General features: G+C 43.1%; 3 protein-coding genes and 1 long non-coding RNA gene across 16 annotated transcripts in view; 3 read left to right on the forward strand and 1 right to left on the reverse strand.

Moving 5' to 3' along the window:
* The window catches only part of LOC120668975 (L-ascorbate oxidase-like), a 3,478-nt gene extending 2,904 nt beyond the window's left edge, over positions 1-574 (forward strand). The window contains exon 5 of the mRNA XM_039948802.1: positions 308-574. The gene's annotated coding sequence lies outside the window, so the exon portion shown is untranslated. The remainder of the gene's footprint in view (positions 1-307) is intronic.
* Positions 575-22,034: 21,460 nt separating this feature from the next.
* LOC120670590 (L-ascorbate oxidase-like) lies at positions 22,035-25,032 on the forward strand. The gene is made up of 4 exons (XM_039950728.1): positions 22,035-22,552; positions 22,829-22,921; positions 23,044-23,607; positions 23,705-25,032. The coding sequence occupies exons 1-4, from the start codon at positions 22,109-22,111 to the stop codon at positions 24,782-24,784; spliced, it is 2,181 nt and encodes a 726-aa protein (XP_039806662.1). The 5' UTR covers positions 22,035-22,108; the 3' UTR covers positions 24,785-25,032.
* Positions 25,033-25,683: 651 nt separating this feature from the next.
* On the forward strand, positions 25,684-29,539 carry LOC120670591 (protein VAC14 homolog). Of its 7 annotated transcripts, none has more exons than XM_039950730.1 (6): positions 25,684-26,451; positions 26,541-26,654; positions 26,736-26,814; positions 27,221-27,334; positions 28,134-28,575; positions 29,300-29,539. In XM_039950730.1, exons 1-4 carry the CDS (start codon positions 26,359-26,361, stop codon positions 27,277-27,279), a joined length of 345 nt encoding a protein of 114 aa, XP_039806664.1. In that variant the 5' UTR covers positions 25,684-26,358; the 3' UTR covers positions 27,280-27,334; positions 28,134-28,575; positions 29,300-29,539. The 7 variants fall into 7 exon arrangements, with proteins under 7 accessions (XP_039806664.1, XP_039806666.1, XP_039806667.1 ...); XM_039950732.1 differs by having other exon boundaries at positions 28,134-28,477; XM_039950733.1 differs by having other exon boundaries at positions 28,134-28,244.
* On the reverse strand, positions 29,382-35,678 carry LOC120670592. 7 transcript variants are annotated; one of them, XR_005673261.1, is made up of 5 exons: positions 34,312-35,677; positions 33,432-33,871; positions 30,412-31,962; positions 30,240-30,299; positions 29,382-29,612 (listed from the first exon to the last, which is right to left on the reverse strand). It is a non-coding gene; the product is annotated as an uncharacterized LOC120670592 (long non-coding RNA). The 7 variants fall into 7 exon arrangements; XR_005673260.1 differs by having other exon boundaries at positions 30,240-31,962; positions 34,312-35,678; XR_005673259.1 differs by having other exon boundaries at positions 29,382-30,299.
* Positions 35,679-55,414: the final 19,736 nt, after the last annotated feature.

A 55,414-nucleotide genomic window follows, 5' to 3' on the forward strand; every position in this document is an offset into this window, starting at 1 on the left:
TTGCTATGCTATAATGTTTTTGTACTTCATGCTATTTTGTCTTCCTGTTTTTGTAAGCGTACTTGCCTTTTCTACTTGTGTCATCGATAATAGTCTGTCATGATGAATTCTTACATAGAAATGAGAAGGATGCTATCTTTATAACCAGGCTGTGAATTCTTTCTGATATATAATACTAATTTGCACTTTAAGAGATATGCACCAATTTAAGAATGCAAAAATTCGCATCATAACTAGTTGGTTCACTAATCCAATCATCTAATATGTTTACAATCATTAAAGATGTCCACAAATTGTATTATTTCAGGTGGGAAGACTGAAACTAGAGAAGGCTATTCTTAGACAAGCAAAAAGTATTGCTAGAGACTTAGTGGATTTGGTTGTGATGTATATATATTGAGTAAGAGGGATTTTTGTCGTTACTGTGTGGGATGAAATGAGTGGCCAGAAGCTACATTGTGTGTACATATTCATATTTATGTAAATAGATGAAGTAGCTAGAAGCTACATTTATGTTACGCATTGGTATTTGTAATCAATACGATGCATTTTTTATTCTAATTTTATTTTTTTATTTTATAAATTCACATTGGTGACGGGCAATTCTGTAGCATGTCACCAATAAGAAAATAATGAGTGACGAGCTATATGATGGCCCATCACTAATAACTATCATTAGTTACGTGCAACCCTACATCCGTCACCTTTGTGAGTCATTGGTGACGCGTAAACTCAACGGCCGTCACCTTTGTGAGTCATTGGTGACGCGTAAACTCAACAGCCGTCATCTTTGTGGGTCATTGGTGACATGTAAATTCAACAGCAGTCACCTTTGTGAGTCATTAGTGACGGAATTTCCCGCGTCACTGATGTGGTTCACATCAGTGACGTAAATTTAGTGACGCACATTTTAGCCGTCACTATGTGAGTCTACAGCCGTCACTAATATGGTATTCTGATGTAGTGTTAGTAGCATTTACCCACAGTGTAAATGACCTAAATGGCCGTGTAGGCAAATAGTGAATGTGATACTTAAGGATGCCCTGATTCCGTGATTTAATTTTGGGCACCTAGCAAAAAATGATTTCGCATAGTTATTCACTCCAGTGTCAAACTATTCCTTTTTTTTTAAACGCATTATGAATCAAGAAAGCACCGTTAATATATTGTAATGTTAATATTGGTTCCCATAGATTGCACACCGGCAATGGACTACTCACTAGTTCACATACTTGTCACCGCCCGTTCAAAATCCGGTTTGAGCCACAAATCCAAACCCGTAGTGATAACTTTTTTATAAGTTGTGTAAAAGATTTATATATGGGATTCAAACACATGATCCCTTGGGTCATGCAACAAATCAATACCGGTACACCACACAATCACTTGTGCTAAGTGAAGGAATATTGTTATTTTATATTAACTTACCTGAGCCTTATATTAAATTTTTTAATACAAAAATAATCTCAAATAAAAAGTTGCCAAATTCAAAGTTTTAGATTACCTCAAGCACTAAAATGTTGATGTTGATTTTTTCCATCTTAAGTCGTTAAAATACGGAACACGGTGTCGATAAATGACTATCACTGCTAGTTCGTACTATAGACTGCCGGTAGAATCAATTTTTTTTTTTTGATGAAACATGAGGGGAGTCCCCTACTGATTAAATTATAAATTTTAAAAGGTAAAATTACAGAGCCGGTAAGGGCAAGTTCAAGATACAAAAAAGGATAAAAAGAAAATCTGAATGATTACACAAGTCCTTCTAGCCATTGTAACATAGAAGCTTTGTGGCGGGTCTTTGCTCTTAGGATAACTAGACCAAATTCTTTCTTGAAATGTTGAATACATCTATCAGGTGTTGGCTGTAATCCCCTGAATATAAAGTCATTCCTTTGCATCCACAAGCTCCAATAGAATGTGATTATAATGTCCATGTAGAAACGATGATTGATCTGCTCTCTGATTTCCTCCAAAGCTGGGAGAGGCTCTGATTCGACTAGAATGATGTTTAATCTTAGCCAACATGACTGAGCAAAATGACATGTGAAGAATAAGTGTGAAAGTGATTCCTCGATTGATGAGTTGCAGCAAACACAAGCATATGAAGGCAAAGCCATATTACGTCTTCGGTGGTGCTTAGTCTATCTCGAAGAAGAAGCCAAAAAAGAATTTATGCTTATTCTGGCAAGAAGATTTCCACAATTTCCGAAAGAAAGGATGGACTTGCAAGTGACCAATTAAGTGCTTATAAGTTTTGGAGGTGGAAAATAAAGGATTTCCCCAAATATATGACCAATGGTCTTTCTCATCAGTGGACTGCAAAGTGGACAGTGATTGTGCAAGTTCAAGCAGTTGAGTAGCTGCAATATCTGAGAGGGGTAGGTGCAGGAAATCATTGATGTCTGTAGCAGAAATGACCAAATGCAGAGACGTCTCTGTATTTCTTGCAAATGAGAACAACTGAGGATAATGCACTTGAGGCACTTTGTTTAACCAAAGATCTTCTCAGAAAAGGCAGGTTCTGCCATCTGAAACATTGACCATTGCAAGACATTTATAAGAATCCAGTAATTTTAAGATATCCTTCCACCAAAAAGAGCCAACTCTGTTTGATGAAACAGGCAGATTGCTAGAGCTATAGTGCCTTTCCCAAACCAAGTTAACCCACGGATGTCATGCTTGTTGAAGAATTTGTGCATATTCATTAAGAGAAGAGCCTCATTTTGAGTATGCAGATTCGGAAGTCCAAGTGTGATCAATTTTCACCAGCGATTTGAAACAGTGTAATATATAGTAGTGTGATCATCGGCCAACAATAATGGCCGCATCTGCTAGCACTCGCTCATCCGTCAAATTTGACAGGCCACTGTCTGCCTTTTGCTTTTGTGCATGCAAATTAAACACAGCACAAAATCCTTTTTCTACACTAATAATTTACCCATCGGTTGAGTTTTCTTAGCCAAATCTTGTCCATCTCCCACAAGATTTTGTTTCTTACATACCTTCTGATATTTTAGACTTGTGCTATAGTAGATGGATGACCGAAATAAGATATGATAGAAACATTGATGAGCAGGACAAGCTAATCTAGCTACCCAACTATTTTATAAATATCTGATATCTATGTGTTGAATTGGACTATAAGAAATGTTGAGTTAGAATTTGTTCATAGTTGAATTACTTGTGAGAAAATGTTGAATCATATATCATTGGTGGGCAACTTGTTTGAGGAGGGTGAGCTAGTTTAGCTAGCTGATTCACTCTAAAACGTTGAAGAATCATGTTCGAAATATTAACATAGACTTTATAGATTGTTAAATCAAGTGTAATAAGGTGTTTATACTCACACTCATAGGTCTAATGTAAAAGTTCTAGCAAACTATGGTCTGCAAATTTATACAGACAACGATGAAGTTATGGGGTCCAAAGGGCTAAACTTTTGAACTCCGAGTTGAAATTTTTTTTATGAATTTAATGTTTTAGGTTAAAATCTTCCAAGTCCTAAAAATATTATGTAAAAACTTTGTAATAAACCAATACAAATGTGCAGTAAATACATTGGTTTACAATTTATGGTAGCTCTAGTCCTTTGAATCAAAATATTTAGTATTTAAACAAACCAGTCAAGATTGAAACCTTGAACATGTTGGAAACATTGTCCGTCAAGTCTAAATATATGGATTTTTCATATTTCATCGACGAGTATCTTTAAAATTGTGGGTATTTGAGTTTATTCTACAATTTCATGCTATTTATCCATGGACATGACACCAGTCTCCCGTGAAGCTGACACAATGGCTTGTATGACTGGCTCCGCCCCTGTTGGTGGAAGAGGATCAGCACTGGAAGACCAGTTCTCATGGAGGATTATGTGTCCCACGAACGGGAGAAAGGTCGGGGTTTCCAAGGAGCGTACGTGCACATGAAGATCGCTGGTGTGAGTTGTGCGGACATTGCGTCGCCGAGATGATACAAAAGGACATGTAATCCTTGTGTGTATACTGCTCAAGTCCTTTGAATTTTTATATCACCCAACATACAAGCCATTCTCACAAGTGATCTTCTACCTCCGTTCAATGCATGAGTGTGAGAGATCATAGCATCAGTTCCAACAAATATGTCATCTTAATTTTAGATAAACATGAACAATGGTTTTGAATTTTAATTTGGATAGAATTTTAGAAAATAGGCTTACCCACTCATGCACCGTTCCCGTGCTTGGCTCTAGTATGAAGGTCCACGAGTTCCTCTTGCCAGTGTTCATTGGTAATGGAATGGTGTGCGTCGAACTTCTCCCAATGGGAATAAGGAAAATAAAGGTTTTAATGTTATTCTATAAATACTTTTAAAAGCCCCACATTTAGAAAAATGCTCTATAAATCATAAAGATGTCAAAAAATGTAATCAAATTTTGTTTGTCTGATAATGTTGTAACCAACATATGAAAGATCATAAGCCACAAGAGAGGTTTATTTTGTGCTTAGAATAGTGGCTTTACCTAAAAATAATTTTTAATTTTTTTCTCTTTTCTAGTTAAGCAAAAATTAGGATAATTTGAGAATAAATCTTTTAAGTGTTTTCATGCATTGGAAAAATCACATACTTGAATAAATTTTTTGATAATCTTTAAATAATTTAACTATTTAAACTTATTGTTAATGTTTAAAATAGATAAAGGCTTTAATAATATTAATTTTTATCTTTAGTTTAACACATAAATAATGCCCAATATTGAGAAACTAATAAAAGCAATTAAGAAAATTCAGATAATCCATTTTAGGCTAGAAGAAAATATTTACATGTAATGTTTAGTGCTTAATTTGCATGCACATCCGATCTTTGTGTACCCTCCGCAGGAGGATATTAAAAGCTAATTAGAGATTTACTACAATTTTTTGTTGCATTTTGTATTCATGCTTTGACCACGTTATACAAGCTAACTAGAATCCAGCCTCTCAAAAGGGAGGTGGCAGGTTCGATTCCCAGGTGGCGCTCTGGCTGCGAGTGATGAGGGGCCAGATGTTGTATCATTAAGAGAACATAGGGGCGTATCAATTGGCATTTCTGTTAAAGAAGTCTTGGCATTTCTGTTAAAGAAGTCTTCTTTTAAAGAAGTCTTGACTCTTGAGCTCGTGTGTTCAAGAAAAAAGAAAATCATGAAAATAATAATACACTAGGTCATTCCCCGCATTGCTGCGGGATTTGAGCGATTTTTTCGATAAACTATGACTAAAAGATGTTAAAAAATTTAGATAAAACAAAATGGAGAGTAGTATTATATTGATCAAGATTTTTTGAAAAATATTAAATGGTGGATTTTCGAATAACAAAAACTTGTCACTAATTGACCTCTGGAAGCCTCTCTCCGAAAGTTGGTGAAACGCTCACACATATCGTTCTCTATTTTGGACTCTTCATTTTCAGCGTTGTAGAGGCAAAAGAGAATAATTTTTACAGCTTTTGTTCATCTTACAGGCTGTTGGTCGAGAGCATCACCGTCTCTAAGATGAACTCACATATGATGCTGGTATGATAATCCACCTACAAATTAGCGTGATCTCTGTTTCTTCCCGGAATTTACGGTAGGGCTGAAAGATAAGAAAATTTCCTTTTGAGGGAAAAGATAAGAAAATTTGTAAGACTCAAATTAGCAAAGTCAAAGCAAAGTAAATCTTGAGAAAAAAATCGGACCAACAGCAACATGGACCTCATCATCCAGTTCGCATAGGTTAGCGGCGTGGTGCCCAAGATCCTCCGCCAGTTCCTAGTCGATGGTCACGTCGCGTTCGCCGCCGACAGGGGAAGCTACACGCGCACCACAGGATGGAGGTGGGGTCGACGCTGGAGCTCCACGGCGCCTTCGCCGGCATAGGCAAATGTATATATGGTGGAGTCTGTTTCTAAGAGACTTAATGCTCTTTTGTAGTGGCTAGCAAAGTGCCCCTTAATGCTCATCGATAGTGCCCAGCAAAGTGTCCCTGATGCATGATAGAGTAATTGTTTCATGTTCATCTATTAATGATGAATCCATTGTATGGACGATAGAGATTATGCTAGTTGCTGAGATCCAATTGACAACACTAATTGAGATGACGTGGCTTAACTTGGTTACAGAGAAATCAAAGTAAATAACTCTTGGTGGGGACCAACTATATATGTTTTATAGATTGCAGCCTAGTACACGCATGAGAGAACGGTGATGGCGAGTGGACTCAGCCCGCTCCACGCACAGACCTGGCACATCATAGCTGAGCGAACTGCATCTGCAGAGCAAGGTGTGCGGGTGCAGAATATACGCAGAGCCGTGCATGTTTGAGGCAGTGATGATGGACAGATGGCCTGGTATATATGTTGGCGTTCAGTTTCAACCACACGATCCAAATAGGTAAAAAGATAATACCATTTTTCCAGAAAAAAAAAAGGAAAGGCATCAGCTCCCGAGTTTCAACCACACAAAGGGGGCTTCAGAATCCGAAGGGAGAACACGGCGCACGCGGAGCCGAGCAAAATTTTACCCATCCAAGGAGAAGCCGACGAGGAAAGGGACGCCACTCACCACCAGCAGCTCCGATCCCTCTCTTTTCATGATTCAGAAGAAGCAGGAAGCACTCAGGTCTTGTTTAGTTTATTTTGTATTTTGCATTTTTGTATTTTTAGAAGGGAATTTTCAACATTTGAAGTATTAAATGTAGACTAATCACAAAACTAATTATAAATCTCGTCTGTAAACTACGAGACGAATCTAATGATTCTAATTAATTCATCATTAGAGCATATTTACTGTAGCATTATTGTAGCGATTTAGTGTCTAATCACGTCCTAATTAGGCTCATTTGATTCATCTCGCGATTTACAATCAATTTGTGTAATGCGATTTATTTTTTTAACTATATTTAGTACAGCATGTAAGCGATTTATAAAAATATTATATTTTGCGATTTGCGATCTAAACAGAGCCTCGCACTAGTAAACATAAACAGTAACAGTAGTGTCGGGCCAGCGTTTCCAGCTAAAGGAAAAAGGTGTCAGCGTGTTTCACGAGGGCGTCAGAACGCGAGGTGTCTGCGCTGGCGCCAGAACGCGAGGGCCCGCGTGCGCGTGTTTCACGATGGAATGACGCCGCTGATTGCAGATACGAAAGTCTTCTGCTTCAGATACTCACAATGTCTGGCATATGCTAGCTGTTTTATCCTCGTGCAAAAATGTCTGACGTCGATGCATTTTACTCACAAGTCGGGTTTGAAATTACAAAGTTTATTTGATTTTTTTTGAAATGAAGCGGCAGGAGAGTTACTTGTTATATTAAAAAAAAAGATAGCTCACACGAGCAAGATAAAATTATTTACATGTGGCACTATTGAGTTGCATACACTAACCAATTCAACCCTAAAACTAGCCCTGCTAATGGGTTGGAACCTGCACCATACCCAACCCCACCCAAAATTAACATATTTAGATACCCAACCCCACCTAACCCAATTAGTTAATTTCTCAACTCTAACCAACCCGCCCCATTATAAACGGGTAACCCATAAAAACCCATGGGTTCTACTATGCAGAGGAATTTAGTGGTTCTACACTTAATGTGTGGACCACATATATGTCTAGCCACACTACTTTGACAGAGTATCTGTCAGTCATATTGACTCATCTCTAAAAATTTCATTCAATTTCGATAAAATTTTATAGTGTGAACGCGAGATTTTAATTCTAGGGTCCGGCTCTTGATGTGGAGCCCACGTGTACTTCTAGCCACGCTGCTTTGCACATAGTAGCTGCCAGTCGTACTGAGTCATCTCCAACAAATTTCAGTCAATTTCGATAAAATTTTATAGTGTGAACGCGAGGTTTTAATTCCAGGGTCCGGCTCTTCATGTGGGGCCCACAGGTAGTTCTAGCCACATTGCTTTGCACAAAATAGCTGCTAGTCGTACTGAGTCATCTCCAACAAAATTCAGTCAATTTCGATAAAATTTTCTGATATAAACACGTGGTTTTAATTTCAGAGTCCAGCTCTCACGTGGGACCCATATTTATATATAGTTATACTATTTTGTAAAAAGTATTCATTTCAACCCACCCCAACCCGCCTCAACCCGCATTTATATAGAACCCGCCCCGACCCACCCCATTAACTAATACAACACATTTTAATTCATCCAAACACATTCCATTTCAAAACCCACCCCCATAAAACTCATTTCAACCCAACCCATTAGCAGTCCTACCTAAAACTTAGAAAGATGTGGACAGTTCATTTGTACTTCAACACTCCCTCTCACGTGCAGACTTCCTCATGCCTCAAACATAGAAATTAGAAGTCGACTGTAATTATTTTATTTAATCCTGCATCCCAGAATTCGAACTCAAGATCTCTGATCCTGATATCCATATTGAGTTGCAGGCACCAGTCAATTCAACCCCAAAGCTTAAACTGATGAAAATAAGTGGACAATTCTCTTATACTTCAACACTCACACGAAAAAAAGAAGAGTTTAGGAAGGACAAATAAGAGACGCTATGTGCTTGGTTCCCGCTACGGCCTAAAGAGATGCCTCGTCCTTGATTTTCTGTAAGACCATTGGGTTTGATGATTCTTTGCGCTAAATAATTCTCGCATTAATTTCTCTCTTTCCAAATCTCCTAGCAAACTAAAATGACGAGGGCGCATAGGCCTTCTCCGAGGCGCTTGGGGCAGCATCAAGCATAGTCCATCGATGTAATACCGAATCGCTTAGATCCCAATTTTACGGGCGTAGGGAACTATTGCCAAGCTCTTCAGCCAACCCGTGGAGGCACATGTTTCGTGCACCTTGCGCCATGAAAGGACAAACACCATTGTTCTGCCATTCCCAATCCTCAAGGATATCACTGGCCCAAATTCTATTCTGGAGCGTGAGCCAGTAAAAAACTTGCACTTGGGTGGTGCCCATACTTTCCACACTAGAGTGTGCAAGGTAGTTTGTACATATTCCAAATATTGTGCTTGGTATGCTGAACCTGCAGTGTATTCTTCATTTTTTGTGAACTACCAAGTGGTGCTATCTGGGACATCTGGGTGTAAGTGGGTCTCTCTGGTTGCTCTCCAAAGGTAGATGAACTCAATGAAGTAGTGTTGAGTGGAGAAACCTGGGTGCTGGAGGCTGAGGTCGCGGATCCACTGCTTCTAAGATAACGTGTCAACGACAAGCGGGGTACTAAGAGAATCTCCAAAAGTCTTTCTAAATTTTACTCTCTAAATTATCATTTGAAGAGGCATATATATAAAAATCGCTATTTATACATCTTCACTCTCCAACAGCTTTCATATATCTTGTTTACACTCTAGAGCCATTTTCTCTATCTATTTTTTGCTAGCGAGAAATTCGAAATAGATTATGGCTATATTTGGATATATAACCACTTAGAGAGGCTCTTGGAGGCTATTTTTCCATCAAAATCTACATTTCCAATAATTAGAATGAATATAGAGAGTCTCTTGGACACTACAAGAAAACAGGCCAAAGATCCAGGCCAAAAGTACCAATTGTTGTTTGAACCGGTACTAATGTGAGGCATCAGCACCGGCTGCAACAATAGCCAGTACTCTTGGCCTGCGCCGAGCGCTGGCAAGGCGCGCCACGTCACAAACCAGTGGCAATGCACTGACAAAGGCACCGGTTAATACCATGAGCCGGTACCAAATGGACGGTGCATCAATGGCACCGGGTGGTGGAACTAACCAGTGCTACTGAATGCCCTGGTTATAGGCACTGGTTGGAGCCTTCAACTGGTGCTGATCAATACCGGCCCCTTTGTGCCCCCACTATAAATACCCCGCCCCCTTCCCCCCTCCAAGCTTCCGTGAACTCACTGTTCATGGCAGCTGAGTGAGGGGAGGGGGGCGATTTTTTTCAATTTTTAAAAAATATTAGTAAAATTGTTTTCAATACTTTACCAAATTAATTTGGAGGATGTAGTTAGCATTTGATTTAGTTTATACACATGATAAATATTTGTAGATATATTTTTGGACCCGATTTAGTTTATGGTTTCATATTATTGTTATATAAATTATTAGGCATAAGATAACTATTTATTTATATATATAGTTAGGATTTGGATTATTTTATTTTAATATTAGGCATGCATAATATATATATTTATAGTATATAATTTTGATGACACTACAATTTAATTTGTTTCGTAATCAATCATTGATTAATTTAATTTATTATTATTATTACTTCCAATGTTTAATTATAAATGGTTTATGTTGACACTCGTTTGATGTTAATACATGAATGTGAACCTAGATGAGTCGGTGTTGACGGCTCTTAAGTACCAAATCTAGGCCGTCAACTCCTGCATAAATATATAAAATGTAAATATCAACATAGTGGTAGGGATTTATTACTGATCATTTCCACGAGTGTTAGTAAATATTTGAATGCAGGAGAAATAAGGCTGAAAACACACTTCATGAGCAGGAAAACACACTCCACAGATCAAGGCAAAATGCGCAACCAACCAGAGAATGAGAATCAGGCTGAAACGGATCAAAACGAGCCCAAATACCCAAGCAAACGAGCATAGGACAGGCCATGCCCCATGGGTTTAGGACAAGGGACACCAGGACAGCCCAAATGTCAAGTTTGGGGGCGGTTGGAGCCTCGGGCAGGCCGACCGACCTACCAGGTCGGCCGACCTAGCCCATGGGACCCACCGCCTCATCTTTGACGCGTGGCAGCTCCTCACTGGCTCCCAAGGTCGGTTCCAAGGGGTAGAGCTGCAATCCTCGGCCGAAAGCACCATGGCTCCCTCCTATATATATGAGGGGAGGGGTTCCATTTGAGACACACCATCAAGTGCTCACTTCAAGCCTTCTCTTTGGTTTAGAGTTGTCTTAGAGTAGGAAGAGGGTAGAGGTACTTAGGAGGGGCGCTGGTCTTCGGCACTCTTCTCCATTGTTGTACCTCTACGAGAGTGAGAGAGTAGTTCGGGAGAAGTGCCGGGGTGTCGGCACTCTGCCCCAGCTTGTACCTCTACGGATGCTGCTATATTCTTCGGGTTTAGTAAGTATTCGTGGTTCCTATCTCTACTATTTTACTTGGTAGAGTAGACGCTAGTAGTGCTTGTAGTTGAGTGAGATCAGTTCTCTTACTCGCGGGTTCGTCGCTCTGTATTCATACAGAGTGCTGTAGTTTACTATGGGAGCTCATACGTAGTTAGACTGCAGTAGTAATCAATAGCGTAGACGTGGTGTCTAGGCTAGGGGTTATCCTTCGTTTGCCTTACATCCCATGGTTTGTTAGAGGTAGACCGTAGGTGGTGACAGCCCTATTGGTCCTTCGTAATCCTCCAGGTTCGGATATAGCGTAGAGCTGTTGGCCGGAGTCGACTGGCAGACCAATTGTAAGCCGGTGCCCGAAGCGAGTATTATGCCCGAGAGATCGACCTTTAACTCAGCAGTAGCACTATCTTAGGAATTCTCTATATCCCTCTACCTATCTTGGTGTGTCCTTGGACCGATTAGAATAGAAGAGAGTGCACACACGTTCCCTGTGGATTCAATAACCCTTGGAATACTCTGAGGTGAAAGCTACAACGGTATCCGTGCACTTGCGGATTTATTCGTGACGCTAAAATACCCAACAAGCTTTCTGGCGCCGTTGCCGAGGAACGGTTGCTGTATCTTTCTTCGAACCTAGTCGTCCTTGTATCCTTTGCTTTTCTTTTCTTCTACATTTACCCCCACTACCCATGGAGAAGCCATCCTTTCACAGCCTCTCTACCCCAAGGGGCGAGTTCAATGAGCCACCATCCTCTTCCACATCCGGCTATGAATCTTGTCCCGACCTTATCGCTATGGTTCGGGAGCTTTCCTTCTCTGGGTTAAGTAGCGAGAACCTAGACCACCATCTGTGAGAGTTCGAACAGCTTTGTTCTCGCTTTGCCTCTGCAAGCATGAAACAAGATGTCCTCCGGTGGAAGTTGTTTCCCTTCTCTCTTAAAGGGAAGGCGGAGCGATGGTACACATCTTATACATATACCGGTAAGGGCAGCTGGGACTCCTTGAAGACGAGTTTCTCTATCATCTTCTTTTAGCAGAATGAGAAGGAAACTTTAGGTGCAGCCTGGGCCAGATTTTCGCTTCTAGTGAAGTTTAAGAGGAGTCCTTTCGAAATTTAAGAGGAGTCTCGATAAGGAATCCGCCGATCATCTCAACTCAATCACCAAAGGAGTACCCCTCCATATGTTCCCGGTTGAGGCTAATAAAATCCTAGATTATATTGCCGAGTATACCTCCTTGTCAGCCGAGTCTGGTCCTCTCCAAGAGGAGTGTGAGTTGACCCATGAGGATCTTCTAGTGGCTGAACCCAATCCTTCATTTCCCATATCCTCAGATTCAGCTGTAGAACCCTCACCCGAACCAGGAACATCGGAGGAAGAAGAAATTCGACCCCCGAAGTTCCATTCCCGATTCGAGGATGATCCATCTGAAACCCATAAATACACCTCGAACCTCACAGATGCCCATTCAGGGAAGGAACCCTCCTCTGTCCACACCTATCAATCTAGAGATCTATTGATAGAACCTTCCCTTAGGCCTACGGTACCTCCTTCTCCTCCTGATTTCCGTAATGAAGCACTTCCTGACGAAGCCATGAAGGAGGATTGGTCAGATGGAGAGAAACGCTTTTCTGAAGCAATTTGGATTAGCTCACCCTCCATGATCACTCCTTGCTCAATAAGGGGAACTACTGTAGAAGCCCACATTAACCCCATCATGGAGGTTAAAGTTTTGCCATGGCACTTAGCGTACACTCTTTTGGGCAATGTTACGCTAAGACCATCCGACACGCTCTTAAAAAGTTGTCCCTCAGGACACATCCTTAAATGTCGGCGGGGTCGCAAGTGTCGTGCCACTCATAATAGACAAAATCGAGGTCAACTTAGGTTTCCATATCTTCGATATCCTCGATTTTGATCTTCTCCTAGGCTCCCCATTTGAAAAACTTCTCACATCTCAAGGGAGTCTAGATAAAAAGCTTAGGAAAACCACTTCTACCACTGTCTCTTGCTTAGAAAATTCTATGGCGAAGCATTTTCCCGAGTCAAACCCGCTCAAGGAAATGATGCATGAATCTCCGTTCATACCATCCAAGTCCATTCTCTCCGAGGTTGCAAAATATGCCACTTCCGAAGAGAACAACTCGGAAGGAATCCTTCGATTTTGTGAAGATAGACGATCATCATCCCTCTTGAGCGAGTTTGAGCCTCTTTCCTCTGGTCCCAAGGAAGTTGTTCTCGACCACGATCGAGATTCAACTATGATTTCCCACGATGAATCTCTTGACATGAAGAACCGACGGGCCACGGAATGTTATGAGGCACTGACTCTGGAGTCCATTGAAAAGGATTCCATATATGAGCATGGGAGCTTCATCCTAGTGATACCTCAAAAACCATGCTCTTTCCATACCTCTCCAGAGTCAGGCATGCATTGTGCCTAGAGCACACTTGAGGACTATAACTGCCTTAAGGTCCTCTCTTGCAAAACCTTTAGAAGGCTAGTTGTAGATGCATATGTTTACCGCAAACATTGCAAATTTCGTGGATGCTCTGTGGTGCTGACCTTGCAGCTAAACCTTCATGACACATCAACAATTAGTGATGAAAAGGGGAACACATCATCAACAATAGCTGCAAGAGAATGTTCCCATGGTCGAGCTTATGACCATAAAAACAAAGCACTACCGGGAGATAGCCCGAATTATCATTTATTTATTCACTTATTTATTTCCCTTCAATAAAAGCAAGAGCGTGTTCTAGGATGTATTTTTTCCTTTGGGTATTTTTGGTCACTAACCTTTCCAGGGGAAGATCAAGAAGAATGACGGACAAGTAACACCTATGAACATAAGAGATACACCAACTACAACCCCTCGATATGCCTTGATGAAGGAACAACTATAGAAGGAGACTTGAACTCCATACACTTGAAGTTTTGCAAACTCCAAGTGTGGGGGAGGTATGTGAGTGCCCCGAAGTAAGTTCTTTCTCAATCCATATCTTGTCTTTGAATTGGTGTTAGTTCCTGCATCCTATTCTCTATAAAAAAATTTAAAAAAAGAGAGAGGAATTGTCATGGTGGCAATATTGAGTCCCCATCAACAAAACACCATGGTAAGTACTCTCAATGTCCTGCTTTTGACATTAAACAAAGCCCTGCCGGGAGGTCGCCCGAGGATCACCAGAGTAAGTCTCATGGTGAGAGTAAAGCTTAGTTTGAATAAATTCTAGAGCTCCCTGGTTCTTAAAACCAACAGAGTCATTATTTTGTTTCCACCATATCGTTGAATACAGCACCAAGTACAAATACAAGTGTGGGGGAGATCTCTCAAGATCATCATTGTCATACACATTTGAGATCTCCCACAGATGCATCGCACAACATCGTCTGCACCAACATGACAAGAGACAAGGCAAGGACACCAAATTCAGCCAGCCACTTGGTTTGGCTGAATCACCGTTGCCTTGATCTCCACCTTCTTAAAGAGCGATAGTATGTGCAATCTCTATCTCTCAACTCTCTTTGATTCATGAGTTTGAATGGTTTTTAAATCTTACTCACTAAAATCAAACTCAAGAATCAGTGTGTTGCTCCTGCTCTACATGTTTCCTATGGTTGGCTTGCATATGTTTTATTTCATGCTTATCACCTTGATGCTTGTGAACAAAAATCCTCAGAAAACCATGCTTATCTAAATAGTTGATGTTTGAGATATGGTTTGAATGATATGATCTTTGCTCTTTACTGTTTAAGTGCTTGGGAAATTTATTTGAAAAATTGAAAAAAAATCCTTGCAAAGCTCCTCTTTGATATGCCAAAGTCCTACCAAAGCCATATGATAATACTTCTTGAAAACCATATACACATATGCTACTTGTTTTTGCATTGAGCTTTGTCAAATTGTTGTGACCCTTGAGAGAATTCTTTTCATGCTTTCATGATCAAAATTCACGTGCACACCATATACCCCCTTGATATGCTTCTTTGAGAAGTTAGCATTGTACCATCCACTCATTCCACAAATAAATGCTCCACTATATGTGTTGGTCTCTCTCTCCGGTTTTTGTTAAAAAAAAGAGAGGCATGGGCTATCGAAAAAAAATATGGACACATGAAGGTCCAAGTATTGAGAAAAAAATAGAAAGAAAAAAAATATGGACACATGAAGGTCCATGAAAAAAAAGAAAAAAAAAGAGATAGCCATGCTCTCAAAAGAATTTATATAGGGAGAGAGATCATACAAAAGGAGTTCCCATTCCATCCATCACAATTCATGCACGTGCACATCTTGATGTGATTGTATGACTTGTTTTTCTCTTTGGATCCGGTCTTTGATTTTGCAATATATGTAATACAAGTATGCCTTATCCTTCATGCCCTACCTTGAGCTCCACATATAGCCATCACTAGAAGTAGGATGAAGAAAAGGCAAGTCAAATGCCTTGGTAAGGACATATACACATTGAGCGATCTGAGAGAATCAAATGAGGAGCTAAGCAAGATTTGTTTTGAAAACTTATTGAAAAACCCCAAGCTACTTGACATGAGGAGTAGAAGTGATTTGATTCGCGACCATTCCATTCCTCAACTACCCAAGATGGCATGATAGACACTTCAAAGTTCACAAGTGCAAGGTATGAGTTGGAATATCTCTTATACTCGCTTCATATCTTTGGAAGTCATGTTCCACCTTAGTCCTTTCTGCTTTACTCGAGGACGAGCAAAGGCTAAGTGTGGGGGAGTTGTTGACGGCTCTTAAGTACCAAATCTAGGCCGTCAACTCCTGCATAAATACATAAAATGTAAACATCAACATAGTGGTAGGGGTTTATTACTGATCATTTCCACGAGTGTTGGTAAATATTTGTATGCAGGAGAAATAAGGCTGAAAACACACTTCATGAGCAGGAAAACACACTCCACAGATCAAGGCAAAAGGCGCAACCAACCAGAGAATGAGAATCAGGCTGAAACGGATCAAAACGAGCCCAAATACCCAAGCAAACGAGCGTAGGACAGGCCATGCCCCATGGGTTTAGGACAAGGGACACCAGGACAGCCAAAATGTCAAGTTTGGGGGCGGTTGGAGCCTCGGGCAGGCCGACCAACCTACCAGGTCGGCCGACCTGGCCCATGGGCCCCACCGCCTCATCTTTGATGCGTGGCAGCTCCTCACTGGCTCCCAAGGTCGGTTCCAAGGGGTAGAGCTACAATCCTCGACCGAAAGTACCATGGCTCCCTCTATATATATGAGGGGAGGGGTTCCATTTGAGACACACCATCGAGTGCTCACTTCAAGCCTTCTCTTTGGTTTAGAGTTGTCTTAGAGTAGGGAGAAGGTAGAGGTACTTAGGAGGGGCGCCGGTCTTCGGCGCTCTTCTCCATTGTTGTACCTCTACGAGAGTGAGAGAGTAGTTCGGGAGAAGTGCTGGGGTGTCGGCACTCTGCCCCAGCTTGTACCTCTACGGATGCTGCTACATTCTTTGGGTTTAGTAAGTATTCGTGGTTCCTATCTCTAGTATTTTACTTGGTATAGTAGATGTTAGTAGTGCTTGTAGTTGAGTGAGATCAGTTCTCTTACTCGCGGGTTTGTCGCTCTGTATTCATACAGAGTGATGTAGTTTACTACGGGAGCTCATACGTAATTAGACTGCAGTAGTAATCAATAGCGTAGACGTGGTGTATAGGCTAGGGGTTATCCTTCGTTTGCCTTATATCCCACTATTTGTTAGAGGTAGGCCGTAGGTGGTGACAGCCATATTGGTCGTTCGTAATCCTCCACGTTCGGATATAGCATAGAGCTGTTGGCCGGAGTCGACTGGCAGACCAGTTGTAAGCCGGTGCCCGAAGCGAGTATTATGCCCGAGAGATCGACCTTTAACTCAGCAGTAGCACTATCTTAGGAATTCTCTCTATCCCTCTACCTATCTTGGTGTGTCCTTGGACCGATTAGAATAGAAGAGAGTGCACACACGTTCCCTGTGGATTCGATAACCCTTGGAATACTCTGAGGTGAAAGCTACAACGGTATCCGTGCACTTGCGGATTTATTCGTGACGCTAAAATACCCAACAGTCGGCAATGGATGTACATGACGGACCGGCGTTCAATGGAGTTCATCGATGGTGTGCATAAATTCATAAAAGTTGCTGAGAACCACAAGTACGGTGATTTCGTTCGCTGTCCATGCAAAAACTGCAAGAATAAGAAGGATTACTCATCATCAAGAACCATCCACAGTCACTTGTTCAGTAGTGGTTTGATGCCGAACTATTGTGTTTGGACCAAGCATGGAGAAAGAGGAATAATGCTGGATAATAATGAAGAAGATGATGACAGGATTCCTGACTTTGCAGGCAATTACGGTGCCTTTTTGATGACACTGCAATGGGTGAGCCTGAAGAAGATGCTGAAGGACACGATGTAGAAGATGATTTGGGTCAGATGCTGCGCGAAGCTGAGGAAGTTTGTGAAACAAAAAAAGAATCGAGAGATCTGAAGCGTATGTTGGAGGACTACAGAACATTGTTGTACCCAGATTGCAAACAAAGCCAAAAAAAGTTGGGTACCACATTGGAATTATTGCAATGGAAGGCATCAAATGGTTTGTCTGACAAGGGATTCGAGGAGTTGCTGAAACTTATAAAAAGCTTACTCCCTGAGGGTAACACCTTGCCGGAGACAACATACGAGGCAAAAAAGGTTGTTTGTCCTTTAGGATTAGAGGCATAGAAGATACATGCTTGTCCTAATGACTGCATCCTATATCGAGGTGAGTATGAAAATTTGGATCCATGCCCTGTATGCAACGCATGCCGGTACAAGATCCCTCGAGATGATTCCGGCAATGTTGAGGGGATGCGTGTCAAGAAGAGGGTGCCTACCAATGTGATGTGGTATTTCCCTCTAATACCACGTCTGAAACGTTTGTTCATGAACAAAACAAATGCTAAATTGATGCGATGACACAAAGAAGAACGTAAGCAAGACAATATGTTGAGACACCCCGCTGATGGGTCGCAGTGGAGAAAGGTGGACAGAACATTCCCAATATTTGCAAATAATGCAAGGAATATAAGGTTCGGCTTAAATACGAATGGCATGAATCCTTTCGGTGAGCAGAGCAGTGGCCATAGTACCTGGCCTGTGACACTTTGTATATACAACATTCCTCCTTAGTTGTGTATGAAGCGGAAATTCATTATGATGTCGGTGCTTATCCCGGCCCGAAGCAACCCGGTAACGATATAGATGTGTATCTGAAACCACTGATTGAGGATCTTCTATTGTTGTTGAAAGAGGTGGGTGTTTGTATGTGGGATGCGCACGCAGAGGAACATTTTAACCTTCGTGCATTGCTTTTCATAACCACCAACGATTGGCCAGCACTAAGCAACCTCTCCGGACATTCCAATAAGAGTTATAGGGCATGCACCCATTGTTTAGAAGAAACCGACAGCACATACCTCAAGCACTATAGGAAGATTGTGTATATGGGTCATCGTCGATTTCTTCCGATCAAGCACCCATTAAGGAGGAGGCATGCTCACTACGGTGGACAGGCAGATCATCGTACCAAACCTAGGCACCGTTGTGGAAAAATAGTGTTCGAAATGGTCAAAGATATAAAAATAGTATTCGGAAAAGGACCTGGAAGCATATCAGTGCAGAGTGATGACGGTCATGCACCTATGTGGAAGAAGAAGAGTATTTTTTTGGGAGTTACCTTATTGAAAAGTATTAGAGGTCCGCCACGCAATTGATGTGATGCACCTGACGAAGAATCTTTGTGTGAACCTTCTAGGCTTCCTTGGTGTCTACGGTAAGCCAAATGATACACTGGAAGTGCGGCAATGTCTTCAACGTATGAAACAACGGGCCGCCCTACATCCAGAAAAAAGGGATAAAGGACATCATTATCTAGGTCCTGCGTGCTACACTCTTAGTAAGGAAGAGAAACAAAGTATGTTCGACTATTTGAACAGTATCAAGATCCCATCAGGATACTCTTCAAACATAAAGATGTTACTGAACCTGAAAGAGAAAAAATTCGCACACGTAAAGTCCCATGACTGTCACGTGTTGATGACGCAATTGATTCCAGTTGCACTTAGAGGTATTCTACCAGCTAATATTCGGGCAACTATCATAAAGCTATGCGTCTTTCTCAACACAATTTCTCAGAAGGCAATCGATCCATCGAGTCTAAGCAGGGTACAAGAGGATGTTGTCCAAAGTTTAGTCAGTCTTGAGATGATATTTCCTCCATCATTCTTCAATATAGTGACACATCTTCTAGTTCACCTGGTCAAAGAGATTGGTATTCTCGGTTCTGTTTTCCTTCATAATATGTTCCCTTTTGAATGATACTTTGCAGTCCTAAAGAAATACGTTCGTTATATAAAAGAGCAGTTGAAGCCTGAAGTCCCCCCACCGAGGGAAAAAGTACCTCTAGAATTAGGGAAAAAGCTTCTCGTAAACCTAGACAACCCACCAAAACCGAAAAGCTTACCCTTGGACTATGATCGCACTCTGACAAAGGCACACAAGGTGAGAAAGGTGAAGAAAAAATATGGCAAGACCATTCCTCAGCTTGGCACACAACAAAAAGAACTCGAGCCCCTCCGGGTGCCAGGGTTGCCACTCCTACACCCGACGGACGTACAACTCCAGGCGGACATACAGGCTGCGATATTTTTTTCTGAAACTGGATTAACGCTAGAGCAAGCAACGGGGCAAGTGGAGGTGGAAATCCCTGTCGCTCCCGTTCTTACTCCATTCCAGCATGGAAAACCTTTTGTCACTGAGGAAGAGGAGAAAAGTCTAGGCACACAGATGTTCAATTTGCATAGATGGTACCTGCGAATGTCGAATGACGAAGGGAAAATGTTTGGAGTCAAGTATCGTGACCATGATTTCTTCTGCGGGGAGGACGACTTCTGGGTGTACTTCGAAGATTTATATCACATTTACCATCGACAAGCTCTCGACGCTTCTATCATCATCATTTGGGTTCTGTAAGTATCACTTATCTCTATATTAATATTTTTTTGTTAACAAGAACATAATTATATGTGTGCATTATAAAATTTCTATTATATCATTTAGACAGGAGACTCAAAGAAGCCAAAAACATGGATGGCACCATCAGATCGGCTTCATGTCTCCTTTGCTAGTCAACCAGAAAATGCTCAACGAAAATTACACGGCAACGTGCCAAAACATGTATGATTCGTTGACTAGGCAAAATTACAAATCCTATATATACATACCATACAACTTTGAGTAAGTCTTGGTCGACTCAATCCTCTGTTATATTACTAAATAAATACTAAGTCGTCTAATACATGTATGTATATATCCTATCTATATCTGCAGTTATCATTGGATTTTACTCATACTTTCGTAGAGACCGGCAATCTTATAGTCTTTGACTCAATGAGAAATCCAAAGTCCGCAATCAAACATATCATAGACCCCTTAAACAGGTAAGTTCAGTTTGCACAATCAAATCCTTTTTCTGTTAATAACAATTTCTGAATATCAAACTTAACTTTGAGCGCAGGGTTTGGAAAAAATTTGTGAAAATGAACAAAGGACGTGGTCAATGGAGGCCCGAACTGAACGTTAAAATGGATTATCCGGTATGTTGATTCACAAAGATTTGTCTAGTTAAGTAATCCCAAATTGTTCTAAATTGAGTAATTTATTTGTTTCTCCTTAAGTGTGCGAGACAACAACAAGGAACTGATTGGTGCGGGTACTATGTATGCGACTACTTGCACATTATGACTCCATGCGGAAAGCCTACTACGGAGGACTTAAGAGTACGTACAAATCATTCACTAGTACATTTTTTTAATTATACTAACGCACATGATGTTAATCTTTTTTTCCTAAATGATAGATGTCTCAAATGGGGATGAATGTTACTCTACTGATCGGATCAACGCTCGTGCGAGCAGCTCGCCAGATTCATTTTGAACGAGATCCTGGATCCTAGAGGCGAGTTCTACCACGACGGTCACATCCATAGAGGACTTCCATCGAGCTCCTGAGGGGCCCAGTAGTTGGACTACAAACATGACTTGTACATTTGTAAATATTTCTAAACGTGATGCCTTGATGTTTGTATAATTATAAATATATTAGTTTGTCTAATTAGCTTAATTATATGGTCGCATTTGACTTTTAGTTAGTTCCAAATATTCTGTGAAATCGAACACGAACGACCAATGAATGTATAGTACTGTAGAGCTTGAGTGCGTTTAGCAATTATAAAAGAATAAACAGTAATAAATATAACAAACAAAACTAGATTTGGGAAAATAAGGGAAAAGGTCATTGGTACCGGGGCTGCCACCTTGCGTCAGCGTGGCAGCCTCTTTGGTACCGGTTGATCTTTCCAACCGGTGCCAATGGATGCCTAAGGCACCGAGTTAAATACCGAGGGTTGTAGGGTGATGCCATTGATCTCGGTTTGGGGGAACCGGTTGGAAAATCGGTGCATAAGGCTGTTTCCAACCGGTTTTCATGGCACGTTTTCTAGTAGTGGGAGTTGCTCTTAAGCTAGTATAGCCAGCCACACTTCATGCAAATGCATGTTTACAAAATTGGGGGGCCCGCTCAATGTTTGGCGTGGAGTGTTTGGCTATGAAGCAAACGTGTCAATAAGTCTTACCATATACATTGGCCACAAGAATTGCAAAATTCAGAAACCACCCAGACATTTCACACGTGCTCTTGCTAGCTGAAATGGGAATAGAAAGACCAAGAACTTCACTTCAGCTAGATCAATTATTCAACTGATGAACCCTTAAAATAAAGGTCGCGCAGAAGGAATCAGAATAAAGCAAGCCGAAGCTTGGAGAACCACATCAAGAATTCCCGGCCCTTTTGTGTGGTCAGATCATCAACCATTGGCGCCTATAAAAGTATGATTTCCGCGTACCAAACATCCACACGCACAACAGCTGCTCAGCTCTCCTTTCTTTGGAAGGAGACCATAACTCCACAGTCCACACCACTAATAAGCCCCCACTCTTAGCCATGCCGATCAAGCCGTGGTACTCTCATGCACTTCAACTGCTCACGTGTTGCACTCTGATGCTGGCCCTCGCTCACCCTGTTGCACCGTCTTCTCGTGGCGCCATGGACCCTGCTCCAGCTACACCTACTGTTCAGTCTCCACCTCCAGCTGCACCCACTCTTGAGCCTCCAGCTCCAGCTCCAGCTCCAGCTACCACTCCTGCTCCAGCTCAGGTTCCAGTTACCCCTGCTACCCCGGCTCCAGGTCCAGCAGCTCCGCAGCATGTCTGGAACGTCGAGTACATACTGTGGGCACCAGACTGCAAGCAACACGGGATGATCGGGATCAATGGCACGTTCCCCGGCCCGACGATCACCGCCAACGCCGGGGACTTTATCACAGTGGTGGTGAACAACAAGCTGCACACGGAGGGGGTTGTCATCCATTGGCATGGAATCAAACAGGTACGGTGCCTCATCATGCTTGTGCCACTCGATATCGTAAAGAAGCAACAGAAAGTGTAGATCAATGATGCTAATTTAAAGTATTATGGCCTCGTTTAGTTGTGTCTGTAAAATTTTTGAAATGGAATTTTTGTACATTTGAAATATTAAACCTAGACTAATTAAAAAACTAATTACAGAACTCATCTGTAAACGACGAGACGAATCTAATGAGCCTAATTAATCCAGCATTAGAGCATGTATACTGTCGTATGATGCTCCATGCATGGTGTGCAGATTGATACGCCATGGGCAGACGGAACCGCGTGGATATCGCAGTGCCCCATCAACCCGGGGGACACGTTCACCTACAAGTTCAAGGCTGACAAGGTAGTAACAAGTCGTTCTTTTAGTAGAGAAAAATTGGATGGCAATGTTTTTTTTCCATTTCTTCACAAGGACTCTAAGACTGATGATGAACTGAAAGTCTCAAATGCTGGTGGTCGCCGCAGGCCGGGACGTTCTTCTACCACGGCCACTTCGGGATGCAGCGGGCGGCGGGGCTGTACGGATCGCTGATCGTGCTCGACGGGGACGACCCGTTGAAGAAGGAGCCCATGTACGCCGGCGAGCTCAGCATGCTGCTCAGCGACTGGTACCACGAGCCCGTCTACGCGCAGGCGGTGGGGCTCGAGCGCAAGGACGACCACTTCCAGTGGATTGGCGAGCCGCAGACCCTGCTGCTCAACGGGAAGGGGCAGTTCGGGTGCACGTTGGGCGACGTCGGCAACTTCCACAAGGGGATCACCAAGTGCGACCGGAACGATGGGGAAGGCGTGGAGGCGGCGTGTGACCAGGGTTGCGGGGATGGGGAGATGGAGTTGGAGGCGGAGAAGAAGGTGTGCGAGGACGAGAAGGCGGCGAACTGCAGCGTGATCCGGCGAGGAGAGTGCGGGCCCTTCTGCAGGGAGACCCAGTGCGGCCCCGTGGTGTTCGACGTGAAGCCCGGCAAGACGTACCGGCTCAGGATCGCCAGCACCACCTCCCTCTCCGCCCTCAACGTGCAGGTCCAAGGGGTAAGGCCACCGTAAGGGGAAAACAAGTTCACAGATGATTGCAAAATCTAGAGCGATCACGATGATTGTGCCATTTTTTTTTTCTTTGGGTTCGCAGCACAAGCTGACGGTGGTGGAGGCCGACGGCAACTTGGTGGAGCCGTTCGACGTCGATAGCATCGACATCTACTCCGGCGAGAGCTACTCCGTCCTCCTCAGCACCACGGCCGCGAAACAGGGGTCGTCGTCGCCAGCCTCCTACTGGATCTCCGTCGGCGTGATAGGGCGGACCCCCAGGACGCCGCCGGCCCTGGCGGTCCTGCGGTACACCGGCAGCGGACCCGAGCTGCCGGCGGGAGAGCCTCCGGCGACCCCGACCTGGGACAACGTGACACGCAGCAAGGAGTTCGCGAAAAGACTCAAAGCCCGGGAAGGACACGGCTACCAGCCGCCGCCGCCGGAGACAAAGGGCGCGCACCGGACGATCGTCATGCTCAACACGCAGGAGCTCTTCGATGGCCGGATCAAGTGGGCGATCAACAACGTCTCCCTGTCGCTCCCCGACACCCCGTACCTCGGCGCCTACGCCTACGGCATCCCGGGCCAGGTGTACTTCAACACCACCCCCGCGCCTGGCGCCTTCGACAGCAAGTACGACGTCGAGAAGCCGCCGCAGGAGCAGGACCCGGCGGCTGTCCTGCCGGCGACGGTGAGCGACCAGGTGCACAGCCTCAAGCACGGCGAGGTCGTCGACTTCGTGCTGCAGAACGCGGACATGAGGAAGGACAACGTGATCGAGTCGCACCCGTGGCACCTCCACGGGCACGACTTCTGGGTGCTCGGCTACGGCGAGGGCCGCTGCGACCCCGTCAGGGACCTCAAGAACGAGACACTCATCAACACGGTGAACCCGCCGCTGCGGAACACGGCGGTGCTGTTCCCGCACGGTTGGACGGCGCTCCGGTTCGTGGCGGACAACCCCGGCGTGTGGGCGTTCCACTGCCACATCGAGCCGCACCTCCACATGGGCATGGGCGTCGTCTTCGCCGAAGGGATGGAGGGGAAAGAGAGGCTGCAGGAGCTGAGGGACAATGTTCCCAGAGAGGCCATCATGTGCGGCAAGACGGCACTCGCGGCCATGGCGGCGCGGCCACTCGCGCCGCCCACATCGGCATCGCCTTCACCACCATCACCGTGACATGCATAGAAATGTCTCGCAGCTTATATTATTTCCTCGTCGCATGCCAGTTCCCTGGTACAAGTGTGACGCATATATCATTACTAGTGGGGATGCTGGTGTCCAGGCACGTGTTTAAAAGTAGTATCAATAATTAAAACATGTTTATTATTAAATAATATTAATAATAAATTAACCAACCCAAATAGCAGATCAAGAAGAACTTGTCTTAATTTATTAGTGATGCAAAATTTAAATCAATAGCAGATGCCCATGTACGGCACGCACATGTTTTAAAAAATTGAGAAAAGAGAATTTTATATTATAGTTAACGTTTAAGTGTGGCAATGATATAGTTTTTTTTAAAAAAACCGAATGAATATTTACTGAAGAATTGCAAAGATTAGATTAGAGAATTGCAAAGATGTTGACGACTGAAAGCAATCTGATGCAACATAAAAATGAGACTGATGTTATTAAAATTGAAGAAAAAAAACACCATTGAAATATACAGCAAGAGAAAAATCAAACCGAAAACTATACATATATTATACAACTTGTATGAACAAGTTTCAAGAACCACCAGCTATAGCTCACTCTCTAGCATTGGCTGCGACGATAGATAACAATCTACAACAGTCATGATGGTTGATATGAAAATCCATCCCCTAAAGCACCAAATGAATTATTCTACAGCCACCCATAAAAGTGCCCCACGCTGAGAGAGTCAGGAAGGAGCGCACCAAAGAAATTGTACCCAGATTGTTCGCTCCATTGAAATCGATGGCCCAGACTGCCTCTAGCAAAGCTTCAATGCGATCCAAGGGTCCATGTTATATGGATCCGCGGCTTCAACGCTCATCCGGCCATCTCTCCTCCAGGCGCGCGCAACCCCTCGCTTGCGCACGGCAGCCACCCAGGTTCGAACCCCAGGCGCTACTCAATTTTCATTTTTCCTCCAAATCGGTGCTCCTATCCCCTCCTAGGCTGCCCTGCCCTGCCGCCGAGTGCGGCATCCGGCCGCCGCCGCCGCCTGGACGCGCGCCGTCTACGGCCTCCGCCCGCGCACCGCCTGCAAGCTCCGGTCGCCGCCGGGACGCGCGCACCCTGCGGGCTTCGGTCGCGCTCCGCCGCTTGCTGGATCCGGCTACCGCCGCCTGGACGCGCGCCGTCTCCGGCCTCCACCCGCGCGCCGCCTCCGCCGCCTGCTGGGTCCGGCCTCCGCCCGCCCTCGCCCGCACGCCCGCGCATGCCGCCACCGCTCACCCGCGCAGGCCACCGCGGCGCACTCGCCCGTGCCGGCTGACACCGCGCGCTCCGACCTGCATTGCTCTCTCCCTCAGCCCTGAAACCTAGGTCGTCTTCTCCGCCCTCTCCCTCACCGGATCTACTCCTCCCTTGACTGGATCTGCATCGACGAAGCGTTCTTCTGGTTGGTCGTGGTCCTGTTCTCATCGCCTTGGAGCTTGGCCCGTACGTCGGGTTAGGGTTGGCTCGGGCTTCGTGGTCCGTGGGGTGGGGGTGCGGCCGATGCGGCGATCGGGAGGCTGTAGCAGCGGCGGGGGAGGGGGATCTTCGGGGAGGATTCTCGAGCGATGGCCGCAGACGCGCTCTGCGTCATCCGTGGCGCCATGCTGCCGAACCTCTCCAACAAGCTCTACGAGAAGCGGAAGAACGCTGTGCTTGAGGTCAGGGGTTTCAATTCCTCGGGCCATGGTTTTCGAACAATCGCAAGGGATTTAAGGTGTAATTTTTGTTGTCGTGTGATCTTGTACAGATTGAGGGGATCGTGAAGCAGCTCGCAACTGCTGGGGAGCACGATAAGATTTCAGTGGTCATCTCGCTGCTCATCAATGATTTCACCTACTCGCCACAAGCGACCCATCGGAAGGTTTTGCTTAGACAGCTGTGTTTCATGCTTCTGGTGTTGACAGGGTCAGATTTGTTGAGATCAGTGGTGCTTTGATGTTAGCAGGGTGGGTTGATTGGCTTCGCAGCAGTTACCGTCGGACTCACCAGTGAGGCAGCTCAACAAGCTTGCTGCTGCCTCGGTGAGCTCTTCCCTTTTCCTTTCTTTTGGTTCCTTTTTTTGTTCATGTACTCTGTGTAACTTGGTATTATACATCTCGGTTAAGCTTTGCAATAGTTCATAGCTCTGAATTGCTTCAAAAATGAATCTGGCACTTGTGCTGCTGATTGCTTCATTGATTTTTTTTCCCCAATTTCACCACTTCACCGAAGGCTTGCTATTTTATACTCCGATAAACTTAAAAATTATACAGAGATACTGAACAATTCAAGGCAGCATAATTGCGTTATTCAGTGTTTCAAAGACAAGAGAATAACCTAGCTACATGCTTTCAGGGAAATGCAAAGATTTTGGTGCACCTTTGGCGGCCTCTGCTTTGATATTTTGAAGGCATATTCATACCCCTTACTTGTTCCAAATGTTTGCAGAGGAAATCCATGTGAAGGATATTGAACAATCAAATTTCCAGGAGAAAAATCAGAGCTGAGTTATGCTTTCGAATGGAGGAGGATATATCCACAATAAACTAGCAAACACACAAGGTGAGCATCTATTCCCCCAAATTGCCTTTGCTATATCATGCCATGCGCTGCTGCAAATTATATTTCATGCCAATGTTTTTTATGGTATTGATATCATTGTGTTCGATCAACAACTTTGTATTACTTCGGGTGATGGTTCATGGTAAAAAATTTACATGTATTACTTTGCTGAATTCTGAATGATTAATGGTTGGTAGAATCTTATGTGGTCAAAATGATTAAACTTAATGTCATCCTGCTCATAACTTGCTGACTTTTGCAACTGCAATACCTTTATAGCATGGATAAATACATGCTTCTTGTATCCTAAATACACTGATCTTTATCCTGCATTTGAGGAGTGCCTAAACGTTGATTTATTAGTATCCTAAAACCGTTCAGATTCCTCCCTGTTAGTCAGTAGTGGAACTACATGTGGCTGCTCTATGGTGAAGAAGCATAGCTATTTTTTAATGTTTTATGCATGCTTTATTGAGAAGTGTGATGCTGGTTATTTTTTTGGATTTGGTCAGGTTATGAAAATTCTCAGCCACATCCTAAGCCTTGAATTGTGTTTATGCAAGCTGAGTAGAATTTCAGGATGTCTAAAGGATGAGAGATATTGTAATTTTGGAAAGAAAAAAAACTCTGTATATGTTTCCATGTCCTTTGAATTGTTTGGCTGATCCAAAAATTAATCTCCCCAAATTGTGCATACATTTGAAGCCACTTTGTAATACTTGCCTTTGCATTTGAATGAAATGTTAAATTGCATTATGTGTCCCTAAGTACCTCCTTCTCATTGTGGATGGTTCTACAGAGCAATGCCAAACAGATGTTGGGAAGGCTGTGAAGGTGGGCCTTCAATGGCCTTCAAAGCTCAGAGTACATGACCCGAGACAAAAGATGCTTGCATAAGCAATGTCAACAAGTACAACACTGTTGAGATCTCTCTTCTGCTTTGTGATGATAATTGAAGCATGTTCAGTTACATACACGAGTTGTTCATAGCTTTCCTGAATTAATCATTTTACTTTTTGTAATAGAGTAATAGATTATATCAGAGCTGTAGTTACAGCGATCTCAATAATTTCTTTCCTTGCTTTACAGGACTGAACTGTGCTGTTTTAGTGGCTAAAAGATTTACCCACCGAAGGGCATTAGGTTCATTTATGCTGATTCCCAGATAATTCCATTCCGATATGGATGTTATTGACATATATGTAGAATTTTTGTGTACTGTTTGATCAATATACATGCTGGTGAGCAATGAATACCTATGTCTCTTGTTTTGTCAGGAAAGTAGAGCATTTTTTTCAGTTTTAAATGGGTAAAAACACGCCAGACCTATTTGAATGTGATTGGAGCTGAGCAACTCAGAAACTATATTTTTTTAGCTTCAGATTGTGGATTCAGCTTCAAAATGCTAATAAATGGGGTGGTTTTTAAATCAGATTGGTAGAACCCAACCTCTTCTACACTACAATACGCAAGCCACATACCACCAACTTTTAGTTTTTTTAACAAACAACGGCCTTGGGGATCTTGATCTGGAAAAAATATGATCAAATATAGATCTTAATGGTACCAATTTGCATGAAAAACTTTACAAATGCATATAGAGATTAAGGGTTGGATATTTGGTTTGTGAAAAACAGCTATAGTAGAATAGTTTTGTTGTTTAAACCGTCCTGCTGAAATGTTCGTCATTGCGGCAAGCATTCATCCTGACATGTGCACCGCAGTATCATGACATAATTTCAAAGTATCATCTATACTTCTATAGGCGTGAAAGTATCACCCGTAGCGTTAGCACGGGCAAGCTAACTATCAAGCAATAGTACCCTTTTACAAGGATGTTTTATATATTAATGTTTATGGTGCTTATATTGAACATACTGGTGCAGCGGTGGTTATTTGTATCATCCCAGATAAGAGATGGGCAACCAAAATTAACTGGATGATGTGTTATGTGCCCCATTGCAGGGATGTTGAGGAAGCAGAAGCTGCGGCATGCTTGGAAGGGATGCCGCCACAGCTGGTGACCATCTCAATATGGACATTCAAATGGAGGAAGGAAATTTTACTCTATGGATGTGTTTGTGTAATCAAAATAATAACTCTATCCTTTGTGTGAAACACATATTTCTCAGTTTGGACTATGGATCATGTATTTTTTGGTGTACGTTTGAAATTTACCCGTGGCGTTAGCACGGGCAACTACTAGTATATAGTAATGATCTGAGGCTGATTGGCCATGTAGTTAGATGGCTCCTAGCCTCCTACTGCAAGTACAAACCTGTCGCAGAAATACAAAGGAGATATTAGGTACAAGTGCTCACCTTCAGACCTTTAGAGTAATGAATAGACTATTTGTTTGTTTTAGGAAGCATGGATCTAAACACTTGTCAGTTAATATTATCTGATAAATGGGGACAGTAGACATCACAGAAACAATATTTGTCTACACCATGCCACTCATAAGTAGCCCCCAATCATCTTGCCTACATCCAAAATAAATCTGCTGCACAGTAGCCTGATTGCCAACTTTACTAAATTAATAAATTTCAGTGGGCAATGCTGCGTACTCTCTTTACAGAAGAACACGATATGGTGTCCATGCATCCAACCTCTTTCCTAAGCCAAGTTATTATCATGAAATCTTTATAGTTGCGCTTTAGCATCAGTCAGCCTCTCTTTTGGCCTAATAAAAGGAAAATACCATACTGAACTTCTATTCTGTTCTGTAGCCTCTGTAGGCATTCTTCTTGAAACATTAAAAGGAGAATAAGTTAGTTGCACGTAAAACTTCACTACCCCGCATAGCATACAGTCAAAGTTAAACTGCTACAACATAACTCAATCATGGATCAAATAACTAATATTTGCAGAACACGGCAGCGAGGAGTACCAAAAAAGGGCGTACCCAGTGCTGTAGGCTTCCCGCACTGTGCGGAGTACCAAGTGCCCAAATTTCATCCTTCCACTAAATTTGAAAATTGAAAAAAGGCCAAACAATGCCAATTAAAACCAAAAAGGACATAAACCTCTATAGTTATATAATTAATGAATCATCAACAATCAAGTAAGAAACAAACTTTTTTTTGTTCAGTGTGGCTGCTGCCTTGATGGACCACCACTATCCTCCTGATATCTTTCCTTTTCTCTGTCCAATACTCTGCAATAAAAAAAAAGAACCAGAGAGCTAAATGGTATAGAACTATTTGACTGCTTCAAGCAACTCTACTACCTACTTCTAGCTAGATAAAGCTGTTAAAAATAAAAATTAGAGGTCAGGATGCAAATATTGGATTGGAAAAAAGAAGGGTAAACATAATCTGAATTAGCATTGCCATTTCCACCTACGAGATCATTCAGAAATTAAAATTTCCTCTATTGCTCCCACTGAAATTAGTTGTATTGAATGTTTTGCATATTGGTGTATCATTCCAGAGAAATATAGTAAAATTCCTATGAGACATATTTAAGAAAAATAGTGCAGTAGTTAGTAAATTTTTTGTTCCCCTTTTTAAATATTCTTTTATCTGTAAGTTGGCATAAAAGGCAGTCAGCAAAACCTGTTTTGCTTGTAAAATGACACAAATTGCTATGCAATGCGTACTGGTTAGAGATAACATTTTTGCCGTGTATTATCTGTCCATCACAAGATCTAGCAAAGATCACCTGTCCAAATTCACAAAAATGATTTGATGAGTGTGCAATTAGAAGTTCAGAACAGCAGTATACATTGAAAAAAGCTGCCTGTGCAGAATGATAACTACTATAGGAACATTGCTAGCCATGAGCAGGAACAGATCCCCTCCCCGTTGTTTGGAAACCTTGCAGAGCACAGTCGACCGAAGCCATGAGCAGGACAAGATCTGGCGACATTGGCAGTGGAAATATTGGACCTAGAGCTATTCTAAATTATGCTAAATGGTACTGTAACACAGCAAATCTGAACCTTCCACCATGTAATCGAATTAGGACTTTGACAACTCATGTTTCAGCTATAATCTAATCCCTGAAAAATAATGGCAGCCCAGATATTTCAAAACTATAGTCATAGGAGATTTTGCAAAAAAAAAAAGGTGTGCTAGATGGTATTGCAAAAAACAATTATGCTACTGACAAAGACTACAATCATCTCCTAGTAAAAACAGACTGAAGATTTGGTAGCAAATGGCCTAAACCTATATATGCAGCAGGAGATATGGAGCACATCGCAATGAAGATATGGAGCACAATGCAATGAAAATAGAAAATGCAGAGCAAACTGAAGTACAAATCTGCAACCCTGAGAAGATGAACTGACCTGCTTGGGGTTCACCGCTGACAAAGGTGGGGCCAGAGATGGAGAGCAGGAAACATGCTAACTTGCTGCAGAGCAGTGCCGGTGCTAGCACTCGGTGCCGTGAACAAGGGCGACTGGTGCCGGTCGTCGTTGAGGAATATGAGTCTGGTCCTGGAGCTGGAGGTCATCGAGGAGCTTGTTCCCTGGCGGACGCGCCAAAGAAAGACAACGGTGGCCTGTTCCCGTTGGCAGGGCTGATGAGGTCCTCCCCGATGCCGGCCATCTCCGCTGCGCCATGCTGATACTGAGCTGTGCCGCGTCCAACGCCACCATGCACGGGACCATCCATAGCGCACTGCCACCGCCGGCACGAACGTGTTTTAAACAAATTAGGGAACATAATTTTTTATTTATAGCAAGGGTTGACATGTGGTAATAATATATTTTTAAAACAGACCTAGTAAACAAGATATTTGGTTTCATTAACTAGCAACTTTATAAAAGTAAGGGAAAAGTCTGTTTTTCAACCCTGAACTATCACGATAGTCCGATTTTGGCCCTTGAACTACGAAATCGGACATCTTACACCTCCAACTAACGAAACCGTTTGAAAAACAATCCTGGCCCAGCCAAAGGCGGTTTTGCTACAGTAAAATTTCCGAATTTCTGGAATTCCACACCTCTCTCAATTAAATAATAAAGAAAGCATAGTTAATATTGTCTAAAAATCATGATATTTTTTTGGGAGGTAGATCAAAAGACAAGTAATCTATTTTGGCTAGATGTGCTACAATAGACATAAAGGAATTTGAATTATAAAATTTTAAAAATAAGTAGAATTCAAAATTCCTTAAATTTTTAGGTCAGCTAAACCTATGATAAAAATGCATTAAAAATTTGATAATTCATAATTTTTTATTTAGTTTAGTTAGGTACTTTTTATTGGCCCAAGTTCTATAGAAAATTCATAAATTAAAATTTGAGGAATAAAATTTGATTCAAATTTGAGCATTGCGAAGGAATTCAAAAACTTTCATAAAAACTTGGGCCAATAAAAAATACCTTATTAAATTAAATAAAAAATTATGAATTTTAATATTTTTATTTCATTTTTATCAAAGGTTTAGCTAACCCAAAAATTCAAGAAATTTTGAATTCTACCCATTTTTAAAATTTTATAATTCAAATTTCATTATGTTTAATGTATCACATCTAGCTAAAATAAATTCCTTGTCTTTTTATCTACCTCCCAAAAAAATATCATGATTTTTAGACAATATTAACTATGCTATCTTTCTTAATTAATTGAGAGAGGTGTGAAATTCCAGAAATTCAAAAATGTTACTGTAGCATTCGGACGGTTTTGCCCATTCGAGGGCCTAGGTTACCCGGTTTCGTAGTATGAGGTTGAAAAACGGACTTCTTGACTAGTTCGAGGTTGTAAAATAGACTTATCCCCAAAAAACAGAGCTAGCATAAATCATAAACCATACCGCAATTATTTTTATCTATAAATTATATTATTCATCAGTGACAAATATGTTAAGAACATGTCTACATGAGTATACCTACAATAAATCAAATCAAACAATCCAAAACTGCCAAGCATCTTTAACAAGCTTGTGTGTTGTGTCCATACAACAAACAAAATCGACACATAGCAATCAACAAACATTTGAGCGATGGAGAAGAGGAACCTCGTTCAACTTCGTTCCTTCTTTGGGATGAGTAAATGCAAATACAACTCGGCAGGTGCAAAGATTAGGAGGCAGCCCAACAATAGCATAGTGATTGAAATTGAAACAAAGAAACAATGTTTCTCACCTGGCTGCTGAACTGAAACTCTGCACTTTTGACATTTTCTGAAACTTAAGCTGAAAGTTTGAAGTTTGTGTACTTTTTGACACTCCTTCCCTCCTCTCAAATGAACCATGAAGAAAGTTTGTCTTGTGGAAAAAATACAGAAAAAAAGTCCTGCAAAAAATTTAAGTTATGGAAAACTGTGTACTCTTGACACTCCTTCCCTCCTCTCAAATGAACCAGAAAGAAAGTTTGTCTTGTGGGGAAAAAATGCAGAAAGAAAAGTTAGTGTTACAGTAATGGTTGATTTCCCCATCTAAAAGGATGCATGTATTAGAGACCAGATCATTTATTGTTCAAGAAGAAATGGATAATGAATGAGCTATCTCAAATAAATACGTAGCTGCACCGCTAACCCCAGATTTTGCATCAATTATAATGTTGATCACCTTGATCAATTTTGCCTGCAAAGCAAAGACAATATGCTAAGAAAAAAAGCTAGATATTGAAGTACTAATAAATTATCAACAAATTTTGACATACACAGTATCAGAAATATAAGATTATGCTTGTAAGTATTAATTAATTCGATTCTGTGGTATATCCTGGAGAATTTAGCCTTAATTGCAAATATGATCAGAGATAAATGTAGGATGCTAGAAATAGTTAATTAAAACAAATCAGGCTTGCAGAGTAGTTTGAGGTGTGAATTAGGTGGCATCAGTAAACCTAATTTATCTTGACAACACAAACAACACAGCCATGTTAATTTGTCTTCCTAGAGTCAAGGTAGCAATAATATGAACATACTAATACGCATCAGATCAGTCGGTACGGGTTTGCTGCTTTCTGATGACAGGAATTGCATGAGCAAATTGCAGGGCAGGATACAAGTCGAACGAACTTGCTGTGTCGTGGCCTTGAGGGGCTCCTTGGGGAGGGAAACGACACCCTCAACGTTGATGATGGACTCCTTGCTGAGGGCGGTGGTGAAGCGCTCGTTGGCGGTGCGTCGCTGCTGGCGGGCCTCGATCTCGAGCACGGACTTCTCCTTCTCCAGGCACAGAATCATGGCCATGGCCTCCTCGGCCGCGGACGCCGTGGCGCTGCGCTCCTTCTCGAGCTCCTGCTGGATCTCCACGCGCACCTCTTCGCCGCTCCGCGGATTCGCGTCCTCCGTGTCGGCGGCGAGCAGCGTCAGCAAGGCTGAGAGGCGGGCACGGTTAAGGTTGAGGAAGACCTGCGTGAGGGAGCGCGCCGGCAATTCGTACGCCTCACATGATTTGACACTCAATTTGCATGTTTTTTGAAATACGACATCCTGCACACGAATTCTTTCGATTTGAGGATTTTCATCCTATTTTCTCTACTTCTTTGATTTTTCTTCTCATTTTTATTTTTCAGCCCCTCTAAAAAACCGGATTGCCCCTGGCCTTATCCTTTTCACCTTGAGTCCGTGAGATCCAATCCCCCGCCGTGGCCTGTCTGGTTGTCTCTCGCGTCTCTCTCTGTTCTCTCGTTGTCTCTCTCTCTCTCTCGCAAGAACAGGGCACGCTCGGGGCCAGGGGCACGATGTCGTGCCAGACGACGACGTGCAGCACCCGAACGCCGCGCGACGCGAGCCCCCCCTCCGCAGAGGCCCGGTTGCCGACGCGCAGCACGGAGAAGGTGACGGCGGCGACGAAAGTCCGGGTGGCCCGCGGCGGCGTCGCGCGCGGCAAGCAGGGCCATCGCGCCGCCGAGGCTGTGCCCCGTGATGGTGACCCGCACCTCCTCGTCGCCGCCGCGGAAGTGGTCCACCGCCCACCAGCCGCGCGAGCTCGCCGGCGACCTGATCCCGCGTGCTGCCCGTGCCGTACTTGCTCCATGTTCTTGCGAGAGAGAGCGAGAGAACACAGAGATGCGAGAGACAGGCCACGGGAGAGGGATTGGATTTCCCGGTGACAAGGATAAGACTAGGGGCAATCCGGTCTTTTTAGAGGGGCTGAAAAATGAAAACGAGAGGAAAAATCAAAGAAATAGAGAAAATAGGATGAAAATCTCGAATCGAAAGAATTCGCGTGATGTTATATTTCAAAAGACATGCGAATTGAGTGTCAAATTGTGTGAGGCATGCGATATCGAAATTTCTAGCCGACTCCATGCCGCGCGGAGGGAGGGATGCGCCGCCACCTGTTCCTACTCCGCGGCGATGAGCTCGCACAGATCCAGCCGAGCTCGAGCTCGCCTAGATCCAGGCCGGCGGCGCCCGACCTGCTCGTGCAGATTGCCGAGCTCCAGAGGGAGGGAGGAGGGCCTCCATGGCGCGTGCGCGCCCTAACACGACCTGCACCCCAACGGCCATGCATCGCGGCGGGGCGGCGTCCCGAGGGCCGGGCGTTGGGGTCAAGGGCCCGATCCGGCGCCCCAAGGGCCGCGAGTTGGGGCGGAGGGTGTTGGGGGAGGCGGCGTCGCGAGGGAGGAGGGGGCGTTTGGGGGAGGAGGAGGAGGCGTCGCGGGAGGCGGAGGCGTCGGGGGGAGGCGGGGGGAGGAGGCGTCTGCGGAGGCGGAGGGGGGAGGCGCATCGCGAGGGGAAGGCGAGGAGGAGACGCCGTGATTGATGGGCGGGGACTGGAGGTGGGTACAGCGGGCGGATAGAAGGCGCGGTGGTGAAAAAAAAGCAATTTGGACAGAAATATTTTTCTTGATGGTGTTTTGTGGTTTGGTCAAGCAATAAGATCTTCCATGTGGGCCTAAGAGAGGTATTTTGTGAGATAGGTGGATGGGTTAGATTGGGTAACAATTGTTTTCAATTCTTTCATCTTTTATAGTATAGATATAGATAGATTATAGTATAGATATCAGAGTAAATTGCATCAATCATACAACAACTTGGCAGGTGGGTGTAAATTGGTCCAACAACTTATAAAGTGCTCAATTTAGTACAATAACTTGATAGCTGGGTGCGGATTGATCCAACAACTTATAAAATGCTTATTTTAGTGCAATAACTTGGTAAATTGATGCATTTACAGTCCAAACATTACACGACAATATATTTGCTAACGTCAAGTCACAATAAAGAGTATATTCACGTCGGAACATATTATTGACGGTAGATTTTTGAGTCGCAATGGATACCAATAGTTTTATTTTCTTAATAAATTAATTATTGTTTTATTAAAAGTATTATATCATTTAACTACTATTACAACAACAACATATTAAGCAAAGTAGATGAACGTAAAAAATTCTTAAATTTTATAAATAGAAATTATTTATGGTGATCCGGTTGTTGCTTTTCAACTATGCACAATTTTTTATTAGTTCAAATGCAAATAAATTTTAGAATTACACCATTAGCATCACTCAAACACTGTATTCAATAAGAGAGACTCTGAAACCTTAGGTTTTTTCTGCTCTTCTGCTCATGTATTCAACAATGCTCATGTTTGTTTCTGTTGATTTAGCTCATTTTTCCTTTCTAATGAATATATGAGGCTTTAAAATATATGAACCAATCTCCTAAAAGCTATTAATAGTTTGTATCAACATATTTATTTTTTTAGTTTAAGAGTGCATATAATCAAACATATCAGAAACAGTCAGTGTGAATTTTTCAGTATTGAATATCAAACTAAATAATTTTAATTAAAATTAAATCACTATACAAAAATATTTAATGTAAAGAAATAACATTAATTTCTAAACAATGAGGGTTTTTATCCTAGCCAAATACATTGCCACACAGCCACAACACAAAAATCAATGGTCAAATAATAATTAATAATTTGTCCTAACATGAATATACTCTTTATTGAGACTTTGCGTTAGTTATTTTGCCGTGTAATGTTTGGAGTGTGAATGCACCTATTTGCCAAGTTATTGCATTAAGTTGGGCATTTTGTAAGTTGTTGGACCGATCTGCACCCACCTGTCAAGTTATTGCACTAAATTGAGCATTTTACAAGTTGTTGGACTAATTTGCACCCACATGACAAGTTGTTGTATAGTGGGTGCAATTTACTCTAGATATCATTGTTGTATGTGGTATGGCAAGAGTAAGCCCTACCGTAAGTTGTGATACTTTTTTTTTCGATTATCAAGTGGGCAGTGGGCACTCGCGCTCTACAAGGTTTACAATGTTTCCTGTGTTCTTTTTTTTATAGAACGAAATGGCCATGAACATTCATCAACTTTCCAATGTTCTCAAATAGCCAACAGTGGCACTCTAGCCTAATTCCCGCGAAGTATTTATCAAGTGTCCAGCAATAATTTTGGTTCGAAAATATTACCCTGTGTCATTTTAGTTGTTCCCAATTAGTTTTTTTAGGGATGGGTCAAGATGTAACCCATTGTTACAAATGAACAGACATCTATATATCCTATATAATTGGTCCCCACTAAATGTATTTTCTCTTCATGCAAGGTGTTCACATCATTCTCCACTAAATATCCCACTAACTTTGCAACTAGATTTCTACTAAGTGTATTCTCTCTTCATGCAAGGTGTCCACATCATTCCTCACTAAATGTGCCACTAACTTGCAATCCTTTCATGCAATATATTTATGTTCCCTTATTAATTACAAAAAATGTCCATGTCATCTCTACTCTATGTGATACTTTTAATCTTTAATCTATTAACGTAAAGTCATATACATACGCTATTTTTTCATCACCTATTCTTCTATAATGTGATCAAATATTCTATTCTATTAGTTTTTGCTATTATCTTACCTATTTTTACCGGATCTGCTTTCCGATAAAAAATAATATGCAAGTCAAATTCATATCATTACCACATAATTGATCACCAGAAGTGTCATAAATGTTATTTCTCTCTTCTCCATATCATCGAAATTAACATATTCGTCCCATCACCTTTGTGCACGTCTTCTGTCCATTAGATGTATAAGTCTTCTTGATTTTTTTTCTTCTACTATTTATTAGTTAACCAACAAAGAGGTTAAACGTTCATGCATGTAAGCTGACTACAATTAAGATTACATCTCTAAATCAAAACTACCACTATGTGTTAATTAACATTTGTCTATTTTATATCCGAATATCAATTCTATTAATTTCATCTCTGTGTTCATTAGCTCAATGACAAGTTTCCTTTATTAATCATATTTTCAGCAAACTTGATCTGAATACTATATTGTAATGTTGCATATTCTCCATACTATTTTATTTAAAATATTTTGCATCATTTAGTCACAATTTATTGAAAAGCTCCCTCAAATCCCGCACCAACGTGCGGGGAAATCACCTAGTTAGTGTAGTTCTTGACCCGTCCCCCGAAAATGTATTTTTAGGGGCGAGTGGCGCCATCACCTACCCAACAAATGACCCCATTTGTAGGGACGAGTGATGACGTCACCCGTCCCTAAAAAAAGCATATTTAGAGGACGGGTGACGGCATCACTATCGGAAATCTTGTAGTTGCCGAGTGTTGCATGCTTTGCTGAGTGCAATCCCTCGGACACTCAAACAACTCTTTTGTCGAGTGCCACACAAAAAAACACTCGGCAAACAAATTGCACTCGGTAAAAAAATTGTTTGCCGAGTGCAAAAAAAAACACTCCGCAAAGAACATCTTTGCCAAGTGTAAAAAAAAACAATCGGCAAAGAACATCTTTGCCGAGTGTTAAAAAAAGACACTAGGCAAATATAATTTTTAAATCAAATTTTGAACTGCTAAATAAATTCAAATGAAAAATTTTCAACTACAGAGTTGTGTAACTTCTCAAGATCTACAACTTTTATATAAATATTTTATTAATTCGACAAAGTGATAGTAAAATTATTTACAAAATTGATAGCTCTCTGATATAGTTTGAAAAACAATATACGAGATCTATAAGATTTGTGAACAAACATTAGTACCACTATGTCGGATGATAAAAAGACCAAAATTAAAGTTATTGATCCTAAGAAGTTGGACAATTTTGTAGTTGAATTTTTTTTCATTTGAATTGTTTTTTTCAACGAAAAGTATGTTTGAATTTCTCAAATTTGAAATTTCAATTTTGTAAACGACCTCGGATGAAAAAAAAGTACCAAAACAAAAATTGTAAATCTCGAGAAGTTATGAAACTTTGTATTTGACAAATTTTTTATTTGAATTTATTTAGGACCTCAAACTAACCATTTATAGTTTTACACAGAAAAAAAAGAAAAATAAAAAATATTTGCCGAGTGTTTTTATGGGGCACTTGGTAAAGAGGCCATGTCATCAATCCACACTCATTGGATGGAGCTCTTCTATTGGTCCCCTCCTCCCCCACCGGATGAGGTGCTCACTCTCTCTCCCTCCTCATTTCTCTCCCTCCCCTCACTCTCTCTCCCTGCCTTCTTCGAGCACTGACCAGCGGGGCCCCAGTGGCGGTGGCGGTTCATGGCAGACCGGCAGGCAGCGGAGCGGCAGCGGCGCAAGGTGGGGCGACGGCGCGCGGCAGAGCAGCAGGCGGCGTCGCGAGGCGGGGCGACGGCAATGTGGCGGCGCGAGGCACGGCGAGGCCGCGACGGCGGTGTGGCTGCGCGAGAAGGCGCAGCGAGGTGGCACCACAACGGTGGCGGGCGGCGCGACGACAACGTTGCGCGGCGGGCCGATGGCGGCGCGGGCGGATCCGCCCCCGGCGGGTGCGGCGCGGCCCCGATCTGTCCTCGGCGGCGGCAGCACGGGCTCCACTGGCGGCGGGCCGACGACGAGGTGGCACTGGGAAGCAGTGGAGCAGCGGCGACGACGACCAGTGGACGGCGACGACGACCAGTGGACGGCGGCGGCGACCAGGACAGCGGCGGCGAGATTTTTGTTTTCTTAATCCTTCCAAAAATCTTTGCCGAGTGTCGACGAAAGCGCCTGACATAAGGCACACGACAAAGGTGCTCGTTGCCTGTGTTTGTACGCCGTGAGCCCTATGCCATGTGTAACACACGGCAAAGAATTTGTCATGTGTATTTCGCCTTTTGTCATGTGCACTAGGCACACGACAAACAAGTGGAATTCCGTAGTGCATGGCCCCCCTACAAATGGTCTTACATAAAAAAATCATAATTTTTTCATATAATCTCGGATGAAGTCAAACTTTATATCAAAATTATAGGGAATGAGGAGTCGTAAAACTTTGTATATGATAACTTTTTCATTCGAGGTCATTTAATAGTCAAAAAATATTATAAGTTCTCTAATAGCTATAACTATATAGAATCTCATATAACTCAAGTCATACTTTAAGATTTCTACAATCTTAATATTTATATTTTTCATTTATATAGTTCACAATATTCATAGTTTAGAAGTTTCACCTTTTTTATTTGTTTTGTTATATGTAAAGATTTAAATGAATTTTCGGATAAAATAGAAAACTATTTTCATAGAGACGGGTGATGGCATCATCCGCCCCTACAAATTAATTTCAGAATTAATATAAAACAATAGCATACTCTATAGAGTCACAAGTGACTGTGTAGTGTGGTGGTAAGGAGGGTACGCGAAAGGCTTAAGGTAGATGGTTCAAATCCTGATTTACGCAAATATGCGTATCTCGTCAAAAAATTGTACCTTTATAGATTATAGAAGAGGAGCTTGTGGTGGTGACCGGTTAGTAGGGATATTTTTTTCTTTTTCATTTTGTTGTTTTCTAATTTCTTTCATGTTCTGGAAAATGATTTGTAGAGGCGAATTGTGGCCTCACCCGCCCATACAAATCGATTTGTAGGGGCAGGTGAGCTTATGACCTACCCTACAAATCATTTGTAGGCGCTAATGAGCCCATGACCAGCCCCTACAAATCATTTGTAGCGCGGGCATATTACAAGTCCCTTCAAATCCGATTTTTAACTGCAAAAATTAGAGACGTGTACCGTACTTGTTGCTAAAAGTAAGTTTTTACCGTCCCTAAAAATATTTTATGTAGTACTGAGGCCAGGACGTTCTTCTACCATGGCAACTTCAGGGTGCAGCCGGCGGCGGGGCTGTACGGATCGCTGATCGTGCTTGACGGGGACGACCAGTTTAAGAAGGAGCCCCAGTACGCCGGCGAGCTTGGCGACTGGTACCACGAGCCCGTCTATGCTCAGGCGGCCGGGCTCGAGCGCAAGGACGACCACTTCCAGTGGATCGGCGAGCCGCAGACCCTGCTGATCAACGGGAAGGGGCAGTTTGGGTGCACGCTAAGCGACGTCGTCGGCGAGTTCAAGTGCGACCCGAAGGAACGGGAGCGCGTGGAGGCAGCGTGTAACAAGGGTTGCAGGGATAGGGGATGGAGGCGGAGGCGGAGAAGAAGGTGTGCGAGGACGAGAAGGCAGCGAGCTGCGGCGTGATCCGGTGAAGAGAGTGTGGGCTCTTCTGCAGGGAGACCCAGTGCGGCCCCATGGTCTTTGACGTGGCGCCCGGCAGGACGTACCGGCTCAGGAGCGCCAGCACCACCTCCCTCTCCGGCCCCATGGTTTTGACAGTGGTTTTCTTTTTTGTGAAAATTAAAAATATTAAAATTTAAACTAAAAAATTCATAAATAATTCATTTTAAATAAAAAAAAGTACATAATGGGTATAGAAAATTTTCTAAAAATGTAACCTACTATTGGTACGATACTTTTCAGTTATTTAGATTTAATTTTTTGTTTTCATAATATTTAGATGCTTGTAATTGTGTCTATTGTTTTTAAATAACTAAGATTAAATAGAGCAATATTAAATAGGTTATTTTAAAAAAAAGTGGTGTCCGCGCCCGTGCCGTCGACTCCTGCCTCATGATGCTCGCCGGCGGCCACTCCATCGGCATCTGTAGGTGCTTCTTCATCGAGACCAACGCTGCACCCATCGACCCGGATTTCAAGAAGAACATCACCTCCGCTTGCGACGGTAATGACTCGGGCAACGTTCCCATGGACTTCCTCTCGCCCAACACCTTCGACTCGAGCTACTTTGGTCTAGCTCTGGCCAAGAAGTGTTGGAAAAATAGACAACTGTAAGTTTAAATTCCGAACTAGATTTATCATGACGAGAATTAAACCTAGCATGCATGACTCTAACATACTAGACAGTACGTATATCACAAACATGATCTCAGAAAACATGATTATGAAACAGATCTGATCACAAAATATGTACTGTGCGGGAGCCGCCGGGAAGACGAAAGGTGCAGACGAGACGAAGACGGTCCTTCGAACGGAGCGCAGCAACCGGCGTTGCAGACGACGGTACGCCGTAGCTCCTGACTTGGATGGAGGACGAGCCGTGGCGAAGAAGATGAGCAGTCGCGCTTAGCGCTTCCCAAAAACCTTATTCGCCCTCTCCCGGTGCAGGATCACAAGAGCGAGCGGTTCCGGAGACCTGTTCTCCCGTTCGCCGGTGCACGCCGGCGCTCGGGATGGAGAAGACTACGGTGGCGGTGCAGCAACGAGAGGAGGCAAAACCCTAACTCAGATTAGATCTTCTTATGAATTTCCAAACCTTGGGGACTCCACGTATAACAATCTATGGTGCACCTTTTCCATGAGGGAGGTGGTCCGTATTTAAAGGGAGAAAAACCCCCTACACCCTCGTCCATTAGCAATATGGGACTAATAGATGGTGTACCTTCTCTTAGTGCTAATGGGCCTTTGAGATTTATTAGGATTATTTATATGGGCCAAGCCCATAAATCTAACAAGAAGATGTTGCTCACCATCGACCGGCTGTTGGGGATGGACGCGAAGACGGAGCCTGTGCTCAAGTCCATGGAGGCAAAGCCTACCGACTTCGACCCCTTGTTCACCCGTGCTCAAGACGGAGCACGCGGAAGCCGTCGTCGGCGCCTTGGGGATGGCGCACCGACCGGGGCGACGGCGGCGGCGGAGGAGCAGGCGGAGGCGGTGGTGTTTGTAACACCCCAGGTGTTAATCACCTGTAGTTATGGTTAATCGTGTATTTGATATCGTCATTAACACTAATCTTGTATGCATAAAATCATTTAATTATATTTTTGCTAGTTGTTAACACATAAAATGATGACTAGTTTTCAAATCCAATGAAAAATGCTTTGAAAATAACTTTTAAATTCTTGCTCAAATGAACTTTTACCTAAAAACAAAGTTGTAGAGTTTTAAATTGTGAACAACTTTCATGTTGGTGGTTTTCAAGTTGCTACACAAAAATTTAGGAAAATTTTAAATTCAAGCATGAATAGGACAACAAAGTATTTTCTTCAAAATTTCAAATTTGACTTTTGAACTAAGCCTCAAATGGAGTGGTGCTTGAAACGAAAGTGGTAGAGTTCCGAATTCACTACAATTTTCGTGATCAAAATTTTTCGTGTTTCCATTCAAAAATAGGAGAAAATTTGAGTTTACAAAATGCAATTTTGAACATTGATCTAATTACGAAATTACCATTACACCATCTCTCCTCCATCCTCTCTCTGTTTCACGCCGTGACGGCGCCGCACGCCGCCGCTCTCGACATCTGTGTCCACGCATCGGCCATCGTGCCCCGACCCCTTCCGCTGCGAGCTTGTGCTAATCTCCTCTCGATGCCGTCTTCATTTTCCCCTCCTCTTCCTCTTCTTCTCGAGCTCGGGCGGAGCCGAGTCAAGCTCAGTGCCACCGCCGGCGTCGCGCCGACCACCCCTCGCCGCCTCGCCTCGATCCAGTGCGCCTCGACCTTCCTCGCCACACCTCGCACCTCCTTCGCCCTTTCCCCAAGCCCGGCCGACCGTCTCCCCGTCGAGCTCGGTGGGGGCCACACGCCATGATCGCCGCCCCCACCGAGCTCGCCACGGAGCTCCCCCTTCCGGCCATCCTCGACCCCGATTCGACCCACCAATAGGTAGAGCTCAATGTCCTCTTGCTCCAAGACCCATCCTCTACCGCCGGCGAGCTTCCCCTCACTGCGAATTGAAGCCACCGCCACCGCCGCCGCCCTACCTCGCTGTGGAGCTCCCCTGTCCGACCCTCCTCCGCCCCCACTGACCCGCTAGCGAGCTTCCCCATTGCCCACTGATTCTCTTCGGCCCGGCCACCACTGCCCAGCCACACCGGAGCACCGCCGCTACCGTGGACCACCACCGCCGCCCCTGTCCTCGCCGGCGTGCCCCCTTCCGGCCACCCCAGCTCGTGCCGAAGCCTCCCCAAGGTAGCTTGCGATGTCCTCTAGCCCCTCCACCCCGGTCCCCTCTCCGCCGGAGACCAGGGCCACCGGACTTCGGCCGGGAACCGGCCAGCCCCGCCGCCTCCTCTGTTTTGGCCGGCCAAGGGCCTATTTGCGAGGCCCCAAATCTTTCCAGGGGTTTTCTGCAAATCTAGGGACTTAAACATAATATCTAGTTTTGTTTTTACATTTTTGCAGTAAACTTGGAAATTCGTTTAAAAATTGAAGAAAAATCATAAAAAGGCAAATAAACGCTTTTTGTAATCCTTGTGAGTAGATCTATGATTTAAAGTCATAATATGGGGTAGGCCATTTGAAAGTTTTTGCTGCAAAAATAGATTTATGTTTAATAGTGCATAAAGACTAGTTGTTCTTACCTTTTTAATAACTTATGTTTGGAGCCATGACTTGTTATGAAATTTTTATGGTAATATGTACATGTGATTCTAGTATTTCTATAAAAATTAAATGGTCATTTCTCATGATTAGCTTTAGTTTTAATTAAATCTTGATTTATGCCTAGGTTACATAGATTTATTTATTAAAGTTGCTATTATGATGTGTTTCATGAGCTAAAATTTTTACTGTAGCCTTAATTAAATATCTAAGCATGCCTGCAAGTTATGTTTTTGCCTTTATTTAGTTCCTAGCTATAGTTTACCTTTTGTGTTGTTTCTAATAAATGCTTTTGTGCATGGTAAATTCAGTTGTTAAGTTCTTGTTCATGTGTAAATCATGTTAACTCTGTAATGATCAGAATGTGGGTTGCTTTTATTTAACTTGCTTAAGTCTGCGTGTTAGTGAAATAAATCTTTCTATAGTTGCTCCTTCTTGCTTATGCCTTTGCTTAACTTTTCTAAATAAGTTTGGTTATACTTCTTATAGGAAACACTTCAGGCTAAATAAATTAAATGAACTCACGTATTGCAGCACCAACTCAATTGCCTTTCAAGCTTGTTTGTTGTGTTCACTCGATAAATGATTGCCCAGTCATGTCTTTCTTCTTAATCGTATTGCATTACATTGCATCTTGAGCACTCATGCATCGTGTGTCGTTTTTCTTAAGTTCATACACTTGCATTGTTGCATCTCATTTATAGGTATGCTAGATATACAACGCGTGGACATGAAGTACGTGACGATGGAACCGAACCACAAGACGGTGAATGGTGGATGCATCTAGAAGATGGATGGATGGACCCCGATGTGCATGACCAAAGAAAGATTGCTCGCCGAGCGAGTATCATCTAACCAACACTAATTTAGTGTAATCCCAGGCAAGCCCCGGAGCATAATCTTTAATTTTAGTATTCAATGTTATTATTTAAGTATTGTGCATTTACGTTGCTAGGAGTTGTATGAAACCCTAGTATGCATGTTTCTCCCTAGGTACCTATGAGTCTCTACTAGTATACAGGTGTCGTTAGAAATACTTTGCTAAGTAGGAACTCGGTAGAAGTCGAGTGATTCCTGTCACTCGCGAGATATAGGTCTTGTTACTTATGGAAAAGTTGCTGGAGAATGAATCAGTGAGGAAAGAAAATGGAGACCAGGCAGAGATGAATTTAGTTATGGGTATGGAATGAATAAAAAGTGAGCCTCTGCCTGTGTCGATTGAGGACCGTACCGTTGTTGGCACTACTGATCGAGGATTGAACGGTACTAACCACATGCCGGAAGTAGGAGGTAGTCGAAACCGGTAAGCGAATTACCTAAATTGCGTCGGAATCTGATTCTCGACCTGCGGTGCTGGGCAAGGGTTGACGGATGGGATAGTCGTCCACGGGTTCACGCGGTGTTCGCACGTGTGGGGCTCCTCATCCGGGTGCTGGCGGGCTTGATTCAGGCTTTGGGGTAATCGTGGGAACGGTTGCTCGGTGTGACTCGACGGGGTCGCACTTGGCGTGTGAGTTAGGTCCACCCTGCAAGGTTAAATCGGATCGATTCGCCGTGACTCGAGGATATGAGAACCTTGATCTCTCTGTCACATCTAGTAAAAGATGGAATTTGGAATGGAAAGTTGGGAATATGAGGTATGACTGTGGTACTCTGAAAAGATAATGTGATCAACCATGCGTGCTCTAGATGTTCAGACAAGCCTAGTTGGTATTTGTATAATAAACTTGAGCTAAAATACTGAAAGTAAGGATTCACTGTTAGTAGTTTTTCAGTAAAATAACTCCAGAGCCAAACAGCTTTGCATGTTTAGGAGTCGGCAAAGTATATACCACTAGTCGGGTAAGTCTTGCTGAGTATTAGTATACTCAGGGTTTGTTGTCACCCTATTTTTCAGGTAGCTACTGCTGGTTGAAGCTAACCCGGATTCACACCGGTGGGCTCGATGTGGCATCCTCACGACTTTGTAGATAACGTTGTTTTCAAACCGAGCTTTTATTTAAATTCTGCTGCAACTTTTAACTCTGATAACCTTTATTTAAACTTAATTTGTAAACTTCTGCATTGTAAATTAAATTTGAGAAGCTTCTGTCTGCTTGTAATTATCTGCGCTCGCCTTCGGGTGAGACTTCTAGTGTTTTCGATCCTTAACCCAACAGGCTGCCAGATTACACCGTTTTAAGTGCGCGGTTACTTGATTAACACTTAAGATGATAGTTAGCATACTTAAGCCGGTTTAATTTAGGCGGTTCTGCCATAGCTGGTATCAGAGCCGAAACACACTGGGGGTGATTACTTGCATGCTTAATTTTGTTTAAAACTGATATTTAACTGGCAAACTTGTTGGTTTTGAAAAGTTGACGCTAGATGCGCTAAGGAATAAGATAGATAGCTCGTATGCCCTATCGAGGTTTTATTAGTTATGGTGGCATCTATGTATCTATTTTATTCCAGCACTTCCAGTACTTTACTTTCTGTTAAACCTTACTTTCGTGCACCACCAACCTTTAAATTTTGTAACGACGCATCTACGCTAAGGTAAGCAAGGTAAGCATTCTTGGTAGTCACTTAGAATAGCCCACGTGTTTCATACGTGCGCGGGTCCCATATGATGATCATACGAGGAGGTGATAAGACTCAATTCAAACGAGTCTGTCGTTATCTGCCGCCTGATATGGAGTGCGAATTTCCCACCATGTGATTGTAATCACGGCTATCTCATAAGGCAATGTTACGATATGTAGACCCGTCATGCGGTTGGTCATGACCGTGTACCTTGGGACACGTTTATCCTTGGGTGTCCCGTAAGGCGATTTGTACGGGAAGTGAATACATTGCCTTGGTAACTTATGAAGCACTACCCGTTCAGCGTCGAATGTTTGGGTGCCATCTCTATAGTGGATGGTAATGTATGAGTGAATATGTGGGAAACTGCATATGCGTTACCTGTGTGGCGTAGGACACATGGGGGCCGTTCGTGTGTGCTGGCACAAAGGATTTAGAAATGGATTTATATATCTCCTTATATATTGTGTTTGTCTGCAGGTACACTAACCACGTTACGTGAGCTTTGAATGTAAGAACGACTAGTATATATAGGGAGAGTACGTATTGTGCCACCAGTTGTCTCCGTATGCCTAGTTATTGGCAATTGTTTGGTGAGGAACGATAGAACGTGAATGCATCATGGCATATCTTGAGTTAGTTTGATTGTCATGCTTGTTATGTTGTTCTCTAAAACTGTATTGCTTATCTGAATGTCTTTCTAGGTTTGTGTTGTGGTAGTAGGCCAACATGAATTGCTAGTCTGATCTTGAGCTGAGAAAATCTTTTGTAAATTAGTGGCTTAGGTCTGGTATGAACCTTACCGTTGATCTTAGCTTGTTAATCAATCCAACTCTTGATCAATGCCTTGAATCTATTCTTACAAAACCATTATTCCTTTTTCCTCATGGCTCCCTGGCTAAGCCATGACGTTTGTTAACAAAACCCCCTCGTTCAATAACTATTCTATTCCTTCTGGTGATATGCCTGATCTTGTTGGCTATTTTGACTCTAATACCTGAATCTTGTACCTTCATTCTTGCTCAGTTAGTTTTGGATAAATTAAAAAGATTCATGATAAAATAATCTTTTAATTGCAGTCGTTGCAACAGTCCTGCATCACATCCTTTCACATCATTGGTCACTGCATAGTGTTGCATCGTCGGGAATCCATAGTCGGGCCAACGGGTGTGCGTCTGAGTACAGTTTCAGGTGGTCTTCGATTTCTGTAACCTATCTTATCGTTGTTGGCACTATTGGGTTGCTACTCTTGATTTCTTGTGGTGGTGTTTAATCACATAACCCGGATGCCGCGATGGAACCTAGGGCCTCATGTGCGCTGTAGCCACATGATCGAGCCACTAGGAGCGCTCTAGTGCCTAGGTATATGTGACATAACTCACCTCAATCTCTTCTTGTACAACCCTTACTAGTGTCCTAACTTCTAATCCCTCTCAAGGGTATAGGGTTAACGAAAGGTTAGTCTCGAGCGAGAGAACAATCATAAGACGCGTTTTGCATTGTGCGCATCGCAAACTCATGTGAGTATGCATCATATTTTATGCATCGCATATATGCATAAAACATGGGCATCATCATCTTTGCACCATGGTGTATGCATCATTGGGCCAGCATCATAACTAATGCATCGAGTCATATGCACCATTCCATAGTGCATGGAACATTCTATCATCGTGTTGCACCAGCATTGCAATCATGCATTCCAAGAGTGCATCATTATCCGAGCCATCAAGCATTTGCACTATGGGTGAAACATTTTATCTTTATTCCTTGGCAGGGTGGCATTGTATTGGCATAAAGAAGCATGTTTTGTGCAATTCATCAGATAATATAATCTTGAGCAAGGATATTCCGAAAACACCTCCTAAAGTATCCTTCTGTATTACCCTCACTTGATATTCATGAGCTTTGTGATGAATCTCAATGACATTTGCTTTCCTCGTGTTGCGATCTCCGTGCTGCGAGGACTTGATTACCTTGTCTCAGCATCATTCCTTGCTTTGTTTGACCTTTTCTTCTTGAACGGAAAATCTTACATCACTCAATTATCCATTCTAGTTGAAGAGTCTTGCAAGAATTGAGTTCGGATATTTCTTAAAATCATCGTCGTCATCAGGAAGTATCCCTAGCTACATGCAAAGAAGGAAATTCCTTTCGCTCTAGTAGAAAATTCTAGTTTCAAAATACGTGCTGGACCTTTTGAGTTTCATAAACGACCCCGATTGAGGTTGGGTTCAGGTGCCTGCTGGTCAAATCCTACTAAACCATCATCGTTGAACCTTTATTCTCTACAAAAAAAAATCCTGCTATATGCTAGCCCTAGAATAATCAACTGACCTCTTTTCAGCCGACTTTGATGGTAATTGTGTCCACATATATTATCCATAGTCACTTGCTGCAAAAATTGAAGCCCTGGAGCTTTTTAGTGGGGAAAAACAATTGATTCGTTCACATAGTGGCACAGTTAATCTCTACCGCTCTCATACCCTACCTTGTATTTGGATCATCTCTTCGCTATCCATTTTTTCTCATAATGCTCATCCATGCATTATTTCTCTATTCTACCCGGGAATTCTTGTTAGAGATATGCTTGGTAGTGGTGTTATTAGTAACGACTGGCAATGCTACGATGAAAATGAAGACCTTCTATGCGCAATCGGCACGCATTGGTATCGCGTGAGCCTCCCTCAATTCTATCTCTCATTATTCCGTCGGGAGATCCATATATCGACTCCAAATCTACTAATTCTATATTCCACGTTGTGAAGAAGATAATCTTTGAAGCACTGGTGATGGACCTCATTGTTAGTAGATTGCAAGAGGTGGGAGACAGGTGACCTTGTTTGCTCTAACCAGATGATCAAGCAATATGTATCATCTCTATTGGAACACAAGGGCAAACAACACATCAAGTCAAACAAGCTATCAAAACCAAATCGTGGACTTTCTATAAGTTCTCAATCCTTATCTGCAAAGGATCATACCGTTGACATCAATCTTTTCTATTGTGACCTGTCCTGCTGGCTATGATGGTTGGTCTGCTCCTCTTCCCTTAAGAGTCTTTCGTTCTGAATCTCGAGACGAGATTCTTTTAAGGGGGTAGGGTTGCAACACCCCAGGTGTTAATCACCTATAGTTATGGTTAATCGTGTGTTTGATATCGTCATTAACACTAACCTTGTATGCATAAAATCATTTAATTACATTTTTGCTAGTTATTAACACATGAAATGATGACTAGTTTTCAAATCTAATGAAAAATGCTTTGAAAATAACTTTTAAATTCTTGATCAAATGAACTTTTGCCTAAAAACAAAGTTGTAGAGTTTTAAACTGTGAACAACTTTCATGTTGGTGGTTTTTCAAGTTGCTACACAAAAATTTAGGAAAAATTTAAATTCAAGCATGAATAGGACAACAAAGTATTTTCTTCAAAAATTCAAATTTGACTTTTGAACTAAGCCTCAAATGGAGTGGTGCTTGAAATGAAAGTGGTAGAGTTCCGAATTCACTACAACTTTCGTGTTCAAAATTTTTCGTGTTTCCATTCAAAAATAGGAGAAAATTTGTGTTTACAAAATGAAATTTTGAACTTTGATCTAATTACGAAATTGCCATTACACCATCTCTCCTCCTTCCTCTCTCTGTTTCACACCGTGACGGCGCTGCACGCCGCCACTCTCGACGTCCGTGTCCACGCGTCAGCCATCGCGCCCCGACCCTTTCCGCTGCGAGCTTGTGCTTATCTCCTCTCGGTGCCATCTTCCTTTTCCCCTCCTCTTCCTCTTCCTTCTCGAGCTCGGGCGGAGCTGAGTCAAGCTCAGTGCCACCACCGGCGTCGCGCCGACCACCCCTCGCTGCCTCGCCTCGATCCAGTGCGCCTCGACCTTCCTCTCCTCACCTCGCACCTCCTTCGCCCTTTCCCCAAGCCCGGCCGATCGTCTCCCCGGCCAAATTGGCCTTGCGCCGCCGCGCACGCCATGATCGCCGCCCCCGCCGAGCTCGCCGCGGAGCTCCCCCTTCTGGCCATCCCCGACCCCGATTCGACCCACCAATAGGTGGAGCTCAATGTCCTCTTGCTCCAAGACCCATCCTCTACCGCCGGCGAGCTTCCCCTCGCTGCGAATCGAAGCCACCGCCACCGCCGCCGCCCTACCTCGCTGTGGAGCTCCCCTGTCCGACCCTCCTCCGCCCCCACTAACCCGCTAGCGAGCTTCCCCGTTGCCCACTGATTCTGTTCGGCCCGGCCACCACCACCCAGTCACACCGGAGCGCCGCCGCTGCCGTGGACCACCGCCGCCGCCCCCTGTCCCCGCCGGCGTGCCCCCTTCCGGCCACCTCAGCTCGTGCCGAAGCCTCCCCAAGGTAGCTTGCGATGTCCTCTAGCCCCTCCACCCCGGTCCCCTCTCCGCCGGCAACCAGGGCTGCCAGACTTCGGCCGGGAACCAGCCAGCCCCGCCGCCTCCTCTGTTTTGGCCGGCCAAGGGCCTATTTGCGAGGTCCCAAATCTTTCCAGGGGTTTTTTGCAAATCTAGGGACTTAAACATAATATCTAGTTTTGTTTTTACATTTTTGCAGTAAACTTGGAAATTCGTTTAAAAATTGTAGAAAAAATCATAAAAAAGCAAATAATGACTTTTTGGAATCCTTGTGAGTAGATCTATGATTTAAAGTCATAATATGGGGTAGGCCATTTGAAAGTTTTTGCTGCAAAAATAGATTTATGTTTAATAGTGCATAAAGACTAGTTGTTCTTACCTTTTTAATAACTTATGTTTGGAGCCATGACTTGTTATGAAATTTTTATGGTAATATGTACATGTGATTCTAGTGTTTCTATAAAAATTAAATGGTCATTTCTCATGATTAGCTTTAGTTTTAATTAAATCTTGATTTATGCCTAGGTTACATAGATTTATTTATTAAAGTTGCTATTATGATGTGTTTCATGAGCTAAAATTTTTACTGTAGCCTTAATTAAATATCTAAGCATGCCTGCAAGTTATGTTTTTGCCTTTATTTAGTTCCTAGCTATAGTTTACCTTTTGTGTTGTTTCTAATAAATGCTTTTGTGCATGGTAAATTCAGTTGTTAAGTTCTTGTTCATGTGTAAATCATGTTAACTCTGTAATGATCAGAATGTGGGTTGCTTTTATTTAACTTGCTTAAGTCTGCGTGTTAGTGAAATAAATCTTTCTATAGTTGCTCCTTCTTGCTTATGCCTTTGCTTAACTTTTCTAAATAAGTTTGGTTATACTTCTTATAGGAAACACTTCAGGCTAAATAAATTAAATGAACTCACGTATTGCAGCACCAACTCAATTGCCTTTCAAGCTTGTTTGTTGTGTTCACTCGATAAATGATTGCCCAGTCATGTCTTTCTTCTTAATCGTATTGCATTACATTGCATCTTGAGCACTCATGCATCGTGTGTCGTTTTTCTTAAGTTCATACACTTGCATTGTTGCATCTCATTTATAGGTATGCTAGATATACAACGCGTGGACATGAAGTACGTGATGATGGAACCGAACCACAAGACGGTGAATGGTGGATGCATCTAGAAGATGGATGGATGGACCCCGATGTGCATGACCAAAGAAAGATTGCTCGCCGAGCGAGTATCATCTAACCAACACTAATTTAGTGTAATCCCAGGCAAGCCCCGGGGCATAATCTTTAATTTTAGTATTCAATGTTATTATTTAAGTATTGTGCATTTACGTTGCTAGGAGTTGTATGAAACCCTAGTATGCATGTTTCTCCCTAGGTACCTATGAGTCTCTACTAGTATACAGGTGTCGTTAGAAATACTTTGCTAAGTAGGAACTCGGTAGAAGTCGAGTGATTCCTGTCACTCGCGAGATATAGGTCTTGTTACTTATGGAAAAGTTGCTGGAGAATGAATCAGTGAGGAAAGAAAATGGAGACCAGGCAGAGATGAATTTAGTTATGGGTATGGAATGAATAAAAAGTGAGCCTCTGCCTGTGTCGATTGAGGACCGTACCGTTGTTGGCACTACTGATCGAGGATTGAACGGTACTAACCACATGCCGGAAGTAGGAGGTAGTCGAAACCGGTAAGCAAATTACCTAAATTGCGTCGGAATCTGATTCTCGATCTGCGGTGCTGGGCAAGGGTTGACGGATGGGATAGTCGTCCATGGGTTCATGCGGTGTTCGCACGTGTGGGGCTCCTCATCCGGGTGCTGGCGGGCTTGATTCAGGCTTCGGGGTAATCGTGGGAACGGTTGCTCGGTGTGACTCGACGGGGTCGCACTTGGCGTGTGAGTTGGGTCTACCTTGCAAGGTTAAATCGGATCGATTCGCCGTGACTCGCGGATATGAGAACCTTGATCTCTCTGTCACATCGTAGTAAAAGATAGAATTGGGAATGAAAAGTTGGGAATATGAGGTATGACTGTGGTACTCTGAAAAGATAATGTGATCAACCATGCGTACTCTAGATGTTCAGGCAAGCCTAGTTGGTATTTGTATAATAAACTTGAGCTAAAATACTGAAAGTAAGGATTCACTGTTAGTAGCTTTTCAGCAAAATAACTCTAGAGCCAAACAGCTTTGCATGTTTAGGAGTTGGCTAAGTATATACCACTAGTCGGGTAAGTCTTGCTGAGTATTAGTATACTCAGGATTTGTTGTCATCCTGTTTTTCAGGTAGCTACTGCTGGTTGAAGCTAACCCGGATTCACACCGGTGGGCTCGATGTGGCATCCTCACGACTTCGTAGATAACGTTGTTTTCAAACCGAGCTTTTATTTAATTTCCACTTCAACTTTTAACTCTGATAACCTTTATTTAAACTTAATTTGTAAACTTCTGCATTGTAAATTAAATTTGAGAAACTTCTGTCTGCTTGTAATCATCTGCGCTCGCCTTCGGGTGAGACTTCCAGTGTTTTCGATCCTTAACCCAACAGTTTGCCAGATTACACCGTTTTAAGTGTGCGTTTACTTGATTAACGCTTAAGATGATAGTTAGCGCACTTAAGCTTGTTTAATTTAGGCGGTTCTGCCATAGTGTTGCAGGTGGAGCGGAGTAGTGAGGCCGGGCGGAACATCCGGGCCACGCGGTCCTGAAGGTGGCGGCTGCTGCTCCCTCCCCCACCGTGATCCATCGATAGTGCATCGAGGAGGTGTCGTGATCCAAAGCAGGGGAGGAGGAGGCGGGCCGGAGCCGGGGAGGACGAACCGGCTGGAGCGGGGGTGACGAGAAGGCGGAGCGCGGCCGGCAAGCAGGGGAGGAGGAGGCGGGCTGGAGTCGGGGAGGATGAGCCGACCGGAGCAGGGGTGGCGAGGAGGTGGAGCGCGGCCGGCGGCGGGATCGGCCGTCGCGCGGCTCGTCGCTCGCTGGATCGGGACCGGGCACGGAGAAAATGAGAAAAAAAGAAATCGGTGGGGCCCATAATTGGCAGCCCAAATAGAGAGCCACCAAATTGGGAGGGTGGGGCAAGAAATTTGGAAGGTCTACTAAAATAGCAGCTCATTTGCTCCCCCTGCTGGAGATTGATTTTTCAAGTCCACCGACTAAATCTTCATATGACAGCTCATTTGCTCTCCATGCTGAAGTTGCTCTAAGTAGAGGGTGACCAAATTGAGGAGGTGTGAGAGGAGATTTAGTCACCCTCATTTTAGTCACCCAAGTAGGGGCTCTGCTGGAGATGAAAATTTAAGAAAAAGACTAAAATATGGGTTTAGTCATCTAAATAGGAGCTCTGCTAAAGTTGCTCTTATGCCGCTATTTTCTGTGAAAATTATTATGCCCATTTTAAACCTTTATGTTTGGCTAGTTTCGATGAAATTGTTATGCGTGGTAGAACTTTGGACATATGCAGCATCCAGATCCAAGACTGAGGCTAAATTCTTGCTCAAGTCAAGTTTCATTCCAACTTCCACGCTTTCTACTTTTTGCT

Source organism: Panicum virgatum, chromosome 4N (assembly GCF_016808335.1).
Source record: "Panicum virgatum strain AP13 chromosome 4N, P.virgatum_v5, whole genome shotgun sequence".
Taxonomy (NCBI): Eukaryota; Viridiplantae; Streptophyta; class Magnoliopsida; order Poales; family Poaceae; genus Panicum; species Panicum virgatum.

Coding starts and splice junctions, on each gene's coding strand:
- LOC120670591 (XM_039950730.1), top strand. CDS start 26,359: ATGGCCGCAGACGCGCTCTGCGTCATCCGTGGCGCCATGCTGCCGAAC. Junction 26,655..26,735: donor CACAAGCGACCCATCGGAAG/GTTTTGCTTAGA, acceptor CTTTGATGTTAG/CAGGGTGGGTTGATTGGCTT. Junction 26,815..27,220: donor ACAAGCTTGCTGCTGCCTCG/GTGAGCTCTTCC, acceptor AAATGTTTGCAG/AGGAAATCCATGTGAAGGAT.
- LOC120670590 (XM_039950728.1), top strand. CDS start 22,109: ATGCCGATCAAGCCGTGGTACTCTCATGCACTTCAACTGCTCACGTGT. Junction 22,553..22,828: donor ATTGGCATGGAATCAAACAG/GTACGGTGCCTC, acceptor CATGGTGTGCAG/ATTGATACGCCATGGGCAGA. Junction 22,922..23,043: donor ACAAGTTCAAGGCTGACAAG/GTAGTAACAAGT, acceptor TGGTCGCCGCAG/GCCGGGACGTTCTTCTACCA.